At 30.5% G+C, this 72,089-nt stretch overlaps 2 pseudogenes across 2 annotated transcripts; both read right to left on the bottom strand.

Moving 5' to 3' along the window:
• Positions 1 to 37,417: 37,417 nt before the first annotated feature.
• On the bottom strand, positions 37,418 to 37,504 carry NCU15310 (annotated as a pseudogene). The gene has a single exon. The product of its transcript is annotated as a tRNA-OTHER (tRNA).
• Positions 37,505 to 46,550: 9,046 nt separating this feature from the next.
• NCU15311 lies at positions 46,551 to 46,637 on the bottom strand (annotated as a pseudogene). The gene has a single exon. The product of its transcript is annotated as a tRNA-OTHER (tRNA).
• Between the last annotated feature and the right edge of the window lie 25,452 nt (positions 46,638 to 72,089).

Raw genomic sequence — 72,089 nt, 5'->3', positions numbered from 1 at the left:
ATTTAATTAAAAAAGAAGATCCTTTACCCAAATAATTATTTAATTAGAATATCAATAACGCATTAGTAATACACATAGGTACTACAATCTTTATCGTTTCTTATCTTTAAATTAATACTTCTCCTAGGAAGGAGGCTATTTAACCTAGGAGTTTCAATTTTTTGGCTCTTCTTCGACATCGTCGTCCTCCTCCTCCAAAGCCTCTTTAATATCCGAATTAATAATTATAACGCTATCGGAGATATTTAGCAAAGCAACCATTATAATATTAAATTAAAAGGCTTTATACTTCTTATATATACGTTCCACATAGGGGCGCTCTAAGCACTCGGAGGCTCAATATCCCTCCTTCTTATAAATAAAATACTTATCTTCGGTTTGAAATTTATAATATTTTTTTAGACTAGGTTTTTTATAAAAGAAAAATAATCCGGGCAACCAATTACAAGGTAGGTTAGAGGTATTAGCCGCAATTATCTTAATACCCAAATTATTGTAGCGTAACTTCTTAAAGTAAGAAGTAATAAATAAGGCGTCTAATTAGTAATTCTCGTTAATAGATTAAATAATCGCACAATAATTCTCAAAATTCTTACTATCATCGAAATAAGTAGCCGCAGTAGGGTCCCAGAGCCACTTAGGTAATTTACGCCTCAGAATAAACTTCCAATAGTAATCTAGGATGTGCACTTATCCAACCAATCTTACAAACTTAACCTTAAAATCCTAAAATTAATTATTGTCCCTTATTACCAACTTTTCGAATTCTACGTTAGCCTTCTCTACCGTATTCTTATTTAAATAGTTCTCCTTTAAGTAGCTTAGAAATTAATCGATAGTAGAAAGGCATAGTAGGGCACTACTATACTTATAGACAAAGGGGAATATAGCTTCGGCAGCCTTACCTCCTAGGCGTCTAATAATTACATTAAAAGCGGCGTGCTTAGTAGCAAAATAGTTCATATTTATTTCCAGTATTCCGCAAATTTAGTATAGCCATATCTCGAAAAATACTTTATTTTTACTAAGTTTACTATAGAATAGAGGAATATTGGGGACCTTAGTAGATTTCTTACTACGGGTACTAAATAAGTATAACATTCTTTCGGAATTAAATCGAAGAAAACGGCTATTAAGGGTACAGAACGTCCGACACTTATTATTATCTAGCGATTTCCTATCCTCGGAATATTTATCGCCTAGATCGTTTAATTTATCCGAATTAGAGTTATTATCCAACGAATCGGGGTTTATATTATTAGTCACTCGACTTCTATTACTATTACTCCTTTTTCTACTATAATTATTACCTAGGATATTACTAATCTAGGACTTATATAGAATTTTAATATTATTGCAATTCCGTTTAGATATAGGGACTTTATTTAAAGCTTTATAAATTTCTTACGTAGAGGATAAGCGTATATAGCGCTTTTAATAAAAATCGTTTAAAGTAGATTTAACGAACCCATTAATAAACTTTTCCTTATTATTTTTAATAAATATCTATACCATAGTAATATCGTTAGTTAATAGGTACTACTTTAGGATTTTGTTACTCTTCTTCAATTTAATAATTTTAATTTCAATTTCCTAGAATTTTTATTTAATATATTTGGCGAATAAGTCGGCTATCTTCTTTTCTTCCCGTAAAGGAATTAATTCGTCTTTTAAAGCATCGATATTACACTCCAATTTATTAATACGTACCTAAAACTCCTTAAATTCTTTATTAGGAGTAGGGTAATAAGGTTTAAATCGGATTTTAGTATTATTAAACTAGACTACTAGGGCATTAACCTTTCCCTTAAATCGGATAATCTCTATTTAACTCGTAATCTACTACGCATTAAATCCTTCTATATATAACTTCGTATACTTATCGACGCAAAAATCGTAGTCGGTCGCCATCTCAACCAACGATTTATTATAAACTAGTCGGATATACTTAATCTTTTCGCGTTCTTCGTATAACTTTTCTTCCAATTATCAATATATAGCTTCCATATTTACCAATCTTCCTTATAAGTCAATACCTCCGCAGGAGGCTATTATAATTATATCGCACTCATCTTTAACATATACAATAGTAACATCTTATTCCTTTATCTTCTAAATGAAATAAATAATAAAAGAATATATTTTACAAATTATAACATCTATATATCCTATTATTTTTACCAAATCGTTAATAAAAGCGCAAAAAATTTACAAGGACACGAAACGCACGCGAATCTCGTTCTATATTACAGTAAAATCTTGATTGTATAGGCTAATAAATTAAGCAAAAGTCAACATACCTTTCCACGCTCCTAAAGCAGCGGATTTCTAACCCTTATTAATAAACAGCTAGAAATAGACATAACCGAAACTACAACGTATTTTAAAATTATCGGTCATATAATTAACTCAATCGATAATATTACTTATCAAATTATTAAAGGAAGGAGCGAATTATTTACTACCGATCTTAAATACTACGTTAGCTAAGTAAAGATTACACATTTATTATAATATAAAGCCCATAAAATCCTCGACCTCTAAGTCGGACTTATTAGGAATAGCAATCACCATTTTATTAAATTCGCTAGCATTAAGGAACATTCGCTTAATAAAGGATAAATTAGATAGTACCTCATTATAAAAGTTACAAAAGGACTCAATATTGAAACGAATCTTATAATATCATAATAGTTAGGTTGCTTCAAAAGGACCCTCGGCATTATCCCGGAGAAGGGGATAATTAAGAGTACTTTATTAAGTAGCAACACATTCCCGCAGGGCAAACAAGTCCCGTATCATAGAGGAACTAGGGGAAGTACAATTTTAATTATAATCGCCAATAAAGGGGGTAATCGGTAACTTCTCTATTTAGAGTATATTTAGATAGGCTATAGTAAAGGTAGGCATTTCAATAGTCTCTTCGACGTCCGCATCAATATCATTCAAGGTATGGCTATCAGTAGTCGGACTACCCTCGGGCCAGCCTCTAAGATTATTCGCTATATCGGGGTTCGTTACTCTTAGCCGCAAAAAGTACGGGTCTCACAACAGTATCTTACAATATCGGATTCTCGCCACAGTAGTAACTTATCGGATTCTCGCAATTTAAGTAATCGGTTATAGCGACTTCAAATACTCTCGGGTTCTCGCCATCGCAATTAACGACTTCGGGTATCGGATTATTTAGGTTGGGATATTATAATTACCGTCCCCAGTCGAATAATAAATTTAACTTTAATATTATATAAGAGCGCACACAATCACGAGAGTAAGCCAGCTCAAGGAGGTTATAGTGTAATTCAAATACAATATTAAAGCTAAAGAAAAAAGAAGTAGGAAAGGTGCACAAGTGGGAGCTGGCTGTACGAGATTAAGTACGTGCGCGTCAGCTTTACTTAATCATACGGGGTGCGCCGCGAAGGCGGCACGCAGCCACGTGACTACCACTCTGTGCGACCCGTCTGGGCAGTCATGGTTCTGGGCCATGACAATTAGAAGATAAAATAGATCTAAGAATATTAGTAGTATAATAATTAAGCGTTTAAAGAGAAAAACGAATTATAAATAAGGAATTAAACGCAAGAACTTTCAATATATTTATACTAGTAGCGGTAGGAGTATCCTCTATATTACTATACTACAAACGTCCCTATAGCACCCCAAGGGGGGCTAGTAATAGTAAGGTAGTTTAAGGTAAATTATATAATCTAATCAAAATAATTTAAACCATTAAAGAAGTATAAATAGATTATTGAGGGTAATAATAGCTCTTACAGCAAAAGGGTTAGATTTAGCGATATTTTAGTTAGTATTCTACCCCTAAATAGGAATTAGAATACTAAATAGCTTCCCGTCTTAATACAAACACTAAAAGTTTTGACGGTAGATGATTGGTCGTATTGAATAACAATGGGAAAGGCCCACTTTAGACTAGAAAAAGGGTAATTTAATAAATATCGAAAAGGAAGATAAGTTTCTACAATCTGAGAGCCTATTTCGGGCTACGGGGGGGTATTGTAGTGGTGCGGAGTATGGAGCCTAGATGCCATTCACTAGGTGGACCGAATAGTTTGCCTATATATGGGGCCTATTAGGGCGCTACTACTATGTATTTTAGCCCTCTACAGATTTTTCCTTTCTGGTCCTTAGCTTAGCACAATCATCACACTTCTTATACCCACAAGTCCAAGAGTATACCTTCCAAGCTACTAACTCCCAACGGTCTATATAAGAGCGGTTCCTATATACCCTTCTTATCGATATTATATATAAAACCAACCGGTATTATACGCCTCTCGTATAGGGAGTAATTGTTACTTCAGAGAGATTATCTATACTAATATTTTAAACGGTTATTAATAATAAGAAGGAGGAGGGATTCATATAATCAATTAAAGTACTCAATAAAGCTATTAGGGAGCTTAAGATCCCTTACCCTACTATACTTATTACTAACGGTAATACCTAATTTATTTCTACTATCGACGGACTCTTACCCAATATATAGCGCTAAAGCTATATATAGTATATTAATTATAATATCGTTAAGTACCTTAAAGACGACTAGGTTACAATGCCTAGAAATAGCGAGTCTTCAAACAATAATATAAGTAATAATAAGGACTAGTCTAATAAGGACGACTTTTGTAATAAGGAGGACTCTTGTAGCAGTAACTCCAATTCTTCTAATTAATAATAAAGAGAAGTATGTAATCTGCTTAACGAGGATAATATTAAACATTTACACCGTATGTATAGTAAAGTTAAAACTGTTACTAAAACGTAGATTAAATTAAGTCCAATCCGTATAAGGGTTGTTAATAAAATAATTCTTAGACACCGGTGCGAAGCTGGATCCCGAGTTCAAGCAACGCCCGCTGTATATTGAAGCGTGCTTTGGATCCACATTACGTAAGCCAGTAGAATCCATTTACTAAGAAATACCAAGACGGGAAGTACGGGAAGGCTCTTGGCATTTCGAATTCGTACTTAAGGGTACAATACCAGCTAAAATATTACTAGATCTAACCCCTTCCACGAATCTTTCTATTATTTTGCCTATAAACTCAGCAAACACGCTCAAAACGCTCCAATCAGCCTATATAGTCTACTTCCAACTACCCTACTATTACTAGCCCCCCCCGGGGTGCTACGGGGACGTTTGTAGTATAGCGGTTTGCGTAGGACGCCCGTAGCCGCTACTAATGTAAGTTCTAGAGAATTCTCGCGTTTAACTCCCTATTGTGACTATCTTTTATAAAAGTTTAGTTAGTAAACTACTAATCTCTCTTAGAACTTTCTTATTTTCCAATCTTCTAGTATTAATTGTATATAGGCTACTCTAGGGAATAGGAGACGTAAAACTACTATAAGACGTACTATCTTTCGGTACCGTTGATGGTTGCCCTGAAAAAGGGTATACTATAAGGCATTCGATTAGGGTGTACGGAATAAATCGAACTAAACTCCTTTCTCTTTTTTTTTTTTTTTTTATTAAATAAGGTTCCGAGCTAGTAGTGAAATTCAATTACCTAAAACCCAAATTAGAATAATCTAAATTATAATTAATAATAAAGGTAATATATTACTTTAAATAGATAGGGAGATAAAAGCTGGGGGTAGCTGTAATCTTCTTCTTATATAGAAGGTTATTTTTAGCTAGCAATACTATTTTAGTACCGACCTAGTTAATAGTAGTATATTAGCGCTTAAAGGCGAGTAAGTTACAGTATTCTTCTTCTTCTTTTAATATATTATTGAAACGCTATTTAAATTTAAAATTATTATTTTCGAAGATAATAGATATAGTAGCGCTGGGGGTTAATAAAGGTAGTTAATAAAAGTAATAAAAAGTTAAATATAAGAGAAAGAGGTAGAGGGAGAGGGAGAGAGAGAAATTGATAGTATTGGAAATACTAAATACCTATGAAATAAAATGGAAAGAGTAGTTACAAATACTATTAATAGAAGGAAGGTTTAAAAGTATTATTTATATTATATCTATCTAAGGTCGGTACCGAACCGGAAGTAGTAATACCAGGTACCCGGAGTCTTAGTATTTATATTTAAATATCCAGGATTGGAAATTTCTCTAGTAATCTCCTTACCTTATTAATAGCCCGTATTACAAAGGTACGATTCAAAGTTATCCGTAGAGCGTTCAAATTAAAAGGCTTATTAAATATCAGGCCTTATAAGGTTTTAACCCGAAAGTAAGCTATATATATAAGCCTAATTTGAAAGTCCTTTTTAGAAATATTAAGTACGGTTATATTGAGTGTAGAGCTTTGTAATTTATATATTGTAATAGTATATATAATAATTAATAGGAATTGTATTCTCTTATATTGAGTATTCTAATATAATAGAAAGTCTTTTATAATTTTAAAGATTGGGACTATATTTTAGAATCTTTTTTAGTCTTTTTAATTAGGAAAGTAGTAAAGACTAGTATATCAATTAAATTTAATTAATATTACGAAGGGAGTTCTATAAGGACGTTCTTTATTATATATATTTTTATTAGGGAAGTTAGTGTCCTAAGTAATATCGAAAATAGTACTTAAAGTACTATTAATTAAGCTAACCTTAGTCTAAAGATTTTTAATAAGTATAACCCGGCTATTAAGTATTAATAGTAATTCAATTTATAAATTATTAATTTTAGCGGGGTTAACATCTTTAATACTAGCTCCTTCGTATTATACCCTTATTATAAAATATAATTAATATAATACTTCTATATACTAGATATTGTACGCAACTACATCTTTACCCTTAAGATAAATACGAAGAGTATTAATAAACCTATTTTACTCTTCTTACGGCAATAATATTTAAATTCGTATCTTTAATAAATCCTAATATTAGTAAATTAGAAAATTATTTTATAATCCTTTAAGTATATTCCTAAATAGCGCCTAATTATTACTCTATTACTATACAATCTACTATAACTCGATGGTTTTATTGAATATATAGTAATAAGTACAACTAATAGCTTTAATAACTAGTAACTCTTATTAATTATAGAATAGGGGTTTTTATTTAACTAGTAGTAATTAGTAGAAATTACCAAGTAGAAGAATACTCCTTCTACTAAATATTTAATTTTGGCTTTTAAAGAAGGTTTATCGTAGTCTTTAGTTAATGGAATTAAATATTCGAAGGCCTAATATTAATTTCTTATTAATAACGAAATACTAAAATAGCCGAAGTCTTTACTATAAATTAGTAAGATTAATACCTTCCAAGGTAGTAATAGCTACCTCTAGATTATTATAATTAACATTCTTAAGTACGATAGGGAATTTAAATAGTAAATATAAAATTTAACTATTAATATTATTAGTTACTACCCTAGTTGGAGCACTACGAATAATAGGACTTCCTTTACCTCTCGCTATAATTATTTATTCTAATTTAAAGGATAAAAGACGAATAAAATACAATTTCCTAATACCTCTACGGCTATTAATTTATAGAAGTAGAAGTAGGATGTATAAAAGTTATTAAATATTATTATTATAATTAAAAATAGATTAGTAATAAATAATAAATTAATTAAATATAACCTTTTAAGCTAGATTAAAATTATCAATAACTAAGGCAATAACAATAAGGGCGTCTTCTACAATCAAATAACGGTTATTAACCTTTATATTAATCTAATAATTATATTACAATTCGAATAGAGTTTAATATTCTAAATAATTATACCAATTATATAAGACATTTTAATCCCGAAACCCAAATATCCCGAAATCTCCATTATTTTTAATTCGTTAATAATAAGGGAGTTCTCTAACTAGAACTTGCTATAGTTCTTATTATCTTTCTTCCTTAATAGGGGGTTCGAATTTATTATTAAGCTTACTATTAAGCATATTGCTATAATAATTATAAGGGTAGTTATAATCACCGGTATAAACTTCCGTACAGATTAGATATATATTAGAATATGTTTCTAATTCTTAACGAACGCTATTAGGGTTTTGAATACTAAATAAATCCAACTAATTATAATAGGGATAATATAATATAAATTTAATTCTACACTAATCTTTATATTGGGTATCATTATCGGATTTATAAATTAGGTAATAATTAAGTACCTTCTTCTTAGCCCGAGCCCTAAAACGACGGTTATTATCGAATTAAATAAACTATTCGAAGTAGTTAATATTTTTTAGGTTATTAGGGCGAATAAGGTATTTAGTATATAGACTACGGGTTTAGATTTATTAATTACCTAGTTTAATAACTACGCCGGCGCTTTATCCGGGTATTTTATTAGAATGACGATAATCTATATTAATAATAATACGAATACTCTAGTTTAACAGTAAACCTAGAAGAAAATAATTAATCTCTTGAACGGACTAATCTCGTTCAGTAACCAATTAATTTATTATTTTTGTAGCGAAGGAGATAATATAGTTGTTGGCAGCGATTTGGGGGGTAATCTATTAAGCAATCTCTTTAAAAGGCTTTGACTACTTCTCTATTTTTGAATAGTAACTAGTAATATAATTAACAATAGTGTTATAATTAGTACATAGCTAGATATCTATATTAGCACGCTATACTAAAGTAATAGTACAGTTATAATTATTTATACGGTTATTATTTCTTACCCTATTGTATAACTAATACTTTAAGTTAAAATTATATATAAGGTAGGCTTTTGGGTAGTAATTCCTAGGAAAGTAAAACCGGTATACTTTAAGTATTAGATCCTTAGGGCGGAGAATACCTTAATTAAACCGCTTAATACGAAGGTAATAATTATTAATATATTAGTTATAGCGTTGTATTCAATTAACTATTTAGAAAAGGAGGTTAAAAGTAGGCGGGTATACGCTTTCTTCCTAGCTATTACTATTACTAATAACAACGGATAGAGGATCTCCTTTATTTTATTGAACAATTCTTTCTAGCTCTAGATTGTAGGTAGTTATATAATAACCCTATAATTCTAAAAACTCTCGCTAAGTATTTTTATCGATTAACTTAAGTGCCTCAATATATAGTACCTAATATATACTATAATTATAGCTATTGCCTCTTGCTTAGAATTTAATACGGTACTACCAATCCTCAATTTTAAATTTAGGAATCAAAATATACTTTTTGAATAATTCGAACCGTTTTTTAAAGTAGTATACTATAATATACGGATTTTCTTTTAAATTCTTTTTTTACAATCCTCTTTTGGCCGTCCGTAGAAGTAACCTTCTACTCATTATAGTTGGGTATATATCAAGCAAGGCTTTCCTAGTATATATTGGCCGCGCTAAATATTATAAATATAGCCGGTATACCTAACGCTTATATATAAGTACGTAATTCGCAGCTTTTACGTATTTAATATAGCCGTATACTACATATAGAATTAGAGAACCTTATAATCGAATTAAGAAGCCGACGTACCTCTAGCGTATCGGATTTAACTACTTCCCTTAATGCCTCGATATTAATTAAACCCTTATTATTAGCACCGCTACAACTAGAACGAATAAAGAAGGCTGACTTCGAATTAACTTATTAACGTATTAAAGTATTAAATATTATAAAAAGAAAGCGGTAATATCGAACAAATTATCTATTATACTATTTAAAAGTATATTGAATATAGTCGTTGAAATTAATGGATTGGATACGGGGTTTAATAAAGTCGGCTTATCTTCGAAAATAAAGTATTAGAAATACTTAAGAAAGAATTCGCTAGGATTTATCCTATTTACGTATTAGGGTATTATATAATAGGCCGGGCTTAAAGAATAATTAAACCGGAGGGTATTAGCCGGGAGTAGGTTGAACCGGTATATTATTAATTTAAACTTAAATAGGCTATCCTCTACCTAATTATTAATAAAACTATTCTATATCTACCTAATTTACTATAAGGTTAGGGAGAGCGGCGACCTTAGGATCAAAATCATTATCTTCATCATTATTATTATTATTAGCAATACTATCTTTATCGAAGTTAAGATCCTAGTTATCCGGGAAGTTATTAGGGTTGATTTTATATACTACCAAATTATTATAAGTATTACTATTAAGAAGGTTTGTTAATTATTCAAACCGAGCCTTAACAACTTTAATATTTCGGTATCCAAAATAATTTTCCTTTAAAAAGTTAAACTAAATATAAAGGTTATTAGGGTTAACTATTATAATCTATTTAACTCTCCTAGCAATATAAGGTTTATTTCTAACCCTACGAAGTCGAAGGATAATAATATTGAAATTGTAGGGAAATAAGGGTAATTAGTAATAAATATAACTAATATTACGAAGGAAATTAATAATATAACTAAAATATTTATATTAAAATCCTTTAATAACCTAAATATCGATAAAGATATATACCCGAATAATTAATTATTTTTCAATTAAATTAAATATTAATAAAAAGTCGGATATATTACCGAAATCGGAATAATTATCGGCACTAAAGAAAAAAGGGTCGTCGGAAATACAGCTATCATTACAATTATAATACGTACGGTAGTAGTTATTAACTATATTTATTTGGAACTATCTTTATTTGTATTGTAGATAGGTCTCTATCCTATTCTCCTTTTCAATTACCTAAAATACTTTAATTATATTAAAGTTGGTATTAGAAATAGCTGGCTATAAAAGACTCTCGGGGCCATTATATAATAAATCTTATTCAAACTTAATATTGGGAAGTCTAGGGAATTGCCGAAGCCGGGGGGGAAATAGTAGTACTAGTTATTTAAAATTAGGCTATATATACGGATTGGATTTCTAAAATAGACTACGACCTCGACGAAGCGGTAGAGGCTAGGGTATTAGTAGTTTAGGAGCAGTATTATTATTACAATAAATATCATAAATTTCAAACTCTTTCCTATTATTATTGAGAAATAACCCCTATATAAATATTCTCCGGTAATATAAATAGAATTTATTCTTAAGGTCGGTATTCCTATATAGTAAACTAAATTAATAATACTTATAAAGTCTAAACTCAATATGCCTATCTACTATAGCCCGAGCAATATTATATATTAAGTAAAAGAAATAGTCGTCTAGGTCTAAGCTTAAATCTAAATTTGAATTTAAATTGGGGTTCTAATCGAAATTGAAATTATTATCTTCTATATTACCTTCCATATTATCATCCTAATTATCATTCTAATTATCATCCCTATTGTAAATACTAATATTATATTATCTCTAACTACCGAGGGAAGGTATAAATGAAATTTATTCACCGTTATAATAACAACGACAATAATTACACCGAATCTAATTAATTTATCAACGGGCCACAGCAATATTAGACGAATCCTATATAAAGTAAGTAAAATTAGCCATATATATAACTTAAAACATCTATTATTTTAAATATATTTATAAATTCTTACCTATAGGAAAGAAAGGAGTAATTGAACGTATAATGCAGTTTCAATCTTAAAACTATCCATCAACATCGATAATTCTTCGAAATTATTATACTAGCTAGGCTAGTACCGGTACTAATACCGGCGCCATCGGTACTAAGGGTCTTTACTACTGCATTAATATAAGCGGTACTATCAATAGTAGTATTTAGGCCGGTACTAGGGCCGGTACTAAGGGTCTTTAGCGCAGCATTAATATAGGCGGTGCCATTAGTAATAGTACTATTAATAATACTATAAATAGAAATAGCTATAGTTCCCGCTTTAGTAACTCATCGAATTCTTCTTTATAATATTTATAATAAGGTCGAAGTAGTAACAATCTCAATTAGGGAGGAGCTAGCGGTTACTATACCGGTTATTATACCAGTTATTATACTAGTTATTATACCAGTTATTATACTAATTATTATACCGGTCGCCGTACCGGTTGTAATCGATTGGGAGGAGGGGATAGCTCAGTAGCATCTCTCTTCTTACAATATATAGCCTATTAATAATATTAATCATTCAATAGGCTAGCCAACCAATATTACTTAAATCGCACCCGCAACCCCCCGCAACTCGGATTATAGTATTACCCATTATTAAATATCCTATTTATTTATAAGTAGTAAAATAATACAATATATTAGAATTCTATTAGTAGGATTTACATATTTTAAAAGATTTACTATTAAATAAATAACACCAGTTAATTAGCAAGGGGAATACTAAATAGGGATAACAGATATTTGGATAGGATATACCTCGCTTTATTTATTACAATATTCTTAATATATTTATACCAATTTAATAGTATCTCGTTTACTAATAAAGTAGAAAATAGGTTTATTTTAATAGTATTTCCGGTAATTCTTTGTAGGTATATTGATAATAATAACGACGAAAGGAAAGATATATAAGGGAGGACCCTAAAAAGAAAGAAACCCCTAGAGAGAAAGAAACCCCTAGAAACGAAAGGAAATCCTCCGTACCTACGATATTAAGTATTAGTAATACAGTAAGTAAATAAATAGAAAAAGGACAACTAACTTAACAAACAGGATCTAGAAAAAGGGATTTATATTTATTATCGAGTTTAGGGCAATACTTAATTGTAGGTTTTTATTACCTTTCTTACAAGGGTAGAATTTAGGTTGGTAATTAGTAGGATAGTATATCCAATAGTCTATACGCGTACCGAAATAATCTAGTCGCTCTAACATTTAAGAATATAATAATTTATTTTATTATAAATATAAACCTTAACTAATTCTAGAGTACTTAATTTATTATTAACCTTAATAATCTTACGAGGGCTAATACTCCCTCTTTCGAAAGTAAAGTTGTAGGTTAGTAATTAGTAGGATAGTCTACCTAATGCCCATTTCGAAAGTAGAGTTTTAGATTAATAATAAGTAGAAGAGAGAATTTAAAATTCGAATTAGGGGGAGGCAAGATTCTTATACCTAACGCGGGCTATTTTACCGGTTGGTCGCTAATTGCTTACCGGAATAGAAAATTACTACCTTCTAATAATAGGCGTCTATAACTATTATAATAACTTATCTAACGGTAAACTAGGTATTAAAATTAAATTGTAATAATAGTATTAATATTAGTAGAAGGTTGAAAATTGAAGTTGAATAGCGGGAGGTTTGTAATGTAAACGGTTAGCCAGTGTGGGTGCTAGACCAAATGTTAGTAATACTAGTACTAGGTATTTGCTAGCCGTCTACCAGACCGATTAGTTAACTATTATTTAGAAAAGGAAAGACCCAATACATACGGGCGTAGACTGTTATCGATACTATCTGCGAAATAGCTAATTAGAATATAGTTTAGTAAAATACTCAAGCCAATAGTAAGGCCGTACTACGGATCTCACTAATGAGAGTGCGAGAAACTTTAATGAATAAACCTAGCTGTAGACGAACCGTCCCTCAATAGTCCGTTCGGTGGATGCGGGTTATAAATGAACTATAAGCCCCTTTGAGGTAGTGAATGCCATCCACCTCTGAACAGTTGAAGCACGCTTCAACTAGAACTAGCCTTTTTCATCTATAGTAGCATATAATCTACTCCTCGTCTAAATCGGACTTTCAAAAGGTATAGTCTTTCCTTTATCGTCAATTTAAGGGTACGCAAGAGGCTATCGTCAAATAGATCCGGCTCGAGCCTATACCATACCAGTTAAAGTAGGTTAGTTACTATATACAATACTACTTTAACTATACGCAACGTACTATATTACTAAATAAAACCAATAATAATTTATTAAGATTATATAAGTTATTAGTTTGTAGGGGGTTAATTAATTTTCATAAGGCCGTAACTACACACATTACTACTCATTATAGACTCCTTAACCAAAAGCTAACCTCGTTAGTAACCCGCGCACACACTATATAGATAGGACCTAATTATTTATAGCTTAGTTCTACCCCTTTAAAAATAATTTCAAAGGGGATTAATCTATTAAATAAATAATACTAACAATTAAAAACAATATTCCCTAATACTTAATACCCTCGTAGTAATCGTTTACAACTATACTCACACAATTTTCGTACCTAGTATAGGCTCCCTTATACTTATAAGATAGAAGCAATTTACTATACTAGTAAAGTAGTTTTAATTAATAAACTTAATTATCACCACTTCTAGTATTTTATTTAACGTCGGGTAAGGTCTATCTATTATTAACCCGGTTATCCCTATACCAATTTATATAATAAAACGCAATAGATAAATATCTACGCCTTCGCCCAATTACTATAGCAATATACAAAGGTCGCCCCCCTAACCAAAGTAGTCCCTTTAATAATAAGGCTATTCTCCCTATACTAAAGGGACACTACAGCAAATCTAAGAATATACACCCTATACGAGCTTTAGTACAGCGTAACTATTCCCGATATAAAATTAAGCCCAATATTAAAGAATTAAATACTCAAGACGAAATACGTAATTATATTAACGTAGTTAATAATAAGGATAAGGATAATAAGTTGGCTCAATCCTGGGTAGAGAAAGTACGGGAGGTACAGCGGCGGGAGGAGGCGAGAAAGAAGGAAGCCGTTGAAATATCTTTAATTGGGTTATTTAACGAGCTTTCGGAGTTGTTAAATATCAGTATTTAGATTGTAACCGAATAGAAATAGACTTATTTTCAATATTATAGAGATATCGCGAGATTTGAGTTATAGGGATACATCTGTAGGTTGGGTGACCTAGCTACGAATGTTACTAGACATCAAAAACATAGAAATTTACCGCCAAAACTCGATAATTCATATATCGGCTGACATAGGGTGCGGGTAGGAACGGTTGGGGTGCGGGGAGGGTTTCCTATAGTAAAAGCGCCTTTTATATCCGTAATATTAGATATAACCTTGCAGCTTTCATTAATTAATAGTAATTTAAAGAATATTTTGAGGTCCAATTGGAAGAAGCTTAAAGTCTTTTTAATTCAATTGTGCGATTTGCTAATACTATTCGAGGTATAACATCCTACTAGATTTAGAAATCCTGTGAATTAACTACCTATATTACTTTTTGGGGTATACCAATTGTATTTCTAACTTTTGATATTGCTAATTTATATCAGAAAAGTCTAATAGAGTATATATTTGTTTATAAGTAATAGCTAGCCTCTAACAATAATAATTATCATTATATATTTAAGACCAATATTCTTAATAACCTTTATATTGCTATATATCAAATTATTTATTAATTTAAACGATTTAAAGAATATATATTAATACTTGAATTTAAGTTCGATAACTTCTAGTAGCGGCTAGAGTTCTAAACTCGAGGTACTGGCTATACTTATAGACTATATCAAGTCGATAATATTAATGCTCCAAATTTAAAAAATCTAGAAATTCAACGATAGATTACTAAACTGTAGGGTTTATATATTACCTTATAGAACCCTATACTTAAAGGTATCAAATAGCTAATTGAAGTTCAATTTAGCAAGGGTAAAGATCCCGAAGGCCCCCCTCCTAGCGGTACTACTACTATTAATAGTTAATATAATACTTAGAATCGATCAATCCCTATTAATCGTCTTCTAGAATAGTACAATAAATAAATGATACTTTAAAAAGAAGAATAGATACTATTAAGCCTACTTTCGAAGAGTTTATAGCTATAATTAACTATATACAAAAATATATTTATAGCGATATTTATTACCTCCGAGTACGCCGGTAAGTCCGAACCCTTCCTAGAAGTTAGCAAATTCTAGACTTCGAACTCCCCGTCCCTAAATAGAAGGTATACCGGTTTTATATTACTAAGAAGCTTTATAAATACCCTCTATTTACTATACGTATTGAACCTTAGGCTCTAGCTATTCGATAGCTAATATAATCATAGTATTTTTAACTAATAGAATCCTCTTATTATACTTAAGTAGATAGCTAATATAAACGTTTAATTATGTACTAATATAAATACTATAATTAATTACATAGCTGAATACGTTTCGAAGGCTAAGAAACGTACTAAATCTTATAACGAAATTGCAATAGACATTATCCTCTAAATTACGGCTAGAATTCCAGTTAAGCAATTCGTAGCCAAGTTTATAAACAAACTCATCATTAAAAGGAACTAGTCAATTTAGGAAGTCTATTATTTACTATTAAACCTTCCTCTTTATAAAGGCTCCTATATAGTTATTATGGTAGATTGTCGCCTTCGAAATAACCGGGGTATTATCGTTTATGATTCTAAAGGAGGGAGAGTAATAGTAATTGTAGTTGGTAGTGCTAATAATAATAAGGGTAAGGGTGGTATTAATCTAATACTACTAATGAAGTTCGATAGACGCGATTAATCTATTAAAAGTACATAAATTAGGAAGAACGATATACCCAAATATCCTTCCTTAAATTTAGGGAAAGCCTCCCCGCACCCTTTTAAATCCTAGACGTACCCTCCCCCACCTAGAAAAGTGGGACTGCAGCTGCATGACTCCTGACATTGAAATTTCTGTTTTTGCCTACTAAATTTCGTCTTAATATCTAAGTATCATCATCCCTCTAAGGGTCATTTTCTTCTCTCTATCTTATATAGCTATTAATACCTATTACTACTATACTTATTACTACCATACCCGTTACTACTATACTTATTACTACTATACCTATTACTACTATACTTATTACTACTACACCCGTTACCTACCTAGGGCTATATACCGACCTCCCGTTGATAGCTAGTAAATACTCTAAGTATTAAACCCCTTCCTAATATATAAAAAGGATGTAGCTGTAGTGCCCGGTAGTAGATTAGAATTTTCAGCGATATGTTCAGCGATACCCAAAGTTACAATATTACCCGCTAAAACGGCGGGTATTTTATAATAGCTATTATTAAGTGGGACAGGGTACGTCTAGGATTCAAGAGGGTGCGGGGAGGCTTTCCCTAGATTTATTACTCAATTTGATTGTACTAGCTTATATCCCAGGACTCTAATAGATTATACGCAATAGAGGGTAGTTAATCAGTTTCTTATTTATTGAGACGCCTATGCTTTCAGAGCTCGAGCGTTGTCGTGGGCCGAAAGGTAACATGGAAGATTCCCCGCACCAAAGGTCGCGTGTGTCATGGGGCTTGCTGCCCGTGGCTGGAGCGACTAGCAGTCTCGCCAGTCAGAGTCCCAACCGGCCGGCAATTAATGCGACTAATCAGGTCGCTTGCCACTACGGCACCCCAGCGGCCCGTACGCACGCACATCCCTTAAAAAGGACAGCTGGCTATACCCGCCTAGAAGGCGCTCTTTTACCCTCTTTTCTTCTTCGTAGAACCTTATCGATTAATTTAGGCTAATATTTATACCAACTATATTACACCCCTTATATTAAGTTCTACTATATTATTTGACTAATAGATATAGTAGAATTCAATAGTAGAGTAGTAGAATAAGATTAGAAATAGTTAACGGTTTCTAATATAGTATTATAGTATTTACTAACTACTATAATCGGACTTAATAATATAAACTTTAATAATATAGAGGAGTTCTATAATTCCTACTACGGTAATTAATAGAATACTAGTAGCGTTACTCCTAATAAACGGCCTTGTAAAGAATTGTATTAGAGTATTGAACGGTAGTACCTCCCTTTATAATTATATCAAGTCCCTTTTCTTTAATTCTAATTCAAACCCTATTTTTATTCCGCACTTAAATTTCCTATTCGCGGATGCCTTAATAAGAACGGGAGACCCGAACGTCCCCGCTTTAAATACCTCTATCAATCAAAATAATAATTATAGTACTACCCCTTCTAAAAGAAAACTTCTTAAACTCTCCAAATAAGATAGGCAGCCCTATACTTTCTTCTTTTACTATAATAAATTTATAAAAACGTATAATACCGATATTCAGTCCGGGCTTTATACTAATTACAACGCTATATAATATAAAATATTTAATATATTCCCTAATAATAAATAACTTTAATTTAAAGGGTTTTAGATTGATAAGCCTATCCGCGGAGAAGAAGACCCTGTAGCCTTACTTAATTAGATTTAAGTAATCTTCGATTCTTACTAAAATTAAAATATTACCCTTAATAAACTCTCTCGTTTCTATTAGAAAAATGGAAAGCCGTTCGTATCCTTCCTTATTACCTTCGATAACGAATTTTTAAAAGCCGGCGGCTACAATTAGGAGAGCCCAACCAAATTAGTATATCTCTATTATATAATTAATAAGAAGTTCTATAATAAGTTCTTCTTAATAGATTTTTCGGACGACTATTATATATATATAGCCCAAATATAGTACTATACTACCGGCTACGAATGTATATTCGAATTTAACGAGGATTACCATAAATACTTCTATAATTAATGAGGCTGTTAAATTTAAAATAGTAGTCTTTACCTCTCTATATTTTATGTTAATACCCTAAAACCTAACAACCTACGCTAATAGTCTTCTATTTAAACTTCGAGCCTATTTAAAAACTATACGACCGACGTTAATAGTAATACTATTATAGGAATTATTTATATTAGTATATTTATTAGGGGTTATAGTAATCGAAGGCGAAGTAGTTTAAATTCGGCTACTACCCTTAAATATACTAAGTAGGTTTTTAATAAAGAATACTAAAAGTATAAGGATAATAATCTATATCTTGATTATAGGGCTTTTAACTACTAAATAAATAATTATCCTTACTTACTACTAATTCCTCCGAATGATAATATTCGTATTTAAACTACTACTACTAAAATCCCTCCGTTATTAGAGGAAAACAAAGAGTAAAACTCCGCCCCTAAATAAAGAAAAGAGTAATTCCGGAGTAAAGTCGGACCCTAGAGCTATTAGAGGTACTAAATAAAATAGAAGAGTTTAAATCTAAATTATAAATAGAAATAGAATTTATATTAATCTTACTTATTATTAACAACTGTAACTTATTCTACACCCTCGTCAACGAGGGTTACTAGTACTATACTATAATTAGTAATAAAGTTAGTAAGAATTTTGGAATCCTAATCGCCCTTATTAAACCCCGCTATATAAAAGGAGCCTCGGCTACTATAGAGGGAACTACTATCTAGGGACTCGCTTACTTCCTTATAAAAGTTAATTAATATATATTGTGACGGCACTGGCGGATGGATCCGGGCAGGCACGGCCCACAGACCCGGACGCCCAGCACCGAGGCTACGGGACCGCCATTCACTAACGGGCGCACCGACTGGGGCATAGGGGGTTAAAACCCTAGACCTCGGGCGTACCTTTGTACGTTTCCCTCTTTTCTTCTTTATTTTGTGATTCTACAATAGACCTGGGAATTAATATGTTTAGCTTGTCTCTCGTAACTACATCGCTCGAATAATTATAAGATTAATATTTATATACTTCTAGGGAGGAAATTAAATATCTTATTATATTAAATTATTAATCGTATCGCATCGTTAATCGACCTTAGTCAATCTCGCGATAGTATATACCTTAGAAGAAAAGGTAGGCTAAGCCTCGCCTAAAAAGTAAGGATAGTAGTCTATGTAGTCAAAAGTGATTGCCGCCGTAAGCGCTTAAACTAATGAGGCTTAGAAGTAGGCTATTAAGGCTTAGAAAGATAAAATTGCCGTTGAGTAAATTATCTTTAATATTGACGATGTACTTATTACCTCCAAATTAGTAGTAGAGTAGGATAACGCTTTCCATTGCTAATTAATAAATATTATTACTATTAAAGATAAATAGGATGCTTAATTACGTACCTTCGATATATTTAATTTTAATAACGAGGATGCTCTTAATAATATTAACGAAGTAATTGTATTTTTTAATTAGGAAGTTACTATTAAAATAACTAATATATACTATATTTTTAAAAAAGAAGATTTATACGTATTCCTATATACGAAGATTAGCGCGATTATTAAGTACTATTCTAAGAAGAACACGGACCTTCCTTTACCTTTAAACTTTTTACTAAGGTTAGTAAAGAATATCAGGTTTATTACTTCGCCCGGGATAAGGCCCGTTTAGGACTATTATTAATAAACTTACCTACTTTTAAAAATATTTGCGAAGACCCTAATAGTTTTAACGCGATCTTTTAGGAGATTAAACTACGGGTTATTCTAACCGAGGTAGCCCTAGTTTAGTAATATAAATACTAGGTTATTGCTATTAACCTAAATACTAACCTTAGTAAGATATATAAGTATATTATAAACTTCTTTAACTATTGGAAGGCTGTAGAGGATAATAATACCGAACTTTAAAAGAAGATTACTATCTTGGAAAATATATTAAATAATATATATAATAATAGTAAAACCTCGGCTACTAATATAGAAATCGCCCGGATACGCTACAAGAATATTGTACTACGTAAGAAGGTTTAAGATTTAACTGTAGAAATCCAAATAGGTATTAACTAATTTAATGTAGTTATAGGTAGTTGCGCCTATATTAAAAACGAGTACTTAGAGGAATAGGAGGTTTATAAAAATTATAAAGATACTTAGAAAACCCGTAACCCTAACAATAATTATAACCCTTCCCGCTCTAACTACCGAAATTTATTCGATAGCCGGAGCCCGTCGCCGGATTATTATACTAAATTATTTATTCCGCTAAAGGAGTGCGGTAATTATTTAAGATTATTAATTAAATTAAATTAAATTAAAGAGGTCCTAGTAATAATTTAAAAGGAGTTGGCTATATCTGTAGATAGTTTTATCACTATTAAGGCCTAAGTTAAGGAGTTAGGTATTAAAGTAGCTTTTAAAGAAGGTGAAATTAAAGATTTTAATACTATTATTACCCGCTTTACTAAGGAAAATTTCAATTTATAGAAGTAAAAGAAGAAGGTTACTATTGATATAACCCTATAGAATTTAGACTAGTTTAATTGCGATTAAGTATATTACTTATATAAAGATAATCCCGACTATAAGGATACCCTTAGTACTATTACACTTACCTTTTATAGTGTTAGTCGATTATTGGCTAAGGAGAAGGACCTGCTGTACTTTTATAATAAAAAGGATAAGGATACTATATCCTTCGATATTTAGTATTGCTATATCCAAAATAAATTGAAATTGAACGCCGATTATTTTACTGATAATAAGGTAAAAAAAATATATATTAAAAACTATACCGTTAGTAAGGCCGCTTAAGATTTAGAATTATATTTAGGAAACGGCCCTTATTATTTTAAAATTTCCTAATAGTTACTTAACTACCTAAAGAATGAATATTATAATTATAATTGTAAGGAAAAGGCTATCTTTAAATTTAATAAATTGAAATTTAAAATAAGTGAAGACTTTTGGGAATTTTGGAATACCTTTATATAATTAGCTAGTAAATACAACCGCCCGGTGGAGACCTAGAAGTAGGAGTTTAATTGGAAGCTCCCGAGGGATATTTAGAATGCCCTTCTTTTCGAATATAGTAAGGATACTATTGATTCTACTACCTTCGTACGTATAGGTAAGAAGTACGTGGTGAATAGCTAGTATTTATGGAAGTTTAAGTATAAAGATAATAAGAGTAAGGATAAAGATAAAGATAATAAGACTATTATTAGTAAGGTTAGAAGTTTATTATTTTCTTCTATAATTAAGGACTCCGGTTTTTAATATCCCTTTAATATATTAAAGGAGGAGGTACGTAAATTACTAGAAGAAAATAAGTATTTCGGTTGTAAGTAAACCGGCTACTGCTTTAGGGATTGCCTAAATAAATATAGTAATTCGAACTATATTAACGAATTAGTAAAGTAGTTTACTTATAAAGCTAAAGCTAATAAAGCGAAAAATTAATTACCTTAAGTATTATAAACTCCCTTTTAGGGATTGAATTAATTAATACCTATTTTAGCGTACTAAAGGCTAAAGTAGTAGAAATAAGGGTAATAAAAATCGAAAAGGATTTTTCAAATAGGTATTTAAGTGGGGAAGTTTTGTTTACCTCCTATATTATAGTAAATAAGAGTAAATCTTTATGTATAATTAATATACTTATTAATTCGGGAGTAAATAGGAATATTTTTGTAAGTAAGATATTCGCCGACTAACTAATTAATTAAATTTAAATTGAGTAGTTGTAAGGTTTTAAATCCTATACTCTTGGAGGACACGATAGTTAATATAGCAAAACTATTAACCTATATCTATAGGGAACTCTTTAGGTTTGAAACCGGATCCTCTCTAATAAAGTAATAATAATTATTAATTCTAATTACAACTTTATTTTAGGAAAATATTAGATATAGAAATACTGAATATTAGTCGATATAGCTAATCGATATATAATTTTTCTTTAAACTAAGGAAAAAGAGGAGGCGGAGGAGAGGGTAGAGTAAAAAAGGAAATTGAATTTAAAGATAATTAACCGCTAAATTTAGGAATTAGGATTTATAAAATAGAATGTTTAAAGAACTTTAGAATTAGAGGAAGTCTTAAAACGATTGGTCGAATTATTTAAGGATTCGAAAACCCGCCTAGTTTAGAAAAGAGAAAATGAGAATTTAGTTAAAATAAAGCAGGAACTTTATAATTAGTATGTACTTTAAGAATAGGATAATCCCAAACTCCTATTGCAATATAAACACTTTATTATATTTAATGAAGAACGAAAAAATAATCCTTAAAAAAGAAAAGACTTCTATAGTCGTTACTATTTAAAGAGGAATAGGATTAATTAATATAAATATTACAATAACCTAGTTATTGTAAGGGCCGAAGCTTTCTTAAAATTTGTAGAATGTGAATATATTAGTATAATTAATTTATATGAATTAAATAGATTTATGAAAGTTTAGTGCTGGTAAGAAGCTTTGTTAGAAGACGAAGAAGAATTACGGAAGTAAATTAAGGAAGAGGTATTAGAGTACGCTTATTAATATTTTAACGTTTTTAATGAAAAGTAATCCGATATACTACCTTAAAATTGTCCTAGCGATTATAAAATTCAATTAGAGGAAGGAGCGAGGCTAAAAGAATTTAGTTATAGCCTACTCTATAAAATAATAATTAATAAGCTAAAAATTTATTGGAAATATATAAATAAGGCTCTTATAAAAAGTTTTATTGAGAATAGTTTAGCCCCTAGGCGGCGCTTATTCTCTTTGCGTTTAAAGTTGATAAAGGGCTACAATTTTGTATAAATTATAAGAAATTAAACGTTATTGTTAGAAAGGATAGATATTTGTTAGTTCTTATTGAAAAAACTATTATTCGGATTAATCAAATAAAGATTTTTATTAAAATCGATATCCAATAAGCTTTCTATCGAATACGGATGTACTTTAATAACGAAGAGTTAACGACGTTCCGGATTTAATATAGAGTATATAAATATAAAGTATTTCTATTCGGCCTTATTAACGGACTTTCTACGTTTTAGCGATATATTAATAATATTCTAATGGGGTATTTAAACGATTTTTATAACGTTTATATTAATAATATTCCAATTTTCTCTAATAATTTAAAGGAATATAAAATCTATATTAAAAGGGTTTTAGTGCAATTGGAAGTAGCCGGTTTATAAATTAACTTAAATAAGTGCGAGTTTTACGTAGAACGAACAAAATTCCTTAGATTTATTACTTAAAAAAACGGTATTACTATAGACCTTTAGAAAATTATTATTATAAAAGATTGGAAGGTTCCTACTAACGTTCGAAGTATATAGTCCTTTCTAAAATTCTATAATTTTTATTAAAAGTTTGTAAAGGACCATAGCTGTATTGTAAAACTATTAATTACTTTAATAAAGAAAAGGGAAGAATATAGTTAGAATAAGGATTATTAAACGGCTTTTAAGGAATTTAAGGCAAAGTTACTAAATATACCTATCTTAGTTTATTTTAAATTCAATCGATTAATCTGGGTTGAAACGGACGTATTTAATAGAATTATTATTAAAGTATTATTTTAAGAGGTGGAGGGAGATTGGGAATTAGTTATATTCTTTTTAGAGACGATGTACGGAGTAGAATATAATTATTCTATTTATAATAAAAAGTTGATAGCAATTATACGTATACTATAGTATTAGAGATCTGAATTTGTAGAATTGTAAGCCCTATTCTTAGTTATTACCAACTACAAAGCTCTACAGTACTTTAGTATAAAGAGGTTACTTAATTTCTACTAGGTAAAGTAAGTGGAATTCCTCGCTTAATACTACTTTATAATCTTATATTAATTAGGAAAAGATAATAGCGCAGCCGACGCCCTTTCCCGTAAGGTAGAAGATTTAAAGATATAGAAGGCGAAATAGGAGGCTTATTATATAATCCGAATTTTTAAAACCCTTAAAGATAGTACTATAATTTATTCGGATAATACCCCTTCGATTTCCATAATTAATACCTATATTCTTTAGGCTCTCTTAGTTATTAATACGGTTATTATAGAAGTGGATTTAGAAGTTCGAGAATTAGAATTGGGCTTACTAGAAAGATATATTTTAATAGACTGCTTAATATTAGAGAATAAGATTAATATCGAATTCGAAATTTACCGAGATATAGTTCGCTGAGGGGAAAATAGGTATTAATTTATTGCGGATAAAATATTAATATAATATAGTAAGCTTATAGTACCCCCTAGTACCCTCTATACGGGAGTAATTTAGAAACTCTATTTAAAGATTATTATAGTATACCCCGGTTGAAATAAAATATAACAATTAGTTACCGTTTAGTATTAGTAGTTAGGGATAATTAGAGATATTAAAAAATATATCGCTAATTATTTAATATACTATACTTCGAAGGTCCTTCACGATAAGACGCCCGGCGAATTATACCTGTTATTACTAATAGAAAGAATATAGTAAAGTCTTGTAATAGATTTTAAATTAATACTAAAGGACTAATAGGGTTTTAATAATACGTTAGTAATAGTAGACTACTTTAGTAAAGTAATATAGACTATACCCTGCTATATAATTACTACGGTTTGCGATGTAGTACGAATGTACTATAAGGGTCTATACTGAATATATAGTTTTCTTTAAGAGGTAATTTCAAATTAGGGACTATAGTTTATTACCGATTTTACGAACGAGTTCGTAAAGATTTTAAATATTAAATAGAAATTAGTATTAGCCGGTTATAGTTAAACGGCGGGTTAAGTAAAAATTATAAATGAATGTTTAAATTAATAGCTGTGCCCCTTTGTAAATTACTTTTAGAATAATTAGTTAGAAGTAATTTTAATTATAAATGTAGTATAAATGGGAATACTATATAAGAGTTTGAGAGGTATATAATTATACGAAGTGTTGAGAGGGTTTCCTATATTAAGTACCTTCGATTAGGAAGTTTGATCTGACCTAATATAAATATTAGTAAGGGAGAGGTTTAATTATAAGGAAGCCTAGAATATAATTAAAAGAATCTAAAGCTATATTGAAAAGGCGAAGTAATTTATTATAATTATATAGGAAAGAATAATTAAGTAGGCTAATTAATACCGGAGGGTGCCCGACTTTAGTATTAGAAATAAAGTATTTATCATTAAGAGGAACAAATTGTTTAACCGGCCTAATTATAAGTTAGACTTCTTATTAACTAGCCGCTAATTTATAATTAAAAAAAAATACGGTTATTCTTACTATTTAGAGGTTTTAGAAGGATGGTGTAGTTCCGACGTTTTTTATATTAATTGCTTAAGGAAATACTTTAATAACCCTCTATTAGGCTAATATTTAGAGGAACTAGCCGGTAAGTACGTAGGAGATAATATTGAATAGGAAGTAGAGGCGCTCTTTGTATCGAAAATATATTATTATTAGTCTTATACACGCTAACTATTTACATAGTTCGCCCTGTGGGTATGCGGTGCTGCTTCGCTCGTAGTCGGTGGGAAAAACCGTACTGTAATAGCCGGATAAAAACCCTCCGCTTTACTATCGCTATAACGCTATATTAGTTCTATACCGTCCTATTTTCCTTCCTTTCGGTATAATTTTACTATTATAATTAAGGTTATAAATTTTTATTATATATATAGCCGACCCTACCCCGACTAGTTGCTACCCCCCTTCCGTCTTTTTACTGTTACTTCCTTATAATTAGTAGCTTTTTATCCTATTTTTCCTTAATTACATTATTTTAAATTACTTAATTTATTTATAAAGGAAACTTCGACCCGGTTCTCTCTTTCCTTCCCTCTTTCCTTCCTTATACTACGTTACCGCCTCCGCTATATTATATCCGTATCCTAATTAAATCCGCCGCTATCCTATATCTATATTTAATTTTAATTAGTATTACTACTACTATATTATACTATATAAGAAACTTCCTAGCGCTATAAAGAAGATACTTATTTCGAAGGCGTCGGAGGCTACGGCCTCTCCTAATAAGTCGGAGGGCGAAATTGTAATAAAAGTTATAATAATTAATACCGGCTCTACTAATTCACTTTATAATAATACTCTAATTAAGCCTATTACCCTCGAGAAGGTTAGAAAATACTTATCGAAAGAGACGTAAGAGAAGAAAGGCGCTACTATAAAATACTTTTAACTTCCCGAATCTTATAGATAGTACAATTCCTATATTTATAATTTATAGCGTATTCTTCCTATAATTTATAATAATTTAGCCGGCTTCTAATTCGCTTTCGATTAGGCCTAATACTTCTAAAATTCCTATAAATCTCTATTTCGTTTCCGTAGCATCCTTATATCTAACTCTTAAAGTAATTCGCCCTAACGCCCTTTATTATAAATATTAATTATAGAAGAAGATTAAAGAATACTTAAGTATTGAATTTGCTCCCCTAGTATGTACTTTTATTGGGTTTATTATAGCGCTATATAATTATAATATAATTTAGGGTAATTTTAAGGTTTTTATTAGTAGGGTATAAATTATAGCTATTATATAGGTTGTAGCGGACTATATTGGCGCCGATCCTTCGTTTATCGGCGATTATTTGGCTTCGGATTTTATTATAGTAGTCGAATTTCTATTAAAGAAGAGGAAGTTTACTTATATTCTTATTAATACTTTTGCGGATTTTACTCTACTCTGTAACGATATTGCTATAATTCGTTTCTATATTGTAAGGGTTGAGGAGATTATTTGTATTCTTTCTAATAAAATTAATTTAGTTATTATTAATATTAAGTGTATTAGGAAGGGTATCATAGTAATTTGTATTAAATAGAATAATTTTAACAATTACCTTTCTATTGTAAATATTTTGTAACGTCCCTATATTAGCTTCGTTACTAATTCTCTTTATAAAACTTTTTAATATTAAGTAAACTATTTATAATATTTATAATTATATTTTAAATATAAGTTTAATTAACGATACTACTTTTATTCAGCCTTACTATAATATAAAGACGGTATTTAGTAGTATTTTTCCTAAGGCCGACGAGGAGAATTTTAGTATAGAGGATGAGCTTTTTAGTGAGGAGGGTAAAGTTAGTAACGATATTGATATAGTATTGGTCGTCGGCGATATAGAGTAGTTAATACCCTATTATCCTTCTAGTCTAAATATAATTTAATTTTCTTCTAGGGTTATTATTTATATATTTAGTATATATTTAGTTAGTTTCCTATTAATTCTAATATAGTCCTATTCCGGTTAGGTAGTTTCTAATTTTAATTAGGTCTCTTATATATATAATTAAACTACTTTAGTCTATACCTCCTAGCGTTTTTTCTATTTCCTTTACTCTTTTAATTCTAGTTGCTAATTTGTATTTTTATAGCCTCCCTAGCTGTAGGACCTATTGTAAAATTTATTTAATATTCATTTTAAATTCGTTATAGAGTTCTTTCTTATTAATTAACTATATAGAAGTATTCTTACCCTATAGTTAAATTTACTCCGTCTCCTAGTATTTTAGTATAAAGTATTCGAATATTTCCTTCTTTATACTATACTAGTAGTACGGTATTATTACTTCTAAAACTTTTCTCTCGAAAAGAAATACCCGCAGGCCTATCTTCCTAATTCTTATTTATATTAGTAAGGAACTTATAGCTTTTAATAGATAATATAGCGTAAGATTTTTGTTTGTACTAGGCTATATATAGTATTGTAGTATAATTCTATTAAATTGTACGTATGCTTTTATAGTATTTAAATATTTTCTTTTCCTTATTATTTTAATAACCTTTATATACTATTTCGCTACCTATTCTCTTCTTATTACTTTTTCTAATTACTTTTCCCTCTTCCCTAATATAGGCTTTTTTACTTCCTTTTATAATATTAGTATATTTTTAATTAGGGCCTATTGTATAATTTATTTAGCCTTTACTCTACTATTAATTAGTACTAGGTATAGTAACTATTGTACTCTTTAGCTCCGGATTTCGGCTACTACCTATATTGGTATACCTTGTACGAAGGCTATTATTAACAAGTGTGTTAAACGTTCTTCGAATACCCGGACTTTCTTATTAAAGTAAAGGTTGAGGGGGGGGTAAAAGGTTTCTATTTTAAGGTTAAAGGTTAATGCCGCTTTATACGTATTGGATATTACCTGTAGGTAATTATTTTAGGTTGCAGTTAAATTATATATTAATTTATATAATTGTCCTATTAGTTCCGTTAGGGTATAGTAGGCTAATATACTATAAACTACTACTATTCGGATTATTTTAGTATAGACTTCTCGTACGCGTATAAAATTATATCCCTATATTTTTATTACAATCCGTATTAGGGCGAATATTTATATTAATATTTTCTTCTTTACCGTTTAGAAATATACTTTATAAGTAAATTTATAATTGAATTATACGTTTAAGAACTTTACTAATTCTATAAATATTAATTAGTAATTTCCTAAATCTACTATCTCCTACTTTAATTAATATATCCGTATAAAATAAATAAATTTTAATTTTACTACTTCAGATTCTATTCCTCTTTCTATTACCTATTTATAATAGATCCTTTATATAATTGTAAATTTCTTATAATTTTCCTATATTAATCTCGAGAAGGCGAGGATATTAGTATTATTAATAAATCCTACTATTATAGTACCTTTAAACCTTTTTAATATTTTATATAGCATAGTAATAAAAAGGAGGAATAAAATTAGGGAGAGGGGGGATCCTTACAGTACCCCTACAGTTATATAAAACTCCTTTAACATCGCCCTATGGAAGTAGAGGCTACTTATTCTATTTAATAAAAAGTTTGTAATTTAGTGTACGAACTATATTGGTAATCCTTTTTCCTAAAATATATATAGGAACTACTTATAATTTACCCGGTTAAATACCCCTTTAAAATCGAAGAGGAGTAGCGATATAACTGCTCCTAATTCTTAAATTATATATACTGTTTCTATTACTACCTTTATTGTAAATTTTATTAACTTTCCTTTCCAATTCCCTATTTAGCCTTCGGATAGGAGCCTATATTCCTCTACTACAAATATAAGTTATTCTATAATTATAGCTTCTAATACCTTCCTTATATAATTTAATAATATAATAAGCCTCTATACGCTTATAGTTTTTTATTATACTACTATTTTACTAGGTTTCTTTAGAATTATTACTTTAATATATTATTATTACACTAGGAATAACCCGAATATAAAGCTCCCTATTACTACTATAATTAATACTTCTACTAACTTCCGCCTGTACGCTTTAAAAAATTTATTAGAAATTTAATTATTTCCTAGCGCTTTATTAAGTACTATATACCGTAGTATTTTCATTATATTGTTAATATTAATTATATAATTTATTATTAATTAAAATTCCCTTTCCATATACTAATCCGGTAAATAACTTATTAGTATATTAATTACTAGGAAGAACCTTTCTGCTAAGACTTCGACTTTATCCTTGTAATTTCTTAATTCTTTATCGTTTCCTTCGTAATATAATACTAATATTTTAAGTAGCTCTAACGGTAAGTAACTACGAATCCTTCCTTATTATTCTAATACCTATAGTTTTTTCGAATTCTTTAATATATCTTCTATAAATATACGCTATTTCTTTATTTATACGAACTATATAGCCTTATCCTATTTCCGCTTCGCTTCGTCTAATTCCTATCTCCTTATTAGTATCCTTCTTAATTTCTAAGTATAAATTATCTTCCTTATATATTTAACCGCCTCTCTTATTTTTCTATTCTACTAATTTACCCGTCTACCAACGCCCCTCTTCCTTCTTAGTATTACTTTATTTATAATTTTAATTAATTAGGCTATAAGCTGGTTTATTACTTCCTCTAACTCTTTTACTATTGAAATTACTTACGGGACTATAATATATTCATTAATAAATTCTTTAACCTTCCCAACGTTTATAAGTACCTAGCTATATCCTACGTCGGTTTTTATTGGCCCTTCTATAATTTCGGTATATATAATTACTAATTATATTTAGTAGTTAGACCCGATTAACGCTCTGTCTTCTATTATTTAATATATAGCGTATAGTAATTTTACGACTTAGGCGTAATCTATTATACTATAAAATTCGCTTTTTATTATATTCCTTAGCCTTATTAATTTATTATATAACATTGTTAAAATTAGTTAGTAATTAGCCGCTAGCATTAGGAGTATTCTACTACCTTAATTCTCTTTCCTATAAATATCCTAATTTAAATAGTAGAGGTTTATATTACCTATGATAATATCCCTTCCCTTTAGTTTTAATACAATTTCTTTTAAGGGTATCTATTAATTCGCTTCGAATTTTAAATCCTAAATTGGCGAGTATATTAATTATACTTATACTTCCTTAATTCCCCTTCTAAATGATACTATTACCTAATTATTTCCCTATTCGTAATTCTATTACTTAATTATAAAATATTTATTAATATATATTATTATATATCCTTGGTTAGTACTATTTAATACTTAATAGCGGGATGCCCTAGTATTAGATATACCTCCCGTAGCTACGCTTCGGCCTAATTCTTATATTACTATAATATTATATCGGTCTTTTATTTCAAATATAATCTTTATCCTATTATATAATTTCGCTATATTCTAATAGAGGATTTTTAAATTTATTAGGTTAATAGTCGGGGCTCAATAGACTTCTAGCGTAGTCGAGGATTCGACCTTCGTATAATATTAATTATACTAGTGATCCGTTGTTATTATTTTGTATATACCTTTTCGAGGCGGGCTTTAAATAGCTGGTATTCCTTCTTATAATTACTACACTTTTTAGTAGATCGGACTTCTTACTATTAGGCTTTTAAATCTTCGAGTAAGGCGTTAGGGATATTAATATCGCTATTATTTACTTTAGGGTAAATTTATTAGGGGGTAGTAGGGGCCTTTTAGGTAGTTTTTTAGTAATTTTAATTTTAATTTACGATTAATATTTTATCAATTATGATTAGCGTAGATCGTAGGGCGTAATTTCGTAGTTATTCTATAAATACTATTATAATATAGCCCTACATAGTTCTTACAAGCGGGTACTTATTTAATATATAGTATATCCTTTATAGTTGTAAGGGAGGTATTTCTTAAATTCGGGCTATTAATTAAAGGGGTAATTAATCTCGGATTCTACTATAGTTACGCCCGGGTATTTTTTTTAGTATAACGAAGGTATTATATTTCCTTCTTATTAGGGTAGAAACGGCTTAGGTAATTAAATTCCTAGTAATTATAGTACTATTAAAGGATTGTATTTCTTTCGAAGGGTTTATAATAGAAGGTATTACCTATTTAAAAGAAGGAGTCCTTTATTAAGTACGTTCTATCGTTTATTATTAGTACTTCGAATAGTAAGGAGCCTCTTTTACTTTCGTACTTCTTCTACTATATTCTCGCCCGGATAATATTAATACTATTCTTTTCGGATAAGCCTTTTACTAATATTTCGGGCTTTAGGTTATTAATAAATACCTATAGTATATTGTAGGCTATTACTAAAACCGTTTTAAAGGTAATTATAGTATTTTAATAGAAGATATATATTATTTAAATTTAATTTTTAAAATTCTAGCGTTTACCTTCTTTATTGAACGTTACTATATAGTCTCTACTAAAATATAATTTTATTACTACTTTAGCCTCGGCCTTAGGGTATTTCTTATTAATTATATTAATAGTTTCTATTACTATTTATCGTTTTTTATCGGCCGGTAGGGGTTTTTTATTTAATTTTACTATTAAGTACTATTCGGCCCGAAAGAGAATAATAGTTTAGGTATTTATTAGTATAAAATAAAGTTTCTTCATACTTATAGGAGGGGTATTTAGGCCCGTAGCAACTACGGCCTAGGACTTCGGAGGGGGGGATTTCTAAATCTTTATAATTTTAACGACTATTTTTTTTAGTTTATTAATATCGTTCCGGAGCTATTTCGTATTATTATTAATAGTTTGAGGGCTCTAATTTCGGGTACGTAAGGTAACCGCCGCAATCTCGAAAAGTTTTGTAATTTATATTACCCGGGTAGTAAGTAGACTATTAACGCTAGGAAAGTTTATAGCCTCCTTTATAAACTTCTCTCGTTCTTCCTAAAATAGGTTTGAAGTTTCTAAAGCTTTTACCGGCTCTATACCGGTTCGGGGTATTATTATTATTATATCGGCTGCGGTCGCCCCAGGTACATATTAATTCAATACTAATTTACCCCCAACGCTTCCGGTCGCCCTAATACCTACGCTTTCGATGCGCAATTAATGCGGCATTATAGAGGGGAGTAATCGGACGTCCTAAATACAATTCTAATATTAAAAACGATTTTACTACTATCGTCGACTAAATACCCGCGGTTCAACGTTTTCGCGAACTTTTATCAAAAATATATTGAGGACGGGTTTAATACTGGGTAAATTAGCGGGGGTGCGATTTAGATTTAGAATATTATAATACTTATAACTTTAAGAATTCGGTTCTATTTATTAAAGCCTTCTATGAGTAATATCCGGATTATCCCGGTCCTCCTAAGCGATTTAATTATTAGTTGAGGGCGATAAAGATAGAGGAATTCAACTCCGATTATAATAATAATAATGTACCGGTAAGAAAGGGGGTACGGTCGATAAGGCGCTACATTAGTGTACGTAAATAAATTGGTATAAGAAAGGGCTAAAGGTGGTTGAGGGCTATTTTAAGTTAGGTTGTAAGGGAGAATGTTTAATATATTGTAGTGGATGGTTAGTGTAGTTGGGAAAGGTTTGGGGGCTTAGAATTAATTAATTAATTAAAAGCCTGAGGATACCCCCCTTCTATTTAGAAAGCGACTATATTCGAGTTAAGGTAATGGCGATTTTTTTGTGTATTTTTTGATTGGTAGATTGGAGTTATAGACCTACTTTATATATATAATAATTCTTTTCGAATATCTATATAATTCGGGATGAGTTTTTTCTTACCGGAGGGGTAATGTAACGGCACTAGCGGATGGATCCGGGCAGGTATGGCCTATAGATTTGGACGCCTAATACCGAGGTTATGGGATTGCTATTTACTAACGGACGTACCGATTGGGGCATGGGGGGTTAAAACCCTAGACCTCGGGCGTACCTTTGTACGTTTCCCTCTTTTCTTCTTCATCTTGTAATTCTACAATAGACCTGGGAATCAACGTGTTTAGCTTGTCTCTCGTGACCACGTCGCTCGTGACATATATATCTAATATATACTTATATCGTTCCTCTTTTAGAGTTTCCTATTATTTTAAACAAACTATAATTAAAAGTAATACGAACGTACTCTAATCCCTATAAAAAGAGAATATATTTAAGTATTATAGACTATTAGGCCCTATATACTAAAAAAGAAGAAATATTAAATATAAACGTTATTAAAAATATTAAATCCGCTACCTATATACTCGCTACTACCTTTATAAGTTATGTCTATTACTTCTAAAAAGGATTTAATAGTAAAGTAACCAAGGAAGCTATATATATAATTAATTTAAAAAACGTAGAAAAGGCGCTATAACCGAAGAAGATTTATATTAAAAAATGATTTAAAAAGATAATTCCCCTAATATACTATAACCTCCTTCTATTATAAATAAAGAAGAATACCGATAAATAGAACCCTTACCGCCCTAATATCAATTAGTGGATTGAAATTAAGAAAGGACCGGATAGTAAAGATTCCCCCTACCCTTTAGACTGCTATATAATATAATTTATAAAAAATTTCTCGTTTTGAAAAAAATATTAAAGGATTTACTAAATAAAGGATTTATTAAAGCAAATAGGTTAAAAGCGGACGCCCCCGTACTATTTATTAGGAAGCCGGATAGCGGCCTCTACTTCTATTATAATTACTGAACTTTAAATACTCTTACCTAAGTAAATTAAAATCTATTACCGCTTATTAAAAAAATATTTCGTATTATAAAAGGAGCGAAGTAGTATATTAAGGTTAATATTATATAGGCTTTCTATAAAATCCGTATGTTCATAGGAAAGGAGTAGAAAATACTATTTAGGACCCGCTACGGATTATTTAAATAGTTAGTCGTTCCCTTCCGATTAATAGACGCTCTAATAATATTTTAATAATATATTAATTTTATTTTATAGGAGTATTTAGATTGAATTTATACGGCGTATATAAACAACGTCCTTATCTATACCTCGGGCTTCAAAGCAGACTACGAAGCTAAAATCCGTCTTATACTATAGAAATTTTTAAACGCCGGACTATATTTCGACCTAAATAAGTATAAATCCGCGGTTAAGGAGGTTAAATATTTTAAATTTATTATCTATACCGGTATTAGAATTTAAACCGACCTTAAAAAGGTTAAGGCCATCCTCGAGTAATTACCTTCTACCTCCTAGAAGGGAGTATACAATTTCCTTAAATTTATTAATTATTGTTAAATATTTATACCTTAATTCTCTAAAATTATCACGCCCTTTATAATATTAATTAGGAATGGAGTTGTATTCAAAGAAATTAAAGAGTGTAAAGCTACTTTTCAATTATTAAAAGTATTATTTACCTAAACTCTAATTCTTATTGAATTTAATTTAAATAAAAAAATATTCTTGAAAACGGACTATAGTAGCTTTACCTTCGGCGGCGTTATTTCGTAAAAAATTAATATTAAGAAGTATATAATTATTAAATATTACTCCCGGAAATTAAATACCGCCGAACGAAATTACCCAATCTATAATAAAGAAATATTAGTAATTATTAGTTACCAAGAACAATAATCGGCAGAATTACAGAACTATAAATCCTTTACTATCTTAATAGATTATTATAATTTCAAATACTTTATAAAAATATAGCAACTATTAAAATATTAAGTATAGTAGGCTAAATATTTATTCTCATTTATCTTCAATATAAAATACCGGTTAGGAAAGGAGGGTATAATCCCTAATATACTTTTACGAAGGGAGTAAAATATATCAATAAAGGAGGACTAGAAGGTTTATAATTTATAAATAATCCTAAACTCTATATTGAAGAAGTACTTTCTACTTTGTATTTCAGTATTATAGGTAGTCCTCTTCGGGAGGGAGGGTATATAAATATTTAAAAATCCGGATTTATAATAATTTTAAAATTAAATAGTATTGAAGGATTATATTTATTAGTAGGTAAAGATTGTAATTTAGAATAGTAATAGGTACTTCAATTTATTATTAAAGTTTAAAATTTAGATTGTAGACTATAGTATCGATTCTAAAGGCCGTCTTTTCTACTAAGGCCGTTTTTAAATTCTAGGGGCACCGGTATATATCAAGTCGGACGCCGTATACCTTACGGATTAATCCCAATAATTTAATATACTTTGTACTACCCTTATATAAATAATTTATACTTCGTATATCCTTAATTATTCTAATTATGAAGGTATAATAACCGTACTTAATTAATACTTCTATTAGCCGCTATTAGGCATTTATATACAGTAATTCTCTTATAATTACTATATTCATAACTCTACAAAGGTTTAAAGAAAGTAAAAATACATTTCAATATAATTACTATCTACATTTGAATAATTTAATAGAGAAATTTAAATAAGTTTCATTATAGACTTCCCCGAGGCGAATAGCAATATATACCTTTGGGTAGTTAAGGATTAATTAAATAAAAATATAATATTGGAACTAATACTTTTAATAGAAGCCGAAGTATATATTAAATACTTTTTATAATACTTTATACGCTACTACAGCTTCCTATAATCTATTGTAAATAATAGAAAGTTAAAGTAAATTAACCAATTTTGAGCGAAGTTTCACAGATTCTTTAATATTAAATATCTTTTAAATATAATTTACTACCTATAAACTAATAACGGCCCGAAACGTATAAATTAAAAAATATACACTTACCTCAAAACCGTAATTAACTACGTATAAAGTAATTGGGATAAATAATACCCTATAGCTTAATTAATTATTAATAACCGAATTAATACTTCTATTAGACATTTCCCTTTTTTACTATATATAGGTTTAATACCGAACTCCTAATTTCTATAGTAGAAGAAGGAGCCCGTCTAGGAATTCCCCTTCTCTCTATTAAGAAATAAACTTTTTAATTTATATAAAAGTTATAATAAATTATAAATTTATATTAAGCGACTATAATTGTTGTTGCTTAAGAATAAAAGAAGTTCGTTAATCAATATTGTTAATTAATAGAACGTTTTTAAATAGGAAATAAGGTTTAATTTAATTTAAAGAACTATACGACGGATTGCTTAAAGAAGAAGTTTAATTAATTATATATAAAGTATACAATCTCTAAAGTCCTCTCTCTATATATATTTATTTGTCTTATCACGCTAACTAGCTATATTAGTCTACCCAAAGGGTATGCGGTGCTGCTTCGCTCGTAGTCTAAGGGAAAAACCGTGTTGTTGAAATCCGGATGAAAACCCTTAGCTTCTCTATATCCAACCCTAACCCTAACCCGAACCCTTCGTCCTACCTCACCGTAGGGGGCCCGGGGAGCCTTGGTTGCTTCAGTTTATCTTCTTTCGGTATATCTCTTTTTTCCGGGGACTTTCGTTGCTTCTAATTGGTCCTTTAGACCCTACTTCCCTATCCAACGCTTCGGTAGCGTTCTTCTCCGGAAGCGGGTATTCTTCTTTCATCCTATCTTTAGGGTAGGGGTAGGGAAGTAGGGTCTTACTTTCTTAATCGGAATCTTCGATTTTTTTCGGGATTGGTGAGATAACGTGATTGGTTAATTATTATATAACCGGACGGGTTCTATCCGAGCGGAACCGTGGCTCTGGAATGGATTTCGGAGGTAGGGTTTCCTAAACCCTATTAGTAGAGCGGGGCGGAGGCGGCCAGTGCTTCTTCGAATGGGATGAGATTTTTAATACGTGCCTAGTTACGTGCTCCTAGGGTTTTGGACCAGGGCGGGCCCCCATATTTGATTACGCTGTAAATGCTCTTCTTCTTAAGAGCGCTCAGTGGAGCGATAGCGGGGAAGATCTCTCATCCGATCCGGCCGGAAAACCGGATGAAAGAGGGGGGGGGGGAGCGGGATTCGAACCTACGACCTTTCGGATAAAACCGAAAGGGGGCCAAGCTCAGATCTTCCCAACTGAGCTATCCCCCCTCTCTATATATAATTAAACTCTTTAGCCTTCTTCGAATTATATATAATATTTTTTATATTAACTTTTTCTATCGAACTATTACTAACCTCCTTTCAGATTAAAAATTTATAAACGACTAACTACCTACTATTAAAATTGAAAGAGAATTAGAATTCTAAATCGAAGAGATTCTATATACTAATATTATGAAGAGATATAGAAGTATAATTAGAAAAGTCTTAGCAAAGTAAAAAGGGTATCGAAATTTAATTTAGGAACCCCTATAAAAATTTTTAAAGACGGTAGCGCTAGATTGGTTCGAAGCGAAGTACGGACCGGCGGTAACGAATAACGAACCTTTAGATCGGTATATTAAGAAATATCAATTCAATGATATATAGGATTACAAATCTATTAACGAGTAATAAGAAATTAATTAAAGACTTATAATTAAGAAACGGAATTAAAGGCTCTTAAATAGTACTATATTAAATCAAAATTCTATTTGGGCTAAGCCTAGGACTACCCTTAAATACTAAGTATCCTTCATAATATTATCCTTTAATAAATCCTTTATAGTAGTGTTTATATTAAAAAAGTTAATATCCTCCCTTTTATTGCTAATAAAACTCTCTAGCGTAGTATCGTATATAATATAGGGGTGAATATTCTTTAGGTATATATTAAGTAGTAACGAAGGAAGTAGGTAAATACTATCCGAAGGATAGATTCTAAGGGGTAATTAGGGGATAGGGGTATCTTATTATTCGAATTTACGAAGGGTAGTAGCGGCGGTAGGGGTATTAGTAAAAGGTATTTACTAAGAGTATTATCCTTCTTACAAATTAAAAGATAGTATTTGGGTTGGAAATTAGAGGGGCCGGCTACTAAGGTAAAGGACTTAATAGTAGTAATAGCCGCTCTTTTATTCTTCTTCTCCTCGAATTCTTTATTATACTAATCGACGAACTTATTTAACAACTATTTAAAAGGGGGGTTTACTACCTACTTTACTTTATTTATATTAAATTTTAAGGTAGCTAATTTCTTTTAGAATTTAACGAATTTAATTCTTAACGAAGAATTAACATTAGATTTATTAAGTTCAATAAAGGAATTTAGCGGGCGGGCAACGGCCGCTTTAATACTAATTCTACCCTAAGAGCCGTTATAAAGGAAATTAAAGTCGGTACTATAAAGTAAAAAAAAAGGTAAATAATTTATATAAGAATAAAGCCTTTTTCTTCTAAGAGAGAAAAATCTAGTATTACTTTAAAAATAGTTAAAAAATAGTTTACTAGGGATTAGAAACGTAATTAACAATATATTAAACTACAAAGGAATTCTAAACCGAAATTGGAATTAAGAAATAAATTGTTTTACTATATTAGTAGGGTAGGTAAATAATAGTTAAACTACGCGTAGGAGCAGCAATATAATTATATTTATAAAAGAAGTAATGAATATATTAATTGAATTAAAATTTAATTACTTTAGTAATAAAGGCTATAATTGTTTTATGAGCGATAGTTTTACTAATACTAACTATAATTATACTAGGCTAAGTTCAAACCGGCCTAAGGATTTTAGGCTTTTTAAGAACTAGAGTAGGAGTAGCGGACGGGGCGAGGGAGGAGCCTTACTATTACTACTATAGGAATTATTAAGATTATTAGAATTATACGGATTAGTTGAAATTGAATTAGTTAGGAGTATCGGATATCTTAGGGGAAATTATTATTATTAGATTAATATAAAATTTAGATAAAAGTAAAGTAAGTAATAGAATAAAAAATAGGGAAGTAGTAAAAATAGTAAATAAATAAAAGAGTAAGGAAAGTAGAGTAATAAAGTAATAAGATATTGAGGATATATTTATAATAAGAAATTGTAATTCTATTAAAGAAGGAGAAAAGAGGAAAAGGGAAAGGAAGGGAGTAATTTTAAAAATATAAATTATTCGGGCGTAATATAGATAGTAGTAAGGAGGAGGTTTATTATTTAATTTTAGGGGTATACGTAACGGAATACAGCCTTATAAATAGTCTTCTAATTAGAGGAGAAGAGGGGGCTAATATTATAGGGCTTACTACCCGTAGCTAGAGCGATTAGTAATCTCGCCAATCCGAGTCCTAACCGGCCGGCAATTAATATAACCAATTAAGTCGCTTACCACTACGGCACCCCAGCGGCCCGTACGTACGTACGTCCCTTAAAAAGGATAGCTAGCTATACCCGCCCAGAGGGCGCTCTTTTACCCTCTTTTCTTCTTCGTACAACCTTATCGATTAATTGAGGCCAGCATCTGTGCCAACTGTGCTTCACCCCTTACAGCGTGGTCCATAGGTCCACCCAACGCAAGCGAGGAAGGCGCGGCGTATCTGTCTATAATAGGCCAGAATGTAGAAAATTACCCGTCTTGGCGCGTGCTTGGCAGGCTCAAATAGGAAAATTTAGCGCTAAGTAGGATACGGTTTGAATAGTAGCTCGAAAAAGCCACTTTTTCCTTTGCAACAGCGATTTCGCTTCGACCATCTAATGCATGCAAATGCACATGGTGCCAAAATGACGACAAGGAAAAGGTGGTCATTTTGATACCGGTTGCACCCTGGTGCAGGCGCTGGTTGTTGAGAAAAGAAGAAAAGAAAGAAAAAAGAAGGATTTTGGTTGCAAATGCGACCGTACTAAGTCCTAGACTATACTTTGAACCCTGAAGATTTGGACATGGGTTTAGGGTTAGGGTACTAAGCAGGAAAATTTGGAAGGGAGAAAAAAAATTTCAAATTTTTGACTTTGGGTTTTTTTTTTTTTTTTTTTTTTTTTCTTTTTTGAAAAGGGGAGGGGAGGGTAGGGGGGAGTTGGTAATATGGGACGGAAAATTCAACCTATTCTTCAAAAACCATTAGAGCTTATAGTTTAGTTGTTATTATTAGTGTTGTCTTTTTAAAGGTTACTTGTTCAGTTCAACTTCGAATCTTTTTTTTTTTTTTTTTTTTTTTTTTTCCTCTTAGTTCTAAGTACTTCTTAAGGGCGTCTCTCTGTCTCCTCTAGACTTTAGCTCCGCCCAAGGGTACTATATTTTAAGTATAAAGGTAATTAGCGAAATTTCATCCGGGTTAAACTTATACTATATTATCCTTATTAATACCCGGCTAATATATATATTTTCAATAGTATTTACTATAAGTTATTAGAGGATGCTTATCCAATTTGTATAAATAATGTATTAATGAATTAAATTACCCTAATAACTATTACAGTAAGCCCCAATACTGAATCAAAAGAAGAGTTTAAACTACTAACTTAAGAAGAGAAATTAAAGCTTAGTTAGGAAGAAATTGTAAAGTAAATATTATATTCCTTACTACTTTAACTCCTAGTTAATAATTTTAGGAGAAAGCCTAGATACACCCACCCCGAACCTTCCCATACCCGTTGTCTGCAAATGTCAGCTTTTATGTAAATTACCGCGTTTTAGCGGTATTCTTGGCCATCTTAGATGTATCATAACATCTAAATCCCCCCCCCCCCCCCTCCTCCGGGGCAGCGCCGTAAAGTATTGTTCATAAAGATAACTAACGAGGCAATTGAATTATAGTAATGAAGTTGTACAAACGGGGGAGCTAAATTGCGTACGTTGGAGGTTAGTATTATAGATATTGGTATTAGGTTGGTATTTAATATATAAATAGTTAGTAACGGTAAATGGTGTGAATTATTTGAGAAGAGAGAAAAAAATGACCAAGTTATAGAGTCGATGTTGCGTGTATTGGAAAGACGAAATTTTGGGTATAAAAACGGGATTTTCAATGTCAGGTGTCATCCAGCTGACAGATCCACTTTTTAGTAGGTTTCTGGGTATAGGAAGGTTTGGGGTAGGTGTATCTAAGCTTTCTCTAATTTTATTATAGAGATAACCCCAACCGCTATATTAATTCTAACGATAACGATTTTAATAGCAAGGTTCTTAGCCGTTGTAATATCGATTTCGATTATTGAAGCGTGCTTCAACTATATAGAGGAGGTGGATAACTTTCACAGTCTAGGGGTTCCTGAACCTACATCCACCGGAGCGGCCTATTAAAGGACGGTTCGTTTACAACTAGCTTTCTTTATTAAAGTTTCTTATATCTTTATTGGCTTAAAGCGTAGTACGGCCCTTCAACTAATTAGAGCATTTTACTAAGCTACTTCTTATTAGTCAATTTGCGAATAGTATTTCTAATAGTCCGTGCTAAAATGTACTAGGTCCTTCTATTTCTGAAATTCTTCACCCATCTCACCTTTCAATATTACCTATCGATAAGGTTATTGTTGTCCTCTCGGCCCCTGTATTAAGACATCCTAATGAAGTAATAAAGTAATGAAGTAATGAAGTAATGAAGTAATGAAGTAATAAAGAATGGGGATTAATAAAGAGCAATTGGGTAAGGACGGCTATAGCCGTCCGAATAAGGAACAGTACAAAAGATGGGGATACTCACGCTTCAACGAATACAGCGGGCGTTACGTAAACTAGGGATCCAGCATCGCATCGGTGTCTGAAAACTATTTTAGACCTTTTAAAATAGCTAAGGTCCTATTTTAACTATATACTCTATATTCTATCCTCTTCAAAGACTAGATCATTAATACTGAACTATTCTTCTTTAATATCGAGCGTAAGGCTAATGATAGGACGCTCGGGTTAGGGGGGCTTAATATATAAAAGGAGAGGAACGGCCGAAACTTTCTTCTTCGTTATTAATTTAGGTTTAGCAAACTTTATTATAAGGGGGATAGGGGGCGGCGATATGAATATCTTTTTCCTAACTATTTTTCTTAGTATTATAATAATTTGCGGTTGAGGTATATTTATTATTATTATTATTATCAGTCTTATACACGCTAACTATATACATAGTTCGCCCGGTGGGCATACGGTGCTACTTCGCTCGTAGTTAGTAGGAAAAACCGTACTGTAATAGCCGGATACAAACCCTCCGCTTCGCTATCGCCATAGCGCCGTATTAGCTCCGTACCTTCCTATTTTCCGTCTTCTCAATATAACCTTACTATTATAACTAAAGCTATAAATTTTTACTATATATATAGCCGATCCTACCCTAATTAATCGCCGCCCTTCCTCTATCCTTTCGCTATTATTTCCTTATAGTTAATAGCCTTTTATACTATTTTTCCTTAATTATATTATCCTGCATCGTCTAAATTTTCTATAAAGGAAACCCCGACCCGGCTCCCTTCTTCCTTCCCTCTTTTCTTCCTTATATTACGCTACTACTCCCGCTATATTATATCTATATCCTAACTAAATCCACTACTATCCTATATTTATATTCAATCCGAACTAGTACTATTTCTTTTATACTATACTATATAAAAAACCTTCTAATACTATAAAGAAGATACCCGCTTCGAAGGTAACGGAAATTATGATTCCCCCTAATAAATTGAAGGGTAGTACTACAACGGAAGCTATAGCCTCTAACGTTAGCCCCGTTAATTCGCTTTATAATAATATTCCTATTAAACCTATTACTCTTAAGAAAATTAGAAAATACTTATTAAAGAAAACGTTAAAAAAGAAGGGCGCTACTATAAAATACTTCTAGCCTCCGAAGTCTTATAAATAATATAATACTTATACTTATAACCTATAGTATATTCTTCCTATAATCTTTAATAACCTAGCCGGTTTCCGAATTACTTTTAATTAGGCCTAATAATAATTGTCTTATTCCCTATACTATAACTATAGCGCCTTATTGGCATAGGGTCCTTCTCCAGTTCTCTAGAGGGGAAAACCGTACGGTATTAAGCACCGCCGGATGAAAACCCCTAGCTCTATCTTGGTTATAGTTCTCTATACTACTCCTATTTTATTTATAACTATAACGGTTCTTATTTACCGCTACAACGAACTAATCTCGTCTCTCCTACCGCTATATTATCCTAACACTAGAATAATAAGGATAATAAAAATAGGACTAAATTAAATATACTACTTTCTTTATTACTTTTCCATCTTATTCTTTACTACTTCTTCCTTCGCTTTCTCCTTACTTCCCCATCCTATCTTCCTATCTATCACTCTACTTCTCCACCTCCTTATCCTATTTATAAATACCTCCTCCCCATTATTTACTCTATTACCCTACGGATTTACCTTTATTTATAATAGTATAAAGACCCCCTTCTATTATTTATATAATCCCCTACATAGTACTCCTTTCTAATCCTCCTTTTTTTTCTTCTCTATTGTAACTTCTAATAAAATAGCTTCCTCCAGCTATTATTACCCTAATTCGATTAATTTAACTTCCAACGTACAGGGTCCCTCCCTTAGTACGTCCCCGGGCCCTATATCCCTTATAATTTTACCTCTAGAATTTATATTCCTTATTTATACCCTTTACAATTTCCTTAGTAATTATCCTCCTCCAAATTAGTATAGCTTCCTTCTTCGTCCTCTATAGCCCTTATACTAATTTAATCAATATTATTTATAAAATTCTTTACCTTTACTATACTTTAAATTTCGCCTCCGTCCTACGTAGTAATAAGTCTAATTCCCTTAACAATTTCCGTAAGGTTATTATTAAAAAAATTTGCCTTATTTCGGTTATCAGTAAGTCTCTTATTCTCTATATTTCCTTTTCTTTATTATTGTTTACTTTCTATCCTAGCCGGTAGTGCCTAGAACGCTACCTACTCCTACACCTATAAGATATATATATTAAATATTCCTATTAACCTTTATAACGCCCGTAATATTATTTAGGCGATAGCCGTTACTATAGCGTTAGATGGTTAAAATAGGTTCGAACGCAACCTGGATGCCTTCGTTCGTACCGCTAACGATTTCGTCCGTCGTATGTATACGCGTTTGGAGCGGGACGAGCTGCCCACCAACTACGAGCGTCTTCCCCGCGCTATTGGTTATGGTGAATTAGGCCTAATACTTCTAAAATCCCTCTAAATATCCATTTCATCGCTATAATATTCCTATATTTAATTTTTAAAATAGTCCGCCCTAATATTCTTTACTATAAATATCGGTTACTAAAGAGGATTTGAAAAATATTTAAGTACTAAAATTTTTTTTTTTAGTATGTACCTTTATTAGGTCTGTTATAGTACTATATAATTATAATATAATTAAAGGTAATTTTAAGGTTTTTGTTAGTAGGGTGTAAATTATAATTATTATATAAGTTATAGTAGACTATATTAGCGCTAAACCTTCTTCTATCGGCGATTATTTGATTTCGGATTTTATAATAGTAGTTAAATCTCTATTAAAAAAGAGGGGATTTATCTATATCCCTATTAATACTTTTATAGATTTTACTCTACTACGTAATAATATTACTATAATTTCTTTCTATATTATAAGGATTAAGGAATTTATTTATATTCTTTCTAATAAATTTAATTTAGCTATTATTAATATTAAGCGTATCGGCGAGGGTATAATAACGATCTATATTAAGTAGAATAATTTTAATAATTATTTTTCTACTATAAGTACTCTATAACGCCTCCGTATTAACCCTATTATTAATTCCTTTTATAAAGCTTTCTAATATTAAGTAAACCGTCCGTAATATTTATAATCATAATTTAAACATAGGTCCGATCAACGATACTACTTTTATTCAACCCCGCTATAATATAAAGATAGTACCTAGTAGTATTATTTTTAAGGCCGACGAAGAGAATTCTAATATAGAGGATGATCTTTTTAGTAAGGAGGGTAAAATTTATAATAATACCGATATAGTATCGGTTATTAATAATATAGAGTAGTTAATACCCTACTATCCTTCCGGTCTAAATATAATTTAATTTTCCTCTAGGGTCGTCGTCTATACGTCTAGTATATATTTAGTCGGCTTCCCATCGGTTCTAATACAATTCCGCTCTAGTTAGGTAGCTCCTAGTTTCGGCCGGGTCTTTCACACACACAATCAAACTACATTAGTCTATACCTCCTAGCGCTTCTTCCATTTCTTTCGCTCTTTCAATTTTAATTACCAACTTATACTCTTATAACCTCCCTAACCGTAGGGCCCATCGTAGGATCCGCTCAGCATTCGTCTTGAGTTCGTTATAGAGTTCTCCCTTATTCGTTGGCTAAGGTGTATTTAAAATAACTTCAATTTCGAATATAAATAACTTAATTCTCGTTAATATACTATCGAAGGAGTAATTTACTAACTACAACTCATACATATACTATAGTATATTAGCCTTCCTCTTTAATATATTAGAGCCCGGCTTATATATATACTAGATAAAAATGCCGAATTATTTCATTTATTCCTATATTTATTTATTTATTTATTTATTGTCTTATTATGCTAACTAGTTATACTAGTCTACCCAAGGGGTATGCGGTACTGCTTCGTTCGTAGTCTAAGGGAAAAACCGTATTATTGAAATCCGGATGAAAACCCTCAACTTCTCTATATCCAACCCTAACCCTAACCCGAACCCTTCGTTCTACCTCACCGTAGGGGGCCCGGGGAGCCTTGGCTGCTTCAGCTTATCTTCTTTCGGTATATCTCTTTTAGTCCTGGGGACTTTCGTTGCTTCTGATAGGTCCTTTAGATCCCACCTCCCTACCCAACGCTTTAGTAGCATTCTTCGTTCCGGAAGCGGGTATTTTTCTTTCATTCTATTTTTAGGGTAGGGGTAGGGAAGTAGGGTCTTACTTTCTTAATTGGAATCTTCGATTTATTAGGATTAGTGAGATGTAATTAGTTAATTGTTATATTACCGGACGGGTTCTATCCGAGCGGAACCGTAGCTCTGGAATGGATTTCGGAGGTAAGGTTCCAATTCCTAAACCCTATTAGCGGAGCGAGGGAGGCCGGCGCGTCTTCAATTAGAATGAGATTTTTAATACGTACCTAATTATATATACCTAGGGTTTTAGACTAGAGTAGGCCCCTATATTTGATTTCGCTGTAAAATGCTCTTCTTCTTCTTCTAAGAGCGCTTAGTAGAGCGACAGCGGGGAAGATCTTTATCCGATCCGGCCGAAAAACCGGATGAAAGAGGGGGGGGGAGCGGGATTCGAACCCACGACCTTTCGGATGAAACCGAAAGGGGGCCAAGCTCAGATCTTCCCAACTGAGCTACCCCCCTATTCCTATATTATTTTAAATTTAAACCTCGAAATTAGCGAGGGCGATACGGGTATATATCAAGATTTAAATACCTTCAATATCTTATTACTACTACCTAAGGGGGGTAGCCGCCTTTTTACCGATTCTATTTTGATAACCAATAGTACGGGTAAATTAGGCCCTAGGCCTATAAATAGGTCGTCTTCCAATATATTCTCTTTAATACCTATTTTAATATTATAATTGTAAACGCTAGTTATATATAATAACTTTAGATTATCGGGAGTAAATAGTAATAATAAGAGGGGAGGGGGGGAGTCTGTAGTATTATATATATTCTAGAACTCTATTAGGTTAATTATAACGATATTATTTATATATAAAATAGTAGGCTTAATCCAAAAGAAGAGGTCCAACTTAATATCCTTCAAATTTAGATATATAGTAAGACTGTTAAAAACCTTCCTATATTTATTACGGGCGCGTTTATTAATTAGCCATATATTGTTATTATAAATTTATTATTATATACGACCGTTATTGTCGGTCACGGCGAGTTCCTCTATATAGACTTCGCCTATTTGTTAAAGTATAATAATATATATTAATTTAAAATAGAAAAGCCGGAGCTTCTTATTCTTTCTCTTAGTAACGAAATTAATCTCCTAATTTAAAATAGGGGCAATATAATCAAAAAATAATCTCTATAATACACCGTCAAGCTTCTTATATACCCACCTCTTAATATAATCAATATCCTACTTAGAAAATTGGGGGGCCTCTTTTTTGAATATACTATTATTATATACTTTAAGGAGGGTATATTATTAATAGAATTGGAAGTCGGTTGGATAGTTTCCAATCTAGCCTATAATAAGTTTAATTGTATTATTAAATAGTAATTCGTATTTATATTAGCCAAATTGCCAATTTGCGTACTAATACAATTCAAAGAATATAATTATAAGTATATCAATTTGTAAGTAGAAGGTATAAATAAGTAATAGCAATATAACGTTAGTATTATAGGTATAGAATGTTTTACATTATATAATATTAATACAATTCTTTATATTAATCTATTTATCGTTGGTATACTTATACGGGTTAGAGTTCCAATCGTAGCGCAAACGATATATCTAGAGTGCTATTTACAATAGGTTTTCGCAATTAAGTAGGAGGAAGCGAAATAGGTAGATTGAATTAAAGTATTCACTAAATATTATTAACTAATATATATAAAAATATTAGAAGTAAAGTATATAGTCTTATATTACTATTACCTTCTTAATTTTACCTTATATAATAGAGCCTCCTTTATTAGGAGTATAGTGCGGGAGTTGAGGGGGGAGGGGGTTTTATAATATTATTGGTTAAAGGTCTCTTTTTAATATAAATGCCGACCTAAATAAAAATATAGGCGCGGGCGCGGTCTATAATTAAATAGGGTATATAGTAATATCTTCCTAACTTTAATAAGAATTAATTAAATTAACTAATATACTATTAGCTAATATATAATAATTTACGTAGCGAGAACGAAATCTATATTTTCTACTAGTAGCGCCACCTACTATCTGCAATAATTAAGGAGGGCTATTGTTACTTCAGCCATTATTACTTTCTGCTATAGTAAATAAGATAAATACGTACGTACAATTGCTTATACCTTCGCACCTAATTTATATTTGGTAGGTATTCGAAGGTTAGATTTCGAAGGTTAAGATAGAGTTATATGTAATAGATTAAATATCTAATATAGATACTAATTTAGTAGGGTTCCTTTTAATTCTATATTTGCTTATTAGAAGTAAAGAAATAATTATTAAAATAAATAGTCTTATTATATATAAGTGAATAGTAACGTATGAAAATTACTTTTAGAATATAATATGGTAAAATTATAAATACTTTAAATAATGGGTAGTAAATAGAAATACGGTTAGTATATCTACTCTGTAAAGATTATATTCGCTTACAATTTCTTTACTTCATTAATCTTCTATTGTAACTTTTCTTCTATTTATATATAACCTTCTACTTTATTGAAAATTCATAAATAATTTATAATAAAATACGGCCCCCGTCGGAAGCTAGTACCTAATGGCACTAAATGCTTAAAATGTAAATTAAATTACAATAGAGTAATAAACGAACAAGGCGGTAGAGCTATTTATATACAGCGAATATAGCGATAGCAATAATAATAGTAATAGTAATATTCGAATAGCGGGGCTTGATACTAATAGCGACCGTAGTAATAATAACGAATTAACACATTTTATAAAGGGCAATCGAATATATTAAGTAAAAGATAATATATCAATATTTAATATTAATAATCTTTAAAAGATATTCCCAGATAGGGATAGCGGGAATATGTATTAATTAACTATACCGCCGTCGCTTAAGGGGAATAAATCCGAATTTAATAATAACGATATTAAATCTTCGATTTTTATAATAAGAGGGGTAAAGAGATAGATACTAATATTTACCGACTATATATAATTATTAATATTGAAAATATTTATATCGGCGATATCAAAAATATTATAGTATAAACCGGTATTCTGTTTAACGAAGTTATAGGAGGCGCCGATTATAAAGACGCTTATTTCATTCCTATCGAAGAATTCGAATTATTCAATAAATTCAATTTAAAAATAACTAAATATAAAGAGGCTATGAAAGAAGAGGAGGGTCCCGCCCTAATATATCTATTAAATAAAGACGATATTTCAATATTCTTCGGTACGTAATAGAATAAATCGGTTTGATTATTAGTAACCGAGAAGGCATTAACTATATATACCGATTTAATATGCTTTAATCGGCGAGATTATAATACTTTATAAGAAGTTTTTATAATAATTCGGGATAATAATAATAATATACTATCGGTAGTACTAGCGTTACCCAAATAGTTATTAATATTAATGAAGAAAATATAAAGTCGGATACCAATAATAAATATACGTAAGGCAACAATTCTATTAAATATTATAAAAATACCTACCCTACTTATAAAACGGGTAGAACGTTTCGCTGTACAATATATAGAGATAGAAGAAAGTTGAGTTATTAAAAAATATAATAGACTGTATAAATATAAAGGTAGAGAAGTTTAAAGAATTAACGGACAGGCCGGGTACTACCCCCGACTAGAACTTAATAAATATAAATATTAATATCAAGACGTTGCAACTTCTATTACTACTATTAATATTTATAATTATATTTATATTCTTTAATCTACTAACGGTTTTTAGAAATATAGTAATGTTCAATATAGGGAAGCGAGTATACTCTAGCTTAGGTTACTTTGTAAATATGTTTAAAGAATTATTCGAATTGTATATATACTTATTATTTATTTGTATAATTTCTAGGCGATTCGTATATATTATACTCAATTTAGAGGGCAATGTTAAAGGCCCGCCTATTTTCCCTAACGATTGGATTTATTACTACTATATAGAAGAGATAGGGATATGCCTATTATTATATAATAAAATGTTTAATAATAAAATATTAAGTAAGGTTTACCTTAGCTGTATATATAGCGTTGGACTTAATTATTGTAAAAAAGTAATGTATAAATTAAGAAAATTAAATATATTTATAAATTTAGGAGGCTTTTAGGTAGGGAAGTCCGGCGGTAGTATTGGACGGCATTATATTAATACCGGTCTATAATAACCGGGGGTTAATCCTAATATCGGTATTAATATATATAACCGAAATTAAAATATACGTATAATAAAATATATTTTTGAATTGGTATTTCGGCGAAGGGTATAGTAATCTAGGTACTATCTCCACCAGGCCGCAACCTAGTAATTAAAGAGCTAAGAAAAGAATACTAGTACCATTTTTAAAATATATAATAGCTGTATTTATGAAACTGTAAGATAAGGAGTATATATATTATATAGTACGGCGTATAGTTAATGAAGTACGGTAGGTTATACTAATATATTATATATGTCTATTGCGGACGGAGTTAGAATTCGAAGAATAGGGACGAAAAGAATTCCATAACGAATAGGATAAAGACCGAGAGGGTAATATTCTTATTATTTTGTTCCTATATTTAAATTTTGTTAATAAATGTAGTGTTGATTGAAATTTATATTGTACGTTAACAGGATTTTATCTTACACTAGCCGGCCTATTAGTAAAAGAACGCATACAACCTAGTAATATCTTCCCTCTATTATTCGGTTTGTATAAACTTAATTTGACAAATATTATTAAAACTTTAAAAATTATAACCTAGTTTAATAAAGGGGTATTTACTAAAATATAAGGAGAAAATGGGCCGGATTAAATTCGCTTATATATATTTCTATTATATTATATTAGTAATATACTATAGTAAGCCGAAAACTGTATGTTCAAGGGTCTTCGTACTATTAAATTTCATTGCTACTACTTTATATTCTCTATAAAACGCGGCCTAACTAACGGAGAGCGGAATCTAAATATACAAATTAACTTCAATTTCTTTACTTATAGAATGTCTTAATATTAAATTATAGAAATATAATAATTTATAGCCCTAAAAAGAATGGGCGATATTAAATATCATAATCGCTAATAGGGTTTGAAGGACCTATACCCAGTATTAATACTTCTCTTACCGGCCTTTAATATTATTATAAATTGTATACCGGACCCGGGCTATTCTAAGTATAATAGCATTCTTAATTTAATCTATTTCCCATTTAGAAAATAAATTTTAAATTTAGTTGGGAGGACTCAATATACAATCCAATCGCAATTATAGCCTTTTTTACCGGAATAGTAAAAATTATATTCGCCTATTAGATATTCAACGATTTATTTTATAACCGAGTATATTAAATAGATAATTATTATTCCAATTATATTATTATATTAATTATACTGTAACTATATAAAGGAACAATTCTATAGAAAAACCGAAGTTAAAGGTCTAAATCCAATCAATATTATAGTCGAAATGATAGTTATATTAGTTAGACGTACTATATTATTAATAGGGTATTATACATTTAATAAGGACAGGCGACAATTCGAGACTATATTCTATTATATACGTTATTTATTTAACTAATCATACGTCCTAATTAATAAATCGATATTAAAGTTTGGGATATCGAATATATCTATATTAATATCCGGTACTGGTAATATATTACCGGTAGATAAATTAATCGATATTCCGGGTACGCTAATTCTATTAGATATAAACCTTAATATAAACCCGGAAGTAGCGGTAATAATAAATGCGGATAATGTAGAAGCAATCGATAAAAGAACTACTAAAAAATATTTGTATATGAAGGATATTTACCGTTCTAATATATATATTACAATATATTATACGGATTTTGTAGAAGAATATAGTCTACCTATTAATTTAAATATATTAATTAGTAAAAGTCTTTATAAGTAAGCCGAGGGTTATATATAATAGGGTTATACGTAGCGGTCTAGGCGATTGTAATTTTGAAATTGGAATTGGATTCTAATTTTTAAATTTCAATTCGAAACGGACTAGAACTAGCCAGCTTAATACTAGAAATATACCTTCGTACAGTTACGTAACTATATAGCGCTAGGCATTAAAAGCCGTAAATTAGCGATATAGGAATAAGAAAAATATATATTATTAAATATAATGTTAATTGTTTAGTAAGTAATTTAAAGAAAACGTTTATAAAACGAATTATTCTAATATTTAGAAGACCCTCTTAATAAAGTCGAATTTCGAAGAGACTATATCATTTATTTCATAGAATATATTCGTATATAATAACGAAGAGCTAATTATGGAAATACTAGAATTCTACCGCTAATATTCTAATTTATTCAATAGGGTTCTCTTACGAAAGGATTGTAATAATATTAAAAACTAGGAATATTAATCTAAAGAGCTCTAATTATTAGAAATACTATTAGGAAATTAACAATATTCCGGTAGCGTAAACGGGGTCTGTATAAACTACCTATTTAATACCGTTGAGAGGGTATTTTGAAAAGCACAGTATGTGTGGCATTTGAATGTGTGTAAATTGATGATCTAGAAAAGAATCGGGAGCAGGAAGCTTGCGTGCGGTCGATTGACCTTAAAGAGGTACGTAAGCCTTATCTAATCTATAGGACCCACTAAAGTAGGTACAATAGGACCCGTAACAGTGGGTTAATTACCAGCCGTACTACGGCTGTAGTACGGGTTATATATTCTATTATATAACACTACAATACCTTTCCGGTATTAAGATCCGTTCGTACAAAGGGACTACTACTATCCTTAGTAATTATAAAACAATACCCTCATTTGCGCAGTCGCAGGTTACATTTATAAGCGGCTACAGGAGATACCTTCTTCCTTCTTCTTCCCTTTTCAATTTTACCTCCTTTACGAGCCCAATACTTACTGACTAGCTCTTTCGCGTTACTTAATTCTTACTTATTGAACTACTTATTACAATAGTAGCCATACCTAGTCTATTTAACGAAATATTTCCATCCTCTATACTTCTTATCCTCCTCATAATTTAGAATAACATTAAATTCGTACTCTAGATCCTCCTTATCGGTTTAATTGTCTTCTACGGGGCTAGGAGGCGGTTAATACCGGTTAAAGGGATTATTACCCTTAAGGGCCGCCTTTAGGTAAACTACGGAGATGATAGGATGGATATGTATTTTAGGGGGAAGGTCCAGTCGGTAGGCTAACTTTCTTATACGCTCTAAAATTCGGAATAGACTAGCTTGCTATTGTAAGAACTTTTTGGAGGGCCGTCCTAGAAGGTAATATCCTTTATACAGCTTAAGGAAAACCTAATCGTCGGTATTAAATTCAATTTACCGATACTCATTATTATATTTGGATTTAACTTTTGTAGTAGCGAAATCTATAGTTAGCTATACATCTTCGCGAAATGCATCTCTCAATACTTTATAGTCTTAAATATTAGTCTTATCGCTTACTATTATATCTAGGGGTCCTAAAAGTTAAAAACTATATAATTATTTATATAATAACGATTTGATCGGACTGGAGTAGGAATTATTTATATTCTATTATAATCTAAGTAGTAGTTCTACCTAATTGGATTTTAGAAAGGTAAAATAATAAAAGTATATAGCGATCTCGATGTCCTAATTTCGTCTCTCTACTATACCGTTGCCTTGGGGATAGTATATAGTAGTTATAAGTAGCTTGGTTTTTAAAGCCGACTATATACCCTTCTAGACTTGTAATATAAATTTACAATCGTAATCCAAAATAATTGCTTGTAGTAGTCCCTAATCGCCCAATAGGAGTTCGCGTATTAAGATATATCCCTAGTCTTCCGCCGTATATATATTATAACTAGGGATAAATCGGTATTATTTTAAGGAATAGTATAAAATTGGTATTAAAGTATTAAATTTATTAAAGCCGGGTAAATACTATATAGTTCCTATAGTTAGGATTAGGGGTAAGTCGGTAATAAAATCGATAGCTATCGCTTGTATAGGAAGAGTAACTTCGGGTTTAACTACTTAGTAGTTACTAATAGTTACCTCTCTATTAATTCAATTAAATTAATAAGTCGGGCAATATTGTACAAACTCCCTAACTTACTAAGTCTTACGTACTATAGTATAGTCTTTTAAGTCGTAGAATATACGATTTCGGCCAAAGTAATACTTATTATTATATATTACTTTTAAGATTATTCCTACTATATCTTTTAGTATATATAGCTTTCTTCCGTCCTTTATTATATTATAGAGTAATCCATCGACAATCTCGAAGGGGTAGCTAATATACGAAACCTTTCTATTAACTTCAATAGTTTTTAAATAGGCTCTTAAGTCCGATATAATACCGTTAAACTTTATATCCTTCTCGAAAGCCCTTACAAATTGCCTTTTTTACTTAATATCTATTTACACTTCTATACTAATAAATTAAATTTAATTAAATACCGGATCTTTATTTAACTTCTCGTTATTAATTATTATAAGTCTACTTAAAGCGTCCGGTACAAAATTGAATTTTCCTACGATATAGTATACTATTAAATTATATTGGGATAGGTAGATTAAAGCGTTAATAAGCCGCTTATTTCCTCGATTTGTAGAAGAGGTATCGAGAGTAGTCTACTAAATGATTCCTTTAGTGGTTAAATAGTTAGTAAGTATAATTACGGTATAATTAGACGAATAGATAATTATACGTAATTATTTAACTACTTATATAAAATATATAATTTCTAATTTAGATAGGCCGTAATATATCTTAGCCTTCGTTAGAGCCTTACTTAGAAATATAATTAGAAATACCTAATTCGTTGGAATATAGATTCTTAGGGACTATTTAAATCCTACTTTTAGGTAGAAGAGTATTACACCGTATCCCCTTTCTAATAAACCATCGATTTATAAGAATAATTACTTATTAGGATTAGAGTAAAAGAGGAAATTAGGGTTATTATAAATAGCTATCTATATTACTTTAAATACTAAACGTTCTTTATCAAAGGGCTTATACTTTATTTTAGTACAATAATTAATCCTCTTAATTAGGTTCCCGGCTATAATAGTACTTAATTTTCGTCCTTCCGCAAAAAGGCTAACTTTCCTTTCTTATATTAACTTAATAAACTTACTATAGTACAGGATTAAGTAATAGAGAAACCTAGAAGCACTAATATATATCTCGAGAGCCTTTAGCTAATCCGGAAAGACTAATTACCGGAAGGCTTCTATTTTTTCCGCTATTATTATTAGACCTAGAGTATTAATTCGGAACCCGAGTAATTCTATATTCGGGTAGGCTAAGTAGGATTTAGTCGGAGATAGGGCGATATTCCTTTATACAAACAATTCGAATACTTATATTAAATATTAAATATAATCTTCGAAAGTATTAGAGAAAATTATAATATTATCGATAAATACTCTATAGAAATGCGCAAAAACTGCTAATAATCGGTCTATAAATCGTTAAATATATATTAAGGAATTACAATAGCCTATTAGTACAACGTTAGGCTATTTAAACCCCTATAGGCTAATAAGCGTTAAGCAGTCCCTATACTCCTACTATACACCAAATTAATAGAAAAAAACTATCGCATCAATTACTATAATAAATAACTTTCCTCTCAGCAAAGTAATAACCTCCGCCTAAAGAGGGAGGGGGTAATTATTTAGAATAGTTACTTTATTAAATACTTATAAGTCGATAACCACTCGACCCTTCTACTTTCCTTTAATAGTCCTCTATATAATAAAAATTAGGTAGACGAAAGGCGTAATTCAATTTACCCATTCTATTTTTCCCTATCTATACAACGCGTCGAATATTTAGTTTAGGACTTTACAGTCTTTTTTATTTAGTAGGTACAATTGAAATCGAATTCTCTAATTTTACTATCCTTCTACTAGTAGGATTTTTATTATTTTATCCTCGGGCATATTAATAATTCCGCCTTCTTCCTACAAACTTAGGTACTACTAAACGAACTTCTCTAACCTATCTACGAATTTAATATTTACTATATAAATATAAATACCCTTTTTTATTACCTACTCTAGGAAGCTTTCTAACATCTTCAACCCGAATAAGGATTACTTCTTAAGGACCTTAGGTCGCTTATCCAATTATAGAAATTCTTAAATCGTTAATTTATTTATTAACTCTAAAGGTATAGGAAATAGGTCTTCCTCCGGGTCCTATTCGATTATTATAGTATTAGGGTCTTTATTAGCGAATTCCTCCTAAATTTGTTCGTTTATTATATTATTAATATAAGCGTACTTACCGGTTATTTTGTCTTCGACGACGTTGTAAGCTTTAATTGTTAGGACTTTAAATTTATTGCTAATTAATCTAGGGCCGATGGCAATTTCCAACTTCGCTGCGAGGCTAGCTAATATTCCTTATATAATAATTAGGTATTTACTATCTATTACCTCCGTAATACTACCGATATAGAATTATTTATTAATTATTAATACTCTATTGGAAGTATTATAAATAAAGACGATTTTTGGAGTCTTAGCCGTTACTAGCGTATTTGTAGCTACCGTATAATTTGAATTGAATATAAATGACCGTCCTTTAGGAAGAGGCTTATAATTTATTTATATATAGCTAAATTGCCCTAGAAGTAGAAATACTTTCTTAACCGTAGTTACTTTACGCGTATATGCCTTACTATATATTTGGGCCTCAAAGTCGATTTGGAAATCGTCTAGGTCTTGGAAAGTGATGTTATTAGTTTTATAATCTGTATTGGCTCCGTAGGAATATAGGAAATTATTACTAAATAAAATATTAGGTTCGAATTCTTCTACTACCTAGCTACCCTTTTTAAACTTCATTAGAGTAGGGTAACTATATTTATTATAATTTTATAAATAAATATTAAACATTACCTATTCGGTAATATTAATCGATTTACCTCCTACTCCTTTAACTTTAACGTACCTCTTTTCAATCGAATAGTTTAGGGTCGTTAGAAAATTCCTACCGATAAAGGTGCGCCTAGTTCTTAGATTTATATAAATGTTTATAATTACTCTAGAGACTAATAGTAAGGCTTTAACCTTTAGGTAGGTAAAGTTAGAAAATAGGGAATTGTCTATTTCTTCTATTAATTAGCGAAGTACTTCTTTAATTGTAGTAGTACCTTTTTAGCAAAGTATAGGAATATCTTCCTTTACTAGGTTTAGGGTAGCTAAGAAGGGTAGTACGACTCCCTTCTTTACGTATTTACATTTTTTAAAATACTTGTAGAATTTATTTCTAAATTCGTATAACTTATAATAATAGCTATATATATACTACTTAGGCAAATCTAGGGACTTTAATAGGGATTGGACTCTTTTATCTTTTAATACTTTCTTTATTTTATATTTCTAAGCGTAGGCTCTAAATCTAATTATTAATAAATATAATTTGTAATATTTGTAGTAGGTTTATAACGTGTTAAAGACTATATAAACTCCCGACAACTCTTCGATATCGGTTTTTAATTCAGGGTTAGATATAATAGTAGCATTAGAATATTCGTCTTACCTAAACGTTTCTTCTATAAAGTACGTTCCTACCTTATTATACAGCTTTCAATATTTATTATAGTTCTTATAGTCTAATATTAGCAAGGACATTATTATACTAGAGGCGAAGTGTACTATTTTATTAGTTCTATCTAATTTATTCTTTTTAAACCTACTAGGGGTGCTTTTATTAAAACGAATTCTATTAGAACGATTCTTATTATATCCCTTATCCTATTACTATTTATCGGTTATAATTATTCTCTACTTTACTACTACAATTAGGACCGCCTTAGACTTAGTAATAGTTTTTATATAGCTTTTTAGGGTATCTCCCTTTTTACCGTTAATAGGGGGTCGAAAATATTATTTAATGCAAAGATCTAGACTATTCTAGATTTACATTATTACGCTATACTAATTATTAGAATCGTACTTCCCTATTATACCTATAGCGCAAGCATATTACAATTACCTCTATACGTATTAAGTTAGAGCTCCTTCGTTCTCGGTAATTTAGCTTAGGGTTAAATATCCTTTAATAAATTTTACTATCGCAAATACTATATTGGGTAAGAATCGTTCGATTAATTTTTATAATAGAATATAAATACCATCATTCCTCTAAGAACGCTTCTATTTACTATCTACCTCGGTAAACTACTAAATTATTACAAATCCTCCTAAGGCGGTATAGAATATAAATACTAAATATTTATTAATACAACTATCGGCGTCAATTCCGTCCACATATTATATAATATATTCACGGAACACGTATATATCGGTAAATATTAAATTCTTAGAATCGACAATAATTCCTAAATCCTTCGGATCTTTTCTATCTAAATCAAAAGTCCCCAATTCGTTACACTTTACTTTATAAAAATATTCCTCATCGCTATAATACCTAAGATACTTTACCTTACGCTTAAACCTCCTTTTATAATTTAAATTAAAGTTTAATAAATCTAAGTCTAAGGAGTCCGAATTTAAAAATTTAGGGTTAGAAGATTCTGAATCGCTAGAAGAATTTAAACTACTACTATCCTCCGGCTTAATTTTAAATCTCTTCTTACGTTTTAACTTCTTACTAGACTTACTACGTACAGAGCTACGCTTCGAAATTACCGATTTAGCGTCTCTAATAATTATTAGGTTTATAAATAAATTAATAACCTAATTATAAGGGTTTAACGAAGGGTTCTTAAAGATATAGCTAATATATTTTTTAAACCGAAGTGAGGCTTCGGCTATACGAGGAATCTATTTAAATATAGTCAATATTAGAGGTTCGGATACAATATAGGCGGGTATCGGTTAGGATAATTGTACCGGCGGTACTCCGGAGATGGGAGGTCCTTCCGAGGCGTTTCGATAGCCAATTGTATTGAAATTACAAGTAAATATTAGGTCTATATAATTATAAAGTAGTAACTTTAAATATTTAGTATAGATATCGATCTATATTCTATTCTTACTACTCGATTCTTCTAATATACTTTCTATTAAGGTATAAAATAATTTTCCGGGTACAAGTAGAGTAGGTTTAAGTAGTCGAACCTCCTTGAATATATTAGCTAAATTAATATTTATAAATCCTAACAATAAAAATAAAGTAATAGGCTTAGCCTTTTTAGGAATAAACAATTCGATTTATTTAAATAAAAGGAATAGAGGATTAGGAGGGGTATAGGGATTATTGGATAGGCTCTTTATAACTTTATTTATAATTTTATTATAAATACTCGTACGCAGATCGTTGACTTGGATTATAATATTTTTAATAATAGTCTTCTCAGCCTCCTTCTATATTACCTCCAATACTTTAATAGACCGGTTGAAGTTGAATTATTAATCTTCGAACTTCTTCTTTAGAAAGTCGCTATAATTCCCTATAGTAGCTTCAAAGAACATTTACTAGCTTTGCGCGGCTTTTCTTAGGAACTCTTATTAACTAAGCGACTAAGCTTCGAAGTACTTAGTCATTTCTACTTAATTAACAATACATATACTTTAATATTCCTTAGAGCGGTAGTCCAATAGCTTATTTATAAATCAAATAAATTTAGCTATAAGATCTTCCTCTTAGGAGTTGATCATCCCCTATATTTTTTCGCTATAGAGTACGAGACTATCGTTTATATCCTTTTTAATATTTTTAATTAATTTAATATTGGATTACATCTAATCTACTACGATTTTAGTTTATTCAGCGAATGAGAATTAGAATATCAATTAAATTTAATTAATTTTTAAATCGAAATACTCTACACTCTCCTTATTATTTCCAAACTTTCCAGGCTTCGCTAAGAGAGGCGCATCTATATCAAATACTAGTAAACTTATAATTTATAATTCGCGCTCGCAATTCAGAGGAGTAGGGTTTATCGCTATTTTAACATTAACTTACTTCAAAATATCTTACTGATAGGCATTCATCGAGGGGTACTATACAACGGAGGGAGTGTAAATGTTTTTTAATACTTTTAGAGGTCGTCCTAGCGGGTAGGAATTGATTGACTAGAACGTATTATTATACTCGTTATACTTATTAGTATCGAATTTCTCAATATCGTTATAGAGCTTTACTTCGTTTTCGAAGCGAGTGGAATTACCGAGGTGGTTATTATTATCAATTTCCCTAAGGGGGCTTGAGTTGGGCTCTAAATTGGAGGTTAGTTTAATATTACGGACTACGGGTACACTCCGGTTTACCCCGTTAGAATCAATAAAGGAGCCGGGTATATCGGCGGTAATTACCCTAAAGTACATTAAATAAATACGAATTTAAGTAAGTCTTACAACTACTACAACCGGTATATTAGTAATAGAAATACGTAATTAGGATTTAAATTAGATTAGATACTATTACGTACCTAAGTTTAGTAATAAGGGAAACCTTTAGCATCCAATAGTCTTATAATATTAGGATTTAAGTATTAATAAATATAATTACTTAAATTTACTATACAGGGTAGAGTAAAGTAAAGGGGTCTTTACAATTATCTAAATTCGCTATAAAATATAAAAGAGAGTCTTACGGTTACCTAAATTCGCTATAAGAATAAAGCGATTACGTACCTAAATTCGGTAACTATTGGAAGCGGGCGTAAAGACCAGATCGTATTAATTAAATAAATAATTCGTTTACTAGGGGGAGGAAAGGTAGTTGTATAGTTACAAAATTACCTAAATTTGTCTTACGTACCTAGTTTATATTATTGCGCAATTACAACGTCCGATAGCTAAATCCGCCGATTTTACTGAAGTATTAATTAGCTTAAGGTTGTTCAATTTATAGTTGCAATTACTATTTAATACTATTAAGAGGGTATTTTGAAAAGCACAGTATGTGTGGCATTTGAATGTGTATAAATTGATGATCTAGAAAAGAATCGGGAGCAGGAAGCTTGCGTGCGGTCGATTAACCTTAAAGAGGTACGCAAGCCTTATCTAATCTATAGGACCCACCAGAGTGGGTGCAACAGGACCTGTGACAGCGGGTCAATTGCCAGCCGTACCACGGCTGTAGTACGGGTCACATGTTCCATTATATGACACTACGATACCTTTCCGGTATCACTATTACTAAGGGGTATTAATAGGATCCTACCTAAGTAGGTGGTAGCGATATATACTATTAACGAAGGTAAGCAACTACCCCGGCGTACAATATTTGAATAGATATAAGTACTATAGTAAAGACTATTAGTACGGGCCTACTAAAATAAATATAATTTATTAATAATATATTTCCCGTTGATACTAAAGAATAAGGCCTACTAATAGTATTATAGAATAGCCTTTACTAATAGGTATATATATAACCTAGAATAATACTCTTAATATAAATCTAATAATGGTTTCGGGTATATACGGGGAAATGCTAGGATTTTCTTATCTTTTCGCATTCAATAATTATTTATATCATAATAATAAAGGTCTTATTCCCTATACTATAACTATAGCGCCTTATTGGCATAGGGTCCTTCTCCAGTTCTTTGGACGGGAAAACCGTACGGCGTTAAGCGCCGCTAGGTGAAAACCCCCAGCTTTATTTCGGCCGTAGTTCTCCACACCGCTCCTACTTTATAACTATAACAGTTCTCACCCACCGCTACAACAAACTAATTTCGTCTCTCCTACTATTGTATTATCCCAATACTAAAATAATAAAGGATAATAGGAACAAGACTAGACTTAGTGCGTTGCTTCCTTCGCCGCTTTTCTGTTTTATACCCTATTACTCTTTCTTACGCCTTCTCCCTCCTTCCCCTATTTTATTTTCCTGTTTACTACTCTACTTCTCCGCCTCCTTATCCTATTTATAAATACCTCCGCCCTGTTATTCACTCTATTACCCCGCGGATCCACCTCTATTTACAATAGCGCAAGGACCCCCTTCCCTTGTCTATATAATCCCCTACGCGGCGCCCCTTCCTGGTCCTCCTCCTCCTTCTTCCCTATCGCAACCTCCAACAAGATGGCTTCCTCCGGCCGTTATCGCCCCAGCCCGATCGATTATTTATATTATAGATATTAGGAAATATATTAATATATTAGTCGTTAATAATAGCCTTATTAATTTTATATATTTGAAAGTTAGGTTTAATATTTACGAACTATACGCTATTAATATATTAAGCGCTAAAAATACACCCTTTAACCCGTATTTTCCCTACATAAATCGATATATTATTTTGTATATATATATTACTATATAAATTAGTCTAATTAGATTCGATGTATTTAAAATATATTTAATAATACTTTAATTTTCGACTTTAATATATTTTCAATAGCGTATATAATACGCAATGTATAATCAATGGCCGAATATTATCATAATATAATACTTAATAGCTATTATTATTATCATTTCCCGAAGTAATAGTATTAATATACTTAGTACCGCCCCCTTTAATAATATACTAATATATAATTTATTGAACAGGGTATTAAACGACCAATATATATTCTAATCCGGCGATTATATTGAGTATTTATCTAGGAGTGGTAATAATGATTTAATTGTATTAATTATATTTTTGTATATAATATTATATAAGGTTAAAATGACTAAATTAACCGGTTTATATTCGTTATTATCACCCGCGTCAAATGTACTAAATAACGGCACCTAGTCCTAGATTTAGAAATACTAAAAGAGGAGGAAGATACTAACCCGATTGTTATTAGTTTTAATACTATACTCCTTATAAATTTATATTTTATCCGTATAGTTAGAATAGGATTTATTTAAATCGATTAAGATATATATACCCTCTAATAATAACCGGTCGGTATTAATATTTGAACGCTCCCTCAATAGCTTACTCGCTTAATGATACGATATTGCCTCGATATATTTGCCCTAAATAATAGTATTCGTATTATATAGTCCGTTTAAATATAATAAATATTTCTATAAGAGCTAATAGTACTAGTATTATGTTTGTAAGTTCTATATTTAATTATAATATACTATATCAACTTTTTATCATATATACTTTATATAGCGGTTAATATTAATAGTATTTGCAATATCCCTAAGTTAATAGTTATTCTAACCGTACCTATACTCTATACTATTTATTATAAGTATAAACTATACTTCCGGAGAAGTATTTATTAATATTAATATTCTATAATAGGCTACCGCTATATGGAAATAAGTTAAAGGACATTGTAGTAAGTATTCCGCCATATATATTATTTATGTATTATAGTATTACGTACCCGTATTAATATTTTGAGTAGATATAAGAGATTATATAAATTGTATTAACCTCATAAGTAAATACCGCATAAAAACCGTATGACCGGACTAAGAATATACGTACGGATAATTATTGTTAATCTAGTAACTTTTTATTCCAATTTAATATTTTATAGAAATATAAGGCGGGTAGACGGTCTGGTAAACTGTATTCCCGCACTGCGCAATTAAGTATAATTGATTCGATATCTCTTCTGTTTATATATATTTATAATATAATACTAATAATAGTTTTATACTAATCGTATAGTCTTTTTAGGTCCCGTTACACTGTAATCAAGCTACCCTAGGCGAATCTCCTATAAGATAGGTAATTAATAATAATATATATTTCTATTATTTCTTTTATATCTTTATTTCCTCTTTCTTCTACTATATACGTATACGATTAATACAAATTAATAAACTAACGATATATATTATAGTAATTGCTTTAGTCGCAAAATAATAAGTAACTTATACGCTCGTGGGGTGGGTAGGTCCTAGGCATTTTAATCCGGTATACAGTATATAGTATACAACCGCGTATTGGTATAGGCATTCAATCCAGTATATAGCCGTACAGCCGTATAGCTATGCAGCTATACAGCCGTGCAGCCGTGTAGCCGTACGAAGCCAACTGCTATAGTAGTCCGTACTATAAACGCAACCGCCGTATTAGATTGGGGTCGCGAGCAACTGCTAGTATAATCCGTACGTAGAATTGGAGTTGCGGATTGGGGTCGCGGATTGGGGTCGCGGGATTAGGGTCGCAGTCGGGATTCGGGGTTCGGACGGAATATAAATTATACCAGATAAAATATAGGGTAGGACCTAAGTATTGTACATACATCTCCTATCCGTCAATATAGTCCGTACACTTTTATTAGTGTAAACCCAAACTATTAGAGTAGTTCCAGCGCATACTTTAGCGCATCTTCCAGCGGAAACCGGATAACGGGATTTAAACCAATCAAAGTTCTTCCTCAGCTTAATAAGGTATATTAAGTTAATAGGCCCTATTAGCGCAACAAACCTTATTCTATATTTATGACATAGAAATACAACAAGGCCTGTTGACCTTCACAGGCCAAGCTTGTTACGCTCCCTATATTACCACTGCGGTATTATCACTACTATTTTAACGCCTACGCCGGCTCCTATTACTATGCTTATTCTAGCTCCCGCTACGCTAGTCTCCCTGGTACCCTAAACCTTTAATAGTAGTAGTAGTAGTAGTAGTTATTATAAATTTACTAAGGCCCCCATTGAGGGTGCTATAGCCGTTTAATACTTTTAGTATATAGTACTAAGAGATTATAGTACTTATATATCTGATAAAGGTAAAAATCATTATGTACCTTACGCACGTTCTAAGAATTCTACTACCTATTAATAATAACCTTTTACTATTTAAGAATAATATTCCTCCTAATTAAAAGAGGGCTACCTAAATAGTAAGGCCCCATTTCCTTAGTCCTTCTAATATATAGTAATTTTAGTTTGAAACCTCGAATAATTAGCGGCCGAAGGTTATATAATTCCGTAAGTATTTTCTAAATTCTTTCGGTCTATCCTAATTACTAACTTTAATCTTAGGAATATCGCTTACCTTTGATTTAATTACTCCGTTAGTAAAGCGCCGCCAGCCCCTTCTTCTACTACTATAGTACTTCTAATTATATTTCCGGACGCTCTTTTATCCTTAACCCTAACTTCGGTCGCAATACTCGAAAGACTAAGGGTTCTAAAGGAGAGCCTTAAAATTCTTCGTACAAATTAAGGTAGTTTAACAACTTCGTAATTATTTATTATTCGCTCAATTATTCCTAGTTAGCCACAAATTAATCGCCTCACTAAATATTACTATAGAATCTACCCAAAATACTGAATATACCACCATTACAACTGCTACTCACCTAAATACCGTTATTATTAGAATTGATACCCTGATATTTAAAATAATTTAATCCTTTTAATATAGAGTAATAGCTAGGGCGGTAAGTACTATTTTTAATAAATCGGTTATAAAATTCAAGATTCGAATTAGGAAATTAGACGAATAGTACAAGATAATAGAAGGGAATAGAGTATTACTAAGGGAAAAGGAGTTGTATATTTATTTAAGTATATTATTTAATAGGAAGGAAGTAGTAGGTACTAGGGAATTAGAAGAGGAAGAAGAACTAGGGGAGGGGGTAGTAAATATTTAGGTATTAGAGGAGGATTTAGTAATATTAATGGAAATAGTATAATAGGAGGGGGATATTCCTAAAGAGAAGATTCGGTTGAAGAAGATGGTTTAATTTTCGGATTTAGTAGAGGAAATTACTTTTCTTCCGAAAAAAGAAAAGAAGATTGTAGGTTCCCCGTAGTAATATAGTTATAGTATTACTATTTTTATATAATATACTTAGGTTAAGTATTAGGGCGTTATTAGATATTAGAGACTTTTAAATATAGTAAAATAATAAGGGCGGCGTTTTAAATTAACCACCGTATCTTTTACCTCCAAATACTAATTTTACTTACTTTTCTTACTCTATTAATATTTCCCCTTTCATAAACTTATTTAATAGTTTATTATTAATTTGAATATCTCTGTATTTTTTTTTAAAGAGTGCGAACGTTTCAGTACTTTGAAAATCCTTAAATTAACACTATAAAAGTTTATAATATCCTTTTCATTTTATAAAGGCTATTTATTTAGTTAGGGGCCTCCTAATGTATAAGATCTTTTTATATAGTATTCTTCCTCTCTTTCTATAACTACCGGTAGCAGTTATTCGTCGGCAAGGATTTAACTGGGTAAAGGGTTTTCAATAACCCGTTGGAGGAGGTTAATAAAAGAAATATTACAAATATTACTTAGGAAGCCCGAGAATTTTATAATTCAGGGTAAGAATACTTTTAAAACCGTATAATTAGCGTATAATTAGTCCAACTTCTTCTTAGGTTTTAATAGAATATATTTCTCAAGGTTAAATTATACTTTATTACCAATTTAGAACCTCTCTACTAGCTAGCAACTATAATGGAAAACCTTTCCTACTTTTGAATTACTATAGCTATTACTACTTAATATATGTCCGTACTTTATAATAGCTTTTTGATAAATTATTAAATTTAAACGTTAGTAGGTATATAGGAGTCTCTAACGGTTTTAGGGACTATTAGAACTACCGACTCTGAATTAAATTTATAAATTATAAAGAAGGGAAATATATTAAGAGAAAGCCTAGATACACCCACCCCAAACCTTTCCATACCCAATTTCACCCAATGTCAGCTGTTATGTAAATTATCGAGTTTTAGCGGTATTTCTAACCGTTTTAAATGTGTCACAACATCTGGATCACCCCCCCCCCCCCCTTATATAAATCGCCATAATCTGACCATCTTCCTATAACTCAAATCTTATTATATCTGTATAGTGTTGAGTTTATTTTATAATCTATAGTTTAAATACTAACGTTTGACAATTTAGAAAGTTTGTTAGATGAGGTAGTTGATAATATTTCAATAGCTTCCTCCCTTCTCCTCATAATCTCGACCTAACTCTTCATCCTCGTCCTTATTATTATTATTATTATTATTATTATTAATTACAATAATTGGGGGTGTTAGTATAGTTGTTGGTATGCGGGGTGCGACGTGCGATGGTTGGTGGTGTAAAATGGGTGTAAATAACTATGTGAAAAGGCGTGAAAGAAATGACTAAGTTAGAGTCGATGTTGCGTGCATTGAAAAGACGAAATTTTGCGGGTAAAAACGGGTTTTTCAATGTTAGGTGTCATCCAGCTGTCAGATCCACTTTCTTTAGGTTTCTGGGTATGGGAAGGTTTGGGGTGGGTGTATCTAGGCTTTCTCAAAATAAATAAGTGATTAACCCGACTATTTTATACTTACTTGGTTAGAACTATATAAATTTGGTAGATTATAAAAGTCGATAGCGATACTAAAATAGAATAGAAAGACAAAGGTATATATAAGTTACTTAATTAATTTATTACCCGATTTACTCTAAACTTAGCTTTAATTATTTCGAAATTTATAAAAGGGCGTATATATTTAAGGGATATTATTAATAATAAGGGAACTTTTACGTACTACGTCCAATAGTAAATATATTACGTTAAAGTTATAAGTGTATTAATAAAGGATAATAGAAATTAATACGAAATAATAATACAAATCTAGTCCAATATAGACCTTTGTATTAAATAATTTTTAAAAGCTTTAACCGAAGAAGATTCGTTTATTAGCTATATATAGTTTATTACTAAATTTGAAATAACACTCTTCGCTATAGCTAGGTTGGACTTTGATAATAACTAGTCTTAAGGTAATTCTAATACTACTTCGGATTACTAATCGCGCTCTTATAATTGAAACCGAAATTATAATTAGAATAATTATTGAAATTACAACCGAAATTAGAACTATAATCGAAGTTGTAACCGAAATTGCAATTATAGTCGCAATAAGGACTGCGACCGAAACTACAATAAATATTATAATTAGAATTTTAATTAAAAATAAAGTTATAATTAGGATTTAAATTATAATTGGAACGTGTACGAGAAGGCTTACTATCTAAAAGAGTCTGTATTAACCAATAGCTTTGAATTAGAGATGCTAAACGAGGGGGGAGTATATATAGTTTTAGAATTTACTATTAAATACCGTAAATATTTCTTAGACTCGTGGGCACAAGAAGTGTGTTGATTGTGCTAAGCTAAGGACCAGAAAGGAAAAACCTGTGGAGGGCTAAAATACATAGTAGTGGCGCCCTAATGGGCCCCACATGTGGGCAGACCATTCGGTCAAGCTAGTGAATGGCATCTGGGCTCCACACCACCACAACAATATTCGAAGTGCTTTAAAATAAAGGATTTAAAAAAATGATATAAAAAACGTTAAAAATAAAAGTCTCATTCCCTATACTATAACTATAGCGCCTTATTGGCATAGGGTCCTTCTCCAGTTCTCTAGAGGGGAAAACCATACGGCGTTAAACGCCGCCGAATAAAAACCCCCAACTTCAATTCGGCCGTAATTCTCTATACTACTCCTACTTTACTTATAATTATAACAGTTCTTACCTACTATTACAATAAACTAATCTCGTCTCTCCTACTACTATATTATCCTAATACTAAAATAATAAGGATAATAGGAATAGGACTAGATCTAACGCACCGCTTCCTTCGCCGCCTCTCTATTTTACCCCCTACTATACTTTCATCCGCCTTCCTTCTATTTCCCTATTCTATCTTCCTATCTACTATCCTACTCCTCTACCTCTTTATTCTATTTATAAATATCTCTACCCTATTATTTATTCTCTTACTCTATAAATCTACTTCTATTTATAATAGTATAAAAACCCTTTCCCTTTATTTATATAATCCCCTATATAACGCCCCTTTTTAATCCTCTTCCCTTTCCTTCCCTATTGTAACCTCTAATAAAATAGCTTCCTCCAACTATTATTACCCTAGCCTAATTGATTTAATTTCTAATATAGAGGGTCCCTCCCTTAATATATCCCCGGGCCCTATATCCCCTGTAGCCTTACTTTTAGAACTTATATTCCTTACTTATAACCTTTATAACTTTCTTAGTAGTTATCCCCCTCCGAACCGGTACAATTTCCTTCTTCTTCCTCCTCGGCCTTTATACTAATTTAATTAATATTATTTATAAAATTCCTTACCTTTACTATACTCTAAATCTCGTCTCTATCCTACATTCTGATAATAAGCCTAATTCCCCTAACGCTTTCTATAAGCTTATTACTAAGAAGATTTACTTTATTTTAGTAATTAATAAGTTTTTGATTTTCTATACTTTCTTCCTTTTATTATTATTCAACTTCTATCCTAATTAATAGTACCTAGAACGCTACTTACGCTTATACTTATAATATATATATTAGACGTTCCTATTAACTTCTATAATACTTATAATACTATTTAAGCGATAGCCGTTATTATAGTATTAGGTAATTAAAATAAGTTTAATTACAATTTAAATACCTTTATTTATACTATTAATAATTTTATTAAATATATATATGTATATTTAGTATAGGATAATTTACTTACTGACTATAAGCGCCTTCCCCGTGCTATTAATTATAACATTTTTAAATTTTAGTAAAACGGTTATTATAAATTAATTATAAAGGATATTCGTTATAATTATATTCCTTCTCTTCTTAGCGGTAGTACTATAAACCTAATTCAAATTACGTTCGCCTTTAGTAATAGTATTATTATTCTTATGTATATTATATCTAGCAATAGTAATTTTACTACTCCTACTTATATAGTTTCTAATTTTAATAAAAGTAGTTCCATTCCTAGTAGCCCTATAACCGTCGATACTCTTAGCCGCCCTTTTATAAATAATAATTAAATTTAATAATACTATATATAAGGTTACTACGAATCAAATTTATATAATAGAACTATTTAAGTAGTTTCTTAAGCGTAATTAAACGCTTATCAAATAGTATTCTTCGGTTCTTACTATAATTATAATTTAAATAATTCTTATAACTCATATAATTATCTCCTCTTTATTCCTATCCCCTTATTTTAATATTATTAATATTCTATATTCTTTTTAAAAGTACCTTATAATTTTCTTATACTACCCCTCCTCTAATTCAATTACTAAATAGTACTTTTTTAACCTCCTTAACTTTAATTCCTATAATAGAAGTCTTTTAGTTTTAATTCCGTTATTTAGGAATTCCTAGAATTCTTTTTTCGTTAATAATTAAATTTCTAAATTCGCTTAAAAATCGGTATCCGTATTAAGGTAATTTAGGATAATATAAGCGAAGGTTTCCTTTTTAAATCTATAGGCGTAGATAGGGGTTAGGATATCCAATACTTTTCTCTAATAGAGGAAAGCCTAAAGGTTAATAATTTCCGGTCTAATTTAAATAAGGAGGGAACTCTTCGCTTTAGTTTATAAGTACGGTTCTTCTTCATCTTCTTCCAATTTTCAACGTCTTCCTTTCTTTTTCTTTATATTAATTATATATTATTAAATAACCTCTCTATTAAGTTTAGGAATAAAGTTGGCGATAATAAATTTATATTATTATTCGATTTTTACTACTACCGCCGCTAAATAGTAGTTGTAGCGTAATATTTATTCCTAATTCGTTATATCTTCCAATTATTCCTTTTAGTCGGCGGCTATTAATTTTAAAATTTATAATAGTAATAATAGGATCCTTAATTCTAGGGGGCAACTGACTACTATTATTAGTAATTTCTCTATTAACACCTATACTTCGGTTTACTAAACTTTAACTACACCGCTCTTTAATTTATCGATAAGTAATCGACCTTTCAACTATTATATTTAAATATAGCTAAAAACCTAAACTACTATCCCCCGGACGAACCGGGCTTAATCTATTCGGGCGAACTTTTCTTTAAAGGCCTAAACTCTTTATTAAAGTAGAGGTCGAATGGTAGATAGAATATTTCTATCTTTAAATTTCTTATTAGCGTAGCTTTATACGCCCTAACGATAATTCTTAAACACTTAATCTAATATTTTATTAACCTAATTACAATCCCTTATAGTTTTTTATAAATTTTGGTTAGTTAGTAAAATACTGAGGCTCTATATATAATAGCGCTACGGATATATTTAGTATATATTTCCCTTGCCCGAGTAAAAAAGTAACCCTATATCTTTACTATTAATCTTATAAATATATGTGTTTAAATAATAAATTTTTATTTTACTACTTCTACGTAAGCCTTATAATTGAATTTATAATCTAACTAAACCTTTAGGAATTCTATTAATTCTATTAATTAAAGTACAATATCTCTAAATTAGACAGTTTCCGTCCTTAGTATTTTTATCTATATAAAATATATTCATTCCGTTTTAATTATTTCGAATTTTATACCTCTTACCCTTACCTATTCCGAATAAACCTCTTATATTACTTATAATATCTAATAGTTTTCTTTAATAATATAAACTATTATTATGATATTAGTATTATTTATAAAGCTAATTATAATTATATTTGGAATTTTTACTAACTTCCGGTATAATAGAGTAATAAAGAGAATAAATAAAATAAGGGAGAGGGGGGATTTTATAGTACGCTTGCGGTAATTATATAGGGGGGGAACGTTTTATTATTAAAATAGAGGGAACCTTTTCTTCTAGTAACGAAGTTCGCTATTTATTTAATAATTTACATTAGGAATTGTATTTCCTATAAAGTATATAGAAGCTACTTATAATTAATTCTATTGAATGTTCCTTTTAAATTTAGGAGTATAAAGAACGTTACAACCCTGAATTTCTAAGCTATATATACTATATTAGTAATTACCTAAATTTTAAACTTTATTAAATAATTTACTTAGTTATTTATTTAACCTTTTAATAGGAGGTTAAACTCTTCGGCTACTTATATAAATCTTTTAACTATAAGTACTTCGAGGATTTTTCCTACGTTATTAAATAATAATATCGGCCTCTATATACTTACTAATTTCTATTAGGCGGTACTCTTTCTAAGCTTTTTACAAATAATTACTTTTATATCCTTAAACTACTGTAGGAAGTAGCCGAATTAGAAGTTAATAAATATTAAATATATTA

This window comes from Neurospora crassa, linkage group VII (genome assembly GCF_000182925.2).
Source record: "Neurospora crassa OR74A linkage group VII, whole genome shotgun sequence".
Lineage (NCBI taxonomy): Eukaryota > Fungi > Ascomycota > Sordariomycetes > Sordariales > Sordariaceae > Neurospora > Neurospora crassa.
This window is presented reverse-complemented; position numbering and strand designations above follow the sequence as displayed.